This window comes from Prosopis cineraria, unplaced genomic scaffold, assembly GCF_029017545.1.
Source record: "Prosopis cineraria cultivar Desert tree isolate PC_DT_omini unplaced genomic scaffold, ASM2901754v1 PC3, whole genome shotgun sequence".
In the NCBI taxonomy this organism is placed as follows: domain Eukaryota; kingdom Viridiplantae; phylum Streptophyta; class Magnoliopsida; order Fabales; family Fabaceae; genus Prosopis; species Prosopis cineraria.
In genome coordinates this window covers 1,656,797-1,728,885 of record NW_026555334.1, presented here as the reverse complement: position 1 = coordinate 1,728,885, position 72,089 = coordinate 1,656,797, and the positions used below count along the sequence as shown (strand labels likewise).

Genomic DNA, 72,089 nt, shown 5'->3' with positions numbered 1-72,089 from the left:
TTAAGAAAAGAGGGCAACAAAAATGTGTATACATGTCTTTATTGTACATTAAGATATAAAGGAGGTGGAATAAATAGATTAAAGCACCATCTTACTGGTATAAGTAGAAATATAGTTTTTTACAATAAAGTTCCTTATGATGTTTGTCATCAGATGCAAGAATCATTGGAAAGTGAGAAAAAGAGAAAGCTTGCTGATGTACAAGCAGATATAGGGGAACATATGTCTAATGATAATGAACCCAATGCTCCTACTACATTTAAGTCAATCCCTGAGACTAGTACTAATAAAAAGAAACCTCCTACTATTCCAATTGAAAATTAGTTTGCCCCTAGGATAACTCCAGGTTCCTAGCCAGGCATTAAGAGTGCATTTGTAACTAAAGAAACACAACACAATATAAAAATGGCCATTGTTGAATGAGCTATCATTAATTGTATTCCATTTATTAGATTGCCCTTTCTTTCAAAAGGCTATGAATGCTATTACTTCAATTGGGTTGGGTTTAAGGGTCTTAATGCTTATAAATTTAGAGTTAACTTGTTGAATGATTGGAAAAAAAATGTTAGCTACTTATTGAGAGTCATCGATCTAAATGGAGAACCTATGGATGTATACTCATGGCTGACGGTTGGACATATGTGAGGCAATAAACTTTGATAAATTTTCTTGTCTATTCTACACATGGCATAGTATTTGTAAAATTTGATGATACTTCTAATTTAGTGAAAGATGCCAAGACTTTATTCTTATTATTTTCCAAAGTGATTGAGTGGGTTGGTCCCACAAATATTATACATGTGGTGACTGACAATGCTGCTAATTATGTAGCATATGGCAAGTTGATTAAAGAGAAGTATAAAAGTATTTATTAGTCAGCTTGTGCTACCCATTGCTTGAATCTCACTTTGAAAGACATTGCAAGCATGTCTCACGTGTCACAACTTGCAACAAAGGCATCAAAGATTATTGTGTTTGTTTATAATCATATGGTCTTCTTGTCATGGCTCAGGAAAAGAAAGGGTTGGAGAGAAATTGTGTGTCCAAGTGCGACAAGGATTGCCACAACATTTATCACATTGCATAGCATATATATACACAAGCATAGCTTGCAAGCCTTACTTATTGATAAGCATTTTGTGGATCACAAATTATTAAGGAGTGAAGCTGAAATAATAGTTAGTGCCATTATATTAGATAATTGATTTTGAAATGAATGTCTTAAAGTTGTGAATATTATGTCTCCTCTCATAAAGTTGTTGAGCATTGTTGATTCAGAAAAGAAGCCTTCTTTGCCTTATGTTGATGAAGGCATATAAGGGGCCAAAAAAGAAATTAAGGCAATCTTCAATAATAAGAATGATCAATACAAGCCTTATACAGATATTATTCAAGCCTAATGGGATAAGCACTTGAAGATCAATCTTCATGCAGTAGCATATTTGTTGAACCCTACCTTCTTGTATGATGATGACTTTGTTCACAAAAAAAGGTTAATGGATGCAATGCTTTTAGTGTTTGAGTCAACTAAAAAAGATGATGTTGATTATATTGTGATGATGAAATAGTTGAGCTTGTGTTGTGATCGTAAAAAATCTTTTGATAAAGCTTCATGTCATAGAACAGTATAGAAACTAGACCCTTGCTAGTGTTAATATTTAACATGGTCAATGGTAATTTTATTTATCATATAATATATAACTAATTGTCCTTTATTTGCAGAAGAATAATGGTCATTTTATGAAAGTTATGTTTCAAAATTGCAAAATCTTACAATGTGTATTCTTAGCCAAACTTCTTCTGATTGTAAGAGAAATTGGAATTTATTTAAATGCATCCATACCATAAGAAGAAATAGATTGAAACATCAAAGACTAAATGATTTAATTTTTATAAACTACAATCTACGATTAAAGCATAGATAAAGATGGAAGTTATAAATGTTTTTAATAAATAAGAATTTTATTACAATTTTATAGTAGTTATATACTTAATTTGATTTCTTTGATCTCATTAAAGGAGCTAATTGAATAAAAAGATAAGTTTTGATCCTATTGATTATAAATCTATTGACAAATTGGACTTTTGGATTGCTGAAGAAGAACAAGTGCCATCTCTAAAGTTTGATGTTGATGATGTCACTAATTTGGAAAGTGTTATGCATAATGAGAATGTTGTAGCTCTATCATCTTTTGAGAGAGATAATGAAGGTTTTCACTTACTAACATGTCTATATTATATAATATATAATTATTTTTTACACATAAGATTAATGTTAATTCTTATCATAGATAGGTAAAGAAGATATGAATATTCCAAAGTATCCACATTTGAATGATGATGTTGGAAGTAGTTATGGTTTCTCTCAGTCATCTCGTAATGTTTCAATTTCTACTCTTGAAGATTTGAATGAAATCAATGAAGATTTTGGTGTTGATTATTAGCTTTAGACTTTTTTTATGATTGAAGGATTGTAACAATGAATATTTTAAATGTTGTACTTTTAATGATGTTTTGAAGATTGTGTTGGACTTATATGTGGTATTGTATAAGATATTAAGTCTTGAAGATTTTATTTTTATTTAAATCATATTATTTTATTATGTTTGGTTTGAATTTAGGTTGACTCTCAGTTCAACCTCAGTTGAACCTTTGACCCTTGATTAATTCAATGATCGGTTTGGTTTTTAATATTGAGTAAAATAGGGATTTTCCAAGAAGCATTCAAAATTAATTTAATAATTTTTCAAAAATAAATCCAATAAAAAGTTTCTAATACTACTTTAATTTACTCACTCAAGATGAATTTGCTATTCTGGTAACATCCTATTTTCCTTTATCCTTATTAAATAGTGAGTTAATATTTTAAGTTAAAATTTTAGATATGAATTGAGGTTTAGAAGCAATATATATTTTTTTAAAAAAGGGAAAAACTAATATGGTTAAGTGTGATTAAATAAATCATGTAAATCAATTATTACTTAATTAGATATTAACTTCATGGATCCAAATTCGAATCATAGTAAAATAGGGATGTTCAAGGAAGCACACTTCAAAAATTAATTTAATAATTTTTCAAAAACAAATTCAATAAAATATCCTAATACTACTTTAACTCACACAAGACAAATTAGTTGTTTTTAATTGTAATTGCCTTTTGTTGACCTATTGTTGTGCACACAAGCCCATTTCTTCAAATCCATTTAATAGCACACTTTCATTCCTTAGTACTTATACTTTAGGAGGTTTCCTCAAATAAGTAAAATGTCATTTGACACAATCCACACATTACTACAACAACTTTGAATTTGAAAATCCAAAGTTTTATGAAATACTATTAATAGGGAAAAAAAAGTGAATGAAAAATTTTACTGAATTAAATTGGCCATCTACAAGTATAAAAAATAGTGAGCATTCTTGATATTTCTCCCAATATCTCTCTCAATTTGAAAATCTAGTTTTTTTATTTTATTGAGTTTCCCAAACTTAACTTTTCTCAAACTTGTTTAGCTTTTTTTAATTGCTATAAGTCAATATTCATATAATAAGGCTTCTTCATTGCCATATGGTTCTTTGTTGGGAAGAAATGCACCAATATGACATATTTCCGTTAGAGAACCTCTAGTTCTAACTTATTTACCAACTTCCCTTATAACTTGATCAAGTGGATAAAACTTACTATATCTCTAACTCTTGGGAGAGTATTGATTCGCTCAATCATTGTCCTATAATCATTGTTGGATTAATTCTCATTCTTATCATTCAATGAAAGATTCTTAAGAGTGATAGTAGTATTATCCTCCTTACATTCAATTGGAGGGGATCCCTCAAATTTGACATGAAGATAGATTCTTCAATAGTTAAACCCTAGAAGTCATTCCACATACACCTCTTCGATTATTAAACCATTAAGAAAAGAACTTTTCTCATCCATTTGAAAAAGTTTAAAATTTTTTGCACATGCAAATGCAAGTAATAGCTAGCCTAATAGTCTTAAGACTTGTTATAATCAATTTCATCTTCTTGATTATAACTTTTTACAACTAACTTGGCTTTATTTCTAAATATAATCCCAGTTTCATAAATTTTACTTCTAAAGACTTATTTAGCACCAATGACTAGAAGATCACTCAATCTAAGGATTACATCCCGAACTTGACTTCTCTAAAATTGGTTTAGCTCTTCCTATATTGTTATAAGTCAATATTCATTTGATAAGATTTCTTCGATGTCATATGGTTATGTGTTGGAAACAAATGTGCTAAAATGATATATTTCCCTTAACGACCTCTAGTTCTAATAATTCTGTTACCAATTCCCCTCTCACTTGATAAAGTAGATGCATAGGACTCACTACATCTCTAATCTCTTGGAAGAATATTGATTTGCTTATTCACTATCTCGGGATCATTGTTGGATTGATTTCCATCCTTATCATCTAATGAAATATTCTCAAGAGGGATAGTAATGTTATACTCTTTACTTTCAATTGGAGGAGATTCCTCAAATGTGGCATGAATAGATTCTTTAATAGTTGAAGGTTTTTTGTTAAAAAATCTAAAAAATTTACTTCTATGTGAATAACCAAGAAAAACTGCTTCATCAGATTTTAAATCAAATTTGTCCAAATTTTCTCTTCCATTATTTAAAAAAAAATTACAACCAAACAAATGCAAGTAAGAGAGATTAGTCTAGCCTCCTTATAAACTTGATATGGTGTTTTACCCAAGACTGACCTAACACAGGCTATATTGGTGATGAAGCATGTTTTACTCATTGTATTAACTCAAAAATATTTTAAGAGCTCCTTTTCATTTAACATTAATCTTGCTGTCTTCTTTAGAGTTTTGTTTTTGGTTTTTTGTCACCATACCATTTTGTTAAGAAGTTATAAGTGTCCGATCCATATTTCATAATCAATTCTCTATTCTTCTTAAAAATCAACAAATCCATAATTGTTGAATTTTCCACTATGGTCACTCCTTATATGCACAACTTTCACACCTTTTTCATTTTGAACCTTTTTGGCTAAGATTACAAAATTTTCAAAGGCATGATCCTTGTGAGAAAGAAAAATGGTATAAGTGAAACTAGAATAATCATCCACAATCATAAGAGTTTAAATATTACTACCAAGACTTTTACCCTTACTAGACCAATCAAATCCATCTAAAGAGTTTGGAGAGGTCTAGATATAGTCACCACATTTTTGCTCTTAAAAGTAGTCTTGTCTTTCATGCATGTACCATAGACTTTGTCAGCTTCAAATTTGATCTTTGGTAGCTAAATGACAATGTCATTCTTAACAAGTTTATCCAATTGCTTCATGTTCACATGTGCTAATTTTCTATGTCATAGCTATCATTTTTCACTTATAGTGATTGGGTATTTTGTGTCCATGAATCATTACCATCTAAATCAAAGATGTGCACATTTTGAATCCTCTTTCCAACTAGAATGATTTCTCTTGTCTTTTCATCTCTCACAATGCACTTGTCAAATTTAAAAATAGCTTCATAACTTTTATTACATAATTAACTTAGTTTAGGAGGTTATGACTTAAACAATCAACCAATAAAATACTTTCCTACTTACCTATTCCAAGTATTTTTTCTTTGTTTTTATTTCCAAAGGTGACAATGTGATGTTTCCTCCGTTACTTTGAAATACTTTCCAAGATGTAGGTGAATTTGGTGCTATTGCTTGACATGTGTCTTGAATAACCACTATCTACCATTTTTTACTTGTGATTCTCAAAAAAAAAATTGCAAAACAAAAATCAAGCTTTCGTAGGTATCCAAACTCATTTAAGTCCTTGCAGGTTAGTGAATCCCTTAAAATCCACTTCATATTCTCACTTGGACCATTTTTCTTGTAGAGACAAACATGATTTAGTCTTATATCCTTTCTTGTTACAGAAAGTGCAAGTGGAAAGAGAGCTTGACATACTTGTAGGAACAAGAGGTACTTGTAATATTTTTGTTTTTAAATTATCCTAATTTATCATCTTGCTTCTTCTCTTTTTCCTCTAATGTAGTCACTACTCTTTGATCATTTTAATCTTCAATTATCCTCCTTAGGTGGTGCTACTTAGTCCCTTTTGGTGATCAATTGATATGTGTTGTGTACAATTAATTCCAAGCCACCTATATATAAAACAATAAAATCAATAGAAAATGTATTTTAATAAATTTAAAATAATATTAAATAGAATTTGAAAAAAATACACAATAAATCTTAAAAATTCTCTAAAAATATTCATTTGCCCTCTAATCACAAATGTTAACCAATTATTCCAAAATATATTAAATCATATGCTAAAAAAGTCAAGATAAGAGAAGTAAAAGTGCATAAATATGTGAATTATTAGTGATGTTTTGCTATGTTGATGTGGCTTCTTAATCCCACTTCGCGCCTATGCCCTATCAGACATTGGATCTGGAGCCTTTCCATTTTTTTTTTATCATCCTTTTTTCTCAACTTCCTTAATCATAACCATTCATCAAATCTATGATTAAAACAGATTCATTTAAATGCAGTGATATCAATTGTTATGGTTAGGAAGTGGAGGAAAAAAAGATGATAGCAAAATGGAGAGGTTACATGTCTCTAAACTGCAATGTTAGAAAATCTTTAAATTAGTGAAACAATAAAAATAAACTAATAATCAATTTTCCATTTTTCAAAATAACATGGGTTTTTCAATCATTATATTATATAGAATTAAAATATATTATTAATATAAAATATATTTTCTATTTTTTAAAAAAATTGTCCGAATTTTTTCAAATGGGCCATTTTTCTGCACTTCCATTTAATACACGGCGTCAAAACATGTACATTGATTTGTTTTTTGGGTAAAAGATATTGATATTGATATTGTTTTTGTTCATTTACGACTCAAATTCCTTGCAGCATAGAGGCCCTTATCCTGCTATCAAGGGTTATTGCCTTGGGCCTTTTGCTCAGACTTTGTCTTTATAACCTTGAACGGGCCTAGGCCTGTTCTTTATTTTTTAAAAAAATTGATTTTGAACCATTTAAGTTGGGATATTGAGCACCCATCCGATCATTCTCCGATCCTTCAAATTTTCAAAATTTGAAAAGCGATAGAGAGCGAGACACAGCGATGGCGTCAGTGTCAGGAACCATGAAGGGTTTCTACCGACAGAGGAAATCCCACAAATCCTCCTCCAAATCTTCCAAGAAATCCCTCTCTCTTGTTTCCGACGTCACGCAGTCACTGTCTCCCAAAGGTATTTCTCTTCAACATTCTTCATATGTTCGATTCTCTCTTGCTCTTTTGATTTTATTGATGGGCTTTTGTTCGTGTGATGGCGAAATGTTCTCTTTTTCTTGGGCTTTTATTTTAGCATATCTTTTGGCTTCTCGTCTGTATTTGCTTTTCTGTTCCTTTTCATCAATCTAACAGCTGATGATTTTTTTCCGTGTAATTGTCCCCATTTTTTGACTTTAAAAACGGTCTTTAGAGATATCTATTGTAATTTGTAATAGTTATAGTTGCAGTCTCTAACTTCTGGGCTGTTTTCTTAATGGGTTAACAAGTATGTTTAAGAACTAAATATCTTCAATCTATACTGAAATTGAAATGTGTTTTAAAAGATTCAAGGAATAAAGAAGTTACACAAATCTTAATAAAATGTGAATAGAAATATTGAAATTAAAAAAATCATGGATTTCCAGAGTCATATTGTAATGAATAAAAGTATGACTCTGTATAATATTTTCATATGTTGATTATGGGCATGCCATGCTTTGGCACTGACCAAGTCACCTACAAATTATTATTATTTTTTGAACCAAAAAAGAAAGGAAATTCCTCTAGAATTCATCATGCAGCTACATTTACATCGCTTGAAGTTTGATATTTTGCATCTAGCTGAGAAACCCTTTGCCAGTCTCTTACAATATGTTGAATTAACAATACGAAGCTGAAATCCCATTTGGCTAATGCTTGAAGTTTAGCTATATTTGTAATGGGTAATGCTTTGCAGTGCTCAACCTCTCGGCTCAAGAGGTTAAGCTCTGTTTTCACTACAAGGTGTGCTTTCAGGCTCAAGCCAATAAGTCCTGATAGTAGAACACTCCATTGCATCACCTATTAGAAATTCTCAAATGAAAGAAACGGGCAAAATACAGATGTTTCCCATCATGTTAATGTTTTGCAATGGATCTCTTTGAAATCACATTGTTCAGGTACTGATTTCATGATATATGTTACGTAGATTTTCTGTGCATTTTCTTTTTGTTTTACTGATTTCATTTTATTCTTGATCGAATGAACATTAGTTTTGCATGACGAGAAGTTTGATATGATGGCGTAGAATGGCTGTTGTTATCTGATATATTGCCCAATACACTTCCTACTTTGTTGATAGATGATGTCAATGAGCATGAAGAGATGTTGCGTCAATTTGACATGAACATGGCGTATGGACCATGCATTGGGATGACCAGACTAGCTCGCTGGGAACGTGCCTATAAGTTAGGTTTAAACCCTCCTGCAGAAATTGAAAAGCTTTTAAAAGGCGGGAAGGTTCAGGCAGATTGCTTGTGGGATGGCCACGTTTAGAAGTTTGTATGGAATCCTCTGTTGTTTAGATTTCAGTAGATAATGGGAGTACGGGAGTAAAGTGAAAACATTCAGTTTTCGGCTGTGTTCTTCCCGCTTGTATGTTATGTCATGTCGGTTATTAAAAACAATGTTCTCGTTTCCTCTTTCCTGTTGTTATCAAAAGACAAAATCATGCATTGACTTGTAGTTTGCACTTGGTTTCTGTAATATATGCTTAGTATTTATCGAGTATTGTAGTGGTTACAAGCACATGAATTCAGATTAAAGATTTTTGTCTTCTGGATTCAAGTGAACTTGTTTTAGATATGGATAGTTAGACATATGATGTAAGATTGTGAATTTGTTTTTCCAAACCTTGAAAGTCCTTTCAATCGTGCATACTCGAATGATAATAGTTGAAAATTTTATTATTATTTGCAAATCTTGATGAGCATCTGAAATGTGAGAAGTGGGAATTGTGATATTTCTAAGGACCTAAATATTTGTGTGGCGTTAGATAGTAAGAGTTTTTGAGGTAGTGAAGATGTGGTTTGTACAGAGAGATGAGAGAACACAAGAATAGCATGGTTGAATAAAAATTAGGACTATACATTTATTTCTTTAATTAATGCTTTAACATTTCATTTGCATTTTAATAGTTCGCATCCGGCTCATTGTCCAAATTCACTTCTCATTGATTTTTCAGTGCATATTTGGTTTTCAGTTTACATTTGACAAAAGTATATTTGGGAGATTCAATTATTTTTTGGATTTGGCAAAAATACATCCCAAATGTGATTTGAATGTGTTTTTGAGGGTTATCCAAATAAGCTTTCAATGTACTTAAGTTAGTTTGCACATTTATAAAGTACTTAGACAACATTTCACATTTGGAAAGTGAAAAAGCACTTTCTAAATGCTAAAAGTACCAAATCCAAACAGGCCCTTGAATTGTCATTCTCCTTTTTTTTTGGGTGCGTGGTGAAGGAAGGGAGGAAATAAAATGTAAATACTTGATATGGTCCTTGATGTTTGATCATTTTAAACTCTTTTACTTTGTTACTTTAAACTCCTTGATGCATTTTGGGTGTGTATCAATGAGTTTGTTCAGATTACAAGTGAATGTACATCATTAATCGTTATTGATTGGAAAGTATTCGATTCTCTTTAAGAGCACAGTTTGGACGCTTATATTTACCAGTTAGTCATCTGATGTACTTAGAAACATAGGGGTAATTTGATGTCTGACTTTGAAAGTAATAAATAACATCCATGGAATTTCTCCAGCATAAGCATACATGCTTTGAGAATGAATCTGACGAGGGGCCAAAAAAAAAAAACTAGTTAACTGTAAACAAAATGGTGCGAGTCAACATAAATAATTTTTGATTGCCAGAAAGAGGAAAATGCCATGCAGCTCCTTAGGGTTTGTCTTATTCTATTATGATTGATGATCCTGATCAAACATCACTATTGGAACTTTTTTTTTTTTGGTTATAAAAGAGCAATTATATTAACAAATAAAATGGAAATACAAAATCAAAGTTTCAAAACTTAATAGTAAAAATAGAAGCAGAAAAAAAAAACAATTTATGGTTGATATAACTATAACCACACTTTTAAAAAGATACAGGAGTCAATTGCTAATGCATCTACTTTATATCTAGGTAAACAATAACTTGACCTAAATGAGGAAATAAATTTTCTTTGCCGAGCTTTAGCACCAAGTTTCCAAGTTAGATAGAGGAATCCCGATGATTTTCCCAAAAGCTATAAATCCAAAGGAGTATACTTCAAAGACAAACTGCCATGAAGATGTCAAGTGCTATCAAATTAAATCCATATGAGATGCTAAAGTTTTGTACTATACAAGGAAATGTTCACTGAATAGGAAGGTCTCTTCATTTTCATGAACTTATATATGTGAACTTCCCAATAATGCAATCGATGCAATGATTTTCCTATCCTCTTATCATTTGCAAACTGTGAATTTTGTATATGATGACTTAAAAGATCTAATACAATAGCATGTTTTTAATTACAAGTAGATCTAATGAAGAGTAGATCTTACTTAAAATCCTGAATGAAAGATTTAGTCGTTCTTTTCATATTCTGATGAAGGATAAGATTCCTGAACAACCAAATTTTATGAAGTAAGAAAAAAATATTTACTAACAACTATGTTTCTTGGTTTTGATACAAAACCTTTAAAACTTGCAAAACCCATTGACAGAGACCAATATTTAAAATGGATGTAAATCTGATAGACAGAGCTCCAAACTTGATAGCTTTAATGATTGGACATCAAAAGAAGAAATGACTTATGGTTTCTTAGGTGTCACAACCAAAAACACAGAGTAGAGAACAATTTAAATGCTGAGTATTCAAAACATCACCTATAGGAATATCCATGTAAATTAGCTTCCAAATGAATGGCAGAGTCTTTTAAGGAAGGTGCAATTTGTAATGTCCATTTTGATATTACTAGAACACAACACACAACACAGTTATAATAACCAGTATTAAGATAATTCCTTATATTATATTACCATAGTGGAAGGGTTTTTAAATAAGTTCAAAAGTTGGGATTTCAAGAAACCTTTTTTGAAAAGATATTTGAGCTCAAACGATAGTTTAAAACATACAAAATTGAATAACGAAAGTATGGAAACCAAAACCATCACATTCAAAAGGACATTGCCCAAAGTGCACTATCCACTATGGCGAATGAAGAAAGTTCTCTTGCTATGCAGTGCGCCACAATGCAAAAGCCTTATGCCATGATGCATTGTTGCCATCATGATAGCACGTTTAGGCTAACTTTCAAAGTACATTGTTTTGCTATCCAATGTCCGATCTGAGCGATTCAAGTATTAACATGTAACTTTTTGAGTTATCTAACTATTGGCACTAGTTTTACAACCAAACACTTTACCATTTAAAAGTTAGACACTCAAGTATAAAATTACCCTTTTTCCTTTCAAAACCAAACCAAAAGTGTCCAAACCCACTAATTAAGTGCCAATAACTCTAGGACCATTTGAACCAACTCAAATGAGCCACAATATACCTAATTGATCAATTATACTATGACAATGACATTACGAACATAATTTAACCATTGAAACCCCAATTTCACATTTATCAAAGGGCATAGGCAATAAATCAAATTCACCATGCACATTTAATCCACAACAATAGTAATTACACTAGTATTTCAGCCTCTTACAACCTTTTCCACACATTTACTACATCCTAAGCCAAAATATACCAAAACAACATTGTAAAGATCATGCAAGTACCTAAAACAATATGCATGCTAGAGCTAGCAATATATATAATTATTTAATTTAGTTACATTGTATACCAAGTGAGAGCTATACATACTAGCTCCCAAGATCCTCGATAGTGCCCCCCTTCCCTTTGCCCCTAGCAGAACATTCACTTGTAAAATATAACCATGAGATGAGTTGATAACTCAGTAACTAAATAATATAATCTATTCACAGGTATATAAGAATAACATATGAGTGTGTAAAGTGGCAAATAAAACATTTATCAAATACATACAAATATATGATTATTATATACAATCCATACAATGCAAAATCAACATTCTTCACCTTATATCCTCCAATTACATCTATGAGCTAACAACACAATAGGACTAAGTCCATATGACTAGATTGACTCAAGCTCACAATCATGGGAGGTTGTATTGGCCAAAGGCACCTTCACTTATTTTAGACCATATATTCTCCCTTTCTTGAATATTCGAGGTGTCATATGCCTAATTTACCTCCAAGATAGTACTGAGACTTTCAAATAAGTGAGATTGTGCACCGAGGCCTCCACAATACTAGTATACCATATAGATTTCATACAATATCTCTTGAAAATTCTAGGATGAACTCCCACCCTCTCACAATGATCATGCTTATGTAATTTCAATCATACACATATTTCTCATTATGGATAATCATATAACATTTAGTAACATTTCAATTTGCCTTTGATCCCACGATTTTTTACAAATACATGTAAAACGGGTTTTAGGCATATAATAATATTTTAGATCAATACCACCTGCACATAAATTCTTCAAAACATCAGTAAGTCATGCATAAATCCAAGTGTTCATATAATACATATATATATATATGTAACCACTCAAATACACAAGTAAAAGGATTAAATTATTTGATTACCTTAATCCTTTTATTACAGAAAGAGTTACCGTGGCAATTTGGTTATTCCACAAGATTTCACTAGTTCAACGAGGCTCAATGAATATTTAATCTTTAAGATTAAATACTAATCATCAATTATAACTCTAATTAAACCCCTTTTTAACCTAATTTTGGGTACTCACTCTACTTAAATTTCCTCTTTTGCAAAACTAAGGGCCCGTTTGTTTAAGATTAAAAAATAACTGATTTTTAGGTAGTTTAGAGATTTTATAAAAAAATTTATTTTATAGAGATTTTCTAAAAAGCAAACATTATTTTATATTTGGTTAGAATAATAAAATAGTGATTATTAATTAGTTATTTTTAAAATTTATGATATCTTCCTTGATTTTTGTTTTATAAAAATAATTTATTATTATATAATTTTAAAATTTTATGATATTTTTGCGTATCCTGCTTCTTTAAAACACTCTCTCTCATCTACCACATTAGATTATTTTTAAAAGTTATTCAAATTAGCTTCTTAAAATAATAAAAAATATGCTTTTTTGAATTCAGATTATTTTTAAAAATTTAAACAAACACCACAAAAACTAACAAAATAGATTTTTTTTTCAAAAAATAAGTGATTTTTTCAAGAAATAAGTTAAAACAAACAAGCCCTAACACTTCCAACATAATCCATGAATTTTATTTAGCGTCCAAACACTTAGATAACGACAATTTTCTACCCACATTGCTCCCAATCTTTCATTATTTACCTAAGGTTCATCCAAATCCTAACAAAAAATTTCAAGTCACTATAAAATCCTCAAACCAAAGTTTAAATGCTTGATTTAACTCTCTAAGGCTCTAACTCAATTAATGGGTTCGATCAAAACCCAAGGGAAGAAGAAAATCAATACCAACACTACCCAATCTACAAAAAATTTGCATAGAGAGGAAGGAGAGTGGATAGGAAGCTTACCCAAATGCATGGCTAACTCAAATTGCCTTTAAAATGCCCACAAAGTGAAGCCCTAATAGAGAAGAATCCTTCCTCCATTGTCCTTCTCATTTTCTTTCTTTTCTTCCTTTTGCTTTAAACATGTTCGACTATCTAATAAAATCATATTTTTGCACATATATCGTGATGCATGGCACATCCACCACAGCGAATGACACAGCGAGGCTAGATGAAATTTTTGGGCCTTACTTGATGGTAGGTTCGCACGAACTCTCATCTAACCCTCTTTTGAGGCTGCCCCATGATCCAATAACCTCATTAGTAGTTCAAAAATATTATTAACTTATTAATCACTCAATTTTACCCATTTGTGCCTTTTAAATGCTAAAAATTCAAAGTTTGAAATTGAGGATGTTACATAATTTCCAAACAAAATCCCAAATACATTCATTTGCATAAGGGCTAGTTGCTATAACAAGTGCTAGCTTAATGAAACCCTCTTTAGTAGAGTAATGCCTTGAACCCCAAATGAGTTTATTCTTGCCATCGATGAATGATATTGGTGTGCTAAATATGGACTTAATAGTTGTTTCATCATGCAAAGCTTTGATAGTAGCACTATTCCAACAAGAAATAGTCTAGAGTTGGGAATTGTAATAATAAAACCAGATACTTTGTGAATGTTATAATCCCTTAAAGGATTTGGCTAAATGGGTCTCCACCAACAAGTATGAGTAAGAACATTCCAGTGGAGATGGTTTTTGATAATGTTTGCAACCTTATAGATCCCTTTCTAGTACCACAAAATATTTTAGGGTAATTTGAAACAAGAAACATCAGTATTTTAGAAATACTTGAGTTGCAAAGTATTACCAAGAAGAGAATTCTCCTCTCCTGTCATCACCCTTCAAATTTGTTTAGCTAAAAGACTAGAATTCACAAGACTAGTTTTCCTTAAACTGAGACCTCCTGATTTTGCTGGGTTAAAAAGAATATCCTTTTTAGTGAGATGAATATTTTTCTTTTGATCACTAATTCCTAAAAAAAATAAATAGTTAACTTTGAATCAGTCTGATTGCATAGCCATTGAGGAAGCTTAACACAAGAAAGTGTGTGTGTATATATATATATATTTGAAGCAGTAAGTAAGCCTTGAAGATTGAGATAAAAGATTAACCTTCCAAGATGCTATTCTCTTGTCAGTATTGGCCATTACCTATTCAAAAATTCTCTCTTTATCATGTTTAGCATATATCCATGTATCCAAATATTTGCCAAAAGAGTCTGCACATTGAATGCCAACATATATCCATGTATCCAAATATTTGCCAAAAGAGTCTGCACATTGAATGCCAAGAAAAGATGAAAGATCTTGCTGTTCTTGAGGCAGATCATTTGGACTCAATATGAGAGATGAATTTTGGAAATTTATTTCTTGTCTTGCCCAAGAGCAAAAAGAGCTAATTATTGATAGCATTTTGGTAGCTGCTGACCTTGTTCATCAAATTCTTTCCGCTAAGGGCAAGAGGAAAAAATTGGGTGCTTTAAAGCTTGATTTCTCCAAAGCTTTCGATGAACTATCTTGGAGTTTCTTGGAAGTTGTACTCAAAAGGATGAACTTTCCACATAAATGGGTAAACTGGATGCTTCAATTTGTCACCTCTATTGAATATCATATTCTTTTTAATGGCAAAATCACCAAACCAATTTCTCCAAGTAATGGTATCAGGCAAAGGGACCCTCTTTCTCTAGGCAATCCAAAAACCGTTTCTTTGACTTCCTTTAAGAGTGGTAGAAAAATGTTGACTGGATGTTGTCACTTCTAATATTGAAAACTTAGTTAAGTCTTCGGGTTAACTCTTTGAGAACATGAGTAAATATTATTGAAATGCTCCCAAGTAGTAGTCATAAGATCTTATTGATCATCAATCCATTCCATAGATTCCATTCTCAAGCAATAAACAAAATCTCGAGCTTTTCTACGATTGATAGTCATGTGAAAAAATTTTATGTTTCTTTCACCTTCTACTTTTCATTTAAACTTGGCTCTTTGTGCCCAAAAACTATGTTGGCAATCATAAAAAAATTCTAAAGAATGTTTTGAGATCATAGAACTTACTCAAGAGACTGTCATCAATGTGGTGCTGAGCATCCGAAAAAATAGAAAGTTGGAACCTCTTTTTCTAGTCTACTGATATTAGAGTCAAGATTACCACCCTTAGAAGAGCTCCAAGAGTAAAGCCTAGTTAGGACTTCAGATAATTTACTGTGGAATTTAAAACTAGAAGAACCGTTGATTGGGGTCTTCTAGAAATTAGTAACAACATCTTGACACTTCGCAAAGTTGAACCAGTAATTTTCAAATTTCCTCAACCTTTGATTGGATAAGATATCTACTGAAGTTGGAAAAAAAATGGGGCTATGATCCGAAGCAACCCTCATCAGATTTAGGACATTACTTCTAGGAAAATCTTGCATCTAAATATCATTGCAAAAAGCTCTGTCTAGTTTCTCAAGATTAAGTTGTGATTCCTTTCTATTATTAGACCACGTGAATTTTGGTCCATTTTGCCTAATCTCTATTAAATTCACCAAATTAAGACACTCTTTGAAGAGGAGGATAAGGATGATCCTTTGACTTGTGAGTACTTACCTGATCAAACATTACTATTGGAACAAATAGCTTATATATATCAAACATTGCTGCTCAAGTGGTATGCAATGAGCAAGATCATGTGAATGCCTCTGAAGCTTTAGTAGACATGAAGCTGAGATTTTAATCCAAAAATTATAACTAGGAATGCCTTAAGCAAGATCCATCCCACTAGTTTCAAAATCCAAATACATTCTTTTTTGAGATAATGAAACTTTTAGTCCTTAAAATATGTCTCAGTTATTGATTTGATCATTTAAGTTTAATTTCTATTAATTTGATTTTTTTTAAATTATCACCTGAGTTTTTAAAGTTTTAAAACATAAATTGACTCTTAAAATAATCTACCGTATAAAGTAAATTGATCATTTGTTATCTATATGTACTTAAATGAAAACATGTTAACCCTCAAGTTAGTTTAATATTTATCAATATAAATCCCTTACAATGTATTTTGTTCTCTTCTTTTTAGATATTTTAGAGCCTTTTTTCCTACCTAAATAATTACACTCCTTTTCATTAATTTGCCTTACCGTCATCAATACTCCATTATTAGTATCTATGTCAGCAAATTTTAATAGTGTAACATCTTTTTTAACAAAATGAAGCCTAAACCAATAATTAAAGTAAACTTATGTGACTGAATTGATGAAAATTAAATTTAAAATACCAAATCAATAACGAAGACTAATTTGAGAGATTAAAAGTTGCATTATCCCATTCTTTTTCTTTCCCATATCTATATCTACAGTCTTGCAGATACTCTGGTTTTTTCCATATATTTATCTAAAAAATGGCTTTTTAATCAATTTAGAGTTAAATGTTATCATTAATAATAACTTGGTTTATAAAAAAACAAATACATCAACAATAAAATAAAAGTTTAAAATATCAGTGAGAAAGCAGGACATTAGTCGATGAAAAAAAACCAGTCATGTGGACTAATTTTTTGAATAGTATAAATGTTAAAGCTGTCCAAAAACTGTAACATCCTGATTCACGTGGTCAGTTAAAACAAAAACAAACACCCTTGTTATATTAGTTCTCATATGTTATCTCTAATACTCAAATTTCCAAAGCTCACAACTCTTCCAAATAATAATATTTTTTCGATTTAAATTGTGTAGAAATACAAGATAAAGTTAGAACAAGATGCATTTCATCACAAACTTAACTGCAAATATTGTGAATTGTTATTATAATTCACTTCAAAACTTGTTATAGGCAGTGAAATTCACAGTAAATTTTGATTTTAAAATAGTTCATTCTATCAGGGACATGTGACGGATGATGCCAAGTTTACATACAAATTGTTGAGCTTTAATAGATCTAGAAAGCCAAATTAACATTGCTCAAGTCAAGTGTAGCCTTGAACTCCACAAGTTCAATGTACAAAATAAAAGATAATAAACCTTGGCACAATAATTTCCTTTTGACAAGCAACTTAAAAAAGTGCAGCTTCTTCCAACTCTTCTCAGAACATATATTCAACAAGAGTTAACCAGGTGCAACCTTGCTTTAACCTTTTTAGATACAAAAAATAGAGATACTAAAAGCAAAGTAAAAACTAATCAAGCTGCATGTTTCAGCTGAATTCTGAACTGATCATTTAAGCCTACCTTCTATAATGGTACATTGACATAGTTCAATGAGCAATAAATATACACTAAAACACCATCTTCAGAATTTACTAGAATTCTATGTGTACAAAACCTTAGCAAATCTATTGATAAAGTTGAATCCTGCGTCACATCAGGAGAAAGACCTTCAATATATGTACAGTATAAACAATATCAGCAAATGATAAATATCTATCTGGCTGTCAGTCCTTAGCATTGGTCCTTTGTTCCTCTCTAATTCATTCCTATCAGGCTCGCATCAGCTCTACGGACTGCCTCTGCAATATCAAATCTCCCCAGCTCAAGCCACATGTCTGATCTTATCATATGCATAATTTTAGACAAGATTATAAACCCCCAACCCTAACGACCAACTTGAATGGAAAGGGCGTTTGCAAGGAAAATTACTTTATCGAAGCATGAACAGAATATCTCATTCCAGGTCCTTTAATCTTATATTTTTTGACAAATTTATCACCAATTCCATAATGAGTAGACATGTTTCCCACGCATTATAAAATCTGAAGAATGAGTCATACTGTCTATGACTCATGAAAATGCTATTTGCTATAATTTTATATTAAACTGCAAGTCCCATACGTTGCATGGAAGAGAAATAAGACATACAGATTCCATATATTATATATTGATAGTGATAAATATATTGCATCATATTGATGATAATTCATGTATTGATAATAAAGGAATTTTACCAATTTGGGGGTGGTTCTCCCATTAAGAGTCTTCATTGCAGCATCTGCAAAAGCTTGTGCTGCCTCTGCATCAGCTTCAGCAGCCTCTGCCTCCTTTGCTGCTTCTTCAGCTTCTGCTATGGCAGCTTCTGCTTCTGCAACTGCTCGAGCAGCAACTGCAGCTGCCTCTTGTGCTGTCATCGACCTTATCTTTGCTAGTTCTAAATCTATCTGAGACTTTGTGATGACATTGGCCTCATCCTTATCTATCTTCATAGAGAATCTCTGCCTTGCATCAGACAATAACATGGATGAGTTTCTTCTTCGGTCTGGATATGCTGGCGTAGGAGCAATCCTATATTTGCGTTTCACCTGTAAAACCACACACAACCAAGCCTAAGATTCTCAAATTGAATTTAAAAAAAAAAAAAAAGATCCACAATTGAATTAACTAATTTTCCCTGGCGACAAATAAATACAGCATCCACAATTCTTATGTGCTCACATGGTTGCCTACAAAACTAGTAGTGTGCACATGTGCATAAAACTATAATTGATTTTAGATAGCGAGGTTGGTTAATAAGAATCCCATGCTAAAAAGCTACTAGTATTTTTTTCCCCACCAGTCTATCTTTGCTAAATTTAATTATTTCTCTCTCCAATTCACGAGTGCAGTGCCCTTCTACTGTCCATCTCCCAATTCTCAGCAGAGTTAATGCTATATTTGGTAATTAAATTAAGATAAAATCAACAAAAAGCGTGCACCAGAGACCAAACTCCTGCATCAATTTCTAAGCTTATTCATTTTAACCAAATGTAAGTGCGTTTAACATGACTTAGATTGTATGTCTATGCTGTCAACCCCTCTACAGATCTCAGCTAGCTGAAAGGTTTCTGCTTATTCATTGACGTTCATTAATTTAGCAAACACATTGCCCATATTTTCATCTCTGGTGTTGCTCCACCAAAAAACAATGTTTCAAACAGGGATCAGGACAAATGGGACGCGGTCCTTCATAAGATCCATGCAAAACCCATATTTGTATATCAAAGACCAGTCTAGGGGATAAAGTGTTTCAAAATAATGGATCCATATTTGTAATCCAACACATTTTGGCCCTTTCCAGTTTAATTTAGGGCGGACAGTTTGGATTCCATCAATTTACAAGCATTCACCTAAGCTCTACAACATTGACACCTGCCAGTAGATCAAAGGAACCAACTTTCTTCTTTCCAATTCCTTTCATATCAAGGAGCTAAGCATGGGCTTTAAGCACAGTGGAGAATGGATAATTTGCCATGCCGCTAAAATGAACCCCAAAAATATTATCCTAGGTCAATTTTAATGACTCCTTTCCTGGCCCACATCTATCGGAACTTCTGCACCATCATTTAACCCGCCTCCATCATTTATCCTAGGTCAATTTTAATAATTAGAGTTTCTATAAAGATTTGTCATACCACTCGAGTTCCATTTAAGAGATAGAAATCATCACACAAACATCATCTACCATGGAATTACCTCCAATAACATTTTCTCTTCTTCCATACGCTCCTATGCTTTCCTCCTAATCCTCATTAGGGCTCTAGACCAAATCATCACACTTCACTATAGAAGGGCCGCAACCCATTTCTCAGAACCCAACAGAATATTTTTCCACAAGTTCTACTATACTTTACACTTTATAGCTCTTGCTTCTTCCAAGACCAAAGTAATCTAAAGGTCACCCAAAACGTAAACCAGTTTTCAAGGCATCATACAAGCATTTTAATCTTTTTAAGGCAAAGAAGCTATTCTTCTCAAGAAGGTGCAGGCACAGCACTAAGAGTGTTCCATTATCAATATATTTAAGGATCAGCATTAGCACGAGTGTATAACTAACATATAGTGAAAAGAATAGCGCATTACTTCTACATTATAAACGATCAAAACTAGTAAAATGACTTTGGTGAAAGGAAACTGTGAGTGAGCATTTGGTATTTTCTCTTTACTTTTATAGACACAACATTGGGCACTTTACAGAAATAAAAATTACATACCAACAGGAAGGGAAACCTCATTTCTGTAGAACAATAGATGAAATCGCACATAGATTAAATTCATGTGATCCAAACAAGTTTTACATCGGAAGATGAACATTGGTTATGACCATTATAAATTGCATATTTGAAATATACCTTGATCAGTTTTCCACTAGCTGTCAACGATTTTAGTTTTGCTGACAATGACCTTCTGAAGTCTTGGGGTGCCCAATATTGGTCCTTCAGTTTATTTTGCAACAAAATTCAATTAAGTTGGAAACAGCATGAGAAACATATCTTTAAATATAATTGATAGCATCATTCTGCCAAAAGGGATGCTAAACACTTCAGTTTCACATCACAACCAACATTTAAAAAGTACCATTCCATAAACAACAAAAAGAAATCACATAGTCAGGGCTGAAGTAGCATCACATTTGGAGGCATTGTTAGTATCATGTAAGGAATGAAAATGTTTGCCATAAGCAAAAAACTTCCGAGCAAATGGATCATAGGAAAAATGATAAAACCCTTTATGGCATAAAAATGATCTCAAATGCATGGAATCTCAATGTGTTCATTTTAAATGTAATGCACATGTTTTGAAGGGATCTCTTCTGGCAGTATCCTTCACTGGTCATACTAGACAAAATAGGTTCCTAGAAAATATTCATATTTTAATAAAAATTATTGATAAATAACTCAGGCCAATCACAAATAGATATTTACTTTCAATCAGAAATAACTAATGCCAGGAATGCCTCTAAAAGCGTCATCAACATTGTAACTTTAGTTGGAAGTAGACTTCCGTCCATCAGGCCCATTTACTCTATAACCGTAGGACTTATCAGTTTAGTGATTTGATATCCCTATCTTTTAGGTTCATTGTATTCAGCATTATCTCTAGGATTACAGAATAAGATCTTTTATTCTTTCAGTTATTGAGAGAGGATCTTATGAGATTTAGTGAGCCTCTCTCCCCATATATATGTCGATCATACTAGATGAATAAAATAAGCAGATTTGCACTGCAAGCACTCATAGTATCAGAGAGGTACCACCGAATCATTCAAAGCAGTGCTAACTCAGTTTCAGGCTTCAAGCCCACTGAAGTGACAATAGGAAGAAGTATCTTGACTCATACATTAGAACTTTTCTTGCTTAAAAAGGGAGACATCATCAAATAATTTGTGTGCGTGCCTCAACAAAATGGTGAGACTGAAAGAAAAAATAGACGTCTTTTGGAAGTGGCTAGGGCACTCTTGCTTGGTAATAATGTTCCAAGTGTTTTTTGGGAAGATGTCATACTCAGTCATACTTATCTTTTTAATCAAATGCCCTCCAAAATTTTACAACTCCAGACACCTTTTCCAATGTTTTTGGAATTTTACCCTCATGATTCACATCTCAACTCATTTCCCAAACAAGATTTTGGTTATGCTGCATTTGTTTTTATGGTAATGGTGGAAAATTGGACTTAGAGTCCATTAAATGTATTCCCTTGGGCTATTCTTCAAATAAAAAGGGATACACTTTTTCTCTCCAGCCACATGCAAGGTCTTTGTTTTTTTTTTTTTCCTCCAGCCACATAAGTTTGAAAGAGCTTCTCATCCTCCTCCACAAAGAAAGTTTGTGAAAAATAATCCTACTATGATCAGGAAAGTCAAAAACCAGAACATCAACCAAAGAATCAAATGACAGCAGACAAAACAGAATTTAGACTTCAACAATGAACTATACCTCTATGTAAGCTGCAATATTTGTCTTGTTGGAACCACCAGGCTCCCTCAAGCTAGCTATTGCTTCCATTATCAGGTTATCCAATCTGTATATATAATATGAGTGAGTGCATGTGTGTATTTATTTATTCATTTAAATAGCAGATAGTGGATTGACAAAGCCTGATTTTATATCTCTTAGTTGCCAATTTTTCCTCTCTAAAGAATCTATAGAACCCTGCATTATTAAGTAAAATTACCACATTCAAACATTAAAGAAACAACTATCAATGCTCAGTAAAACTGCTTCACGAGAATACAATTCAACAACATTCTTAAACAAAGGGTGTGTTTGGTTCAAAGGAGGAAGGGGAGGGGAGGTCTTAATGTCTTCTTTTGCAACAACCAAGGGTGACAGAAGTAACTAAATGAAGCAATCCCTAAAAATTAAAAATATATAGAAGCCAGCCTTACGATAGAACACTATTTTTCAATGATTAGTGATGAAACTCAATAAACTTTTACTTTTGTTCTTGTAATTAAGCAATCCCCAAAAGTGGATTAATTAACTGCATATTAAGTGGAAATTATTGCATGCAAACATCAAAGAAACAACCGGTGATGCCTAGCAAAACTGCTTCACTGGAAAAATAATCACCAGAACAAACTTAAAGTATTAATTTATGCCAATACCCACGTTGATAGGAGTAATTAAACAAAACACAGCCTGAAAGTTATATTAAGAGAGTAAGAAAGAAAGAAAGAAATAGGCCAACCTTACAATAGACCTCTTTGGACCAGGAATCTGCAGCATATCTCTAGGAACTTGAGAAGCCCTGGCATCCACAAGTTCTTCGTCGCTCGGAACAACAGAAGGGGCAATCATAGCATTTTCATCTTGTTTTGGGACCTGATGTGCCCTTCTACCCGCTAATCTAGACTTGTCCCGGGAGCTCCATCCATTTGCCATTACACTCAGATTTCTCCATTTATCCTATCCCATAGCAACATCATATGAAATAAGCAACATGCATGATAATGTAGATGATCCTACAAAAGTTCCTTACAATTAATGCAAAATTCACACATTCCTGGCATGCTGACCTCCAACAAAACAAGAAAAAACAAAAGAAATCAAACATACAGATTTCCAAGTAGAGCCAAACCTTAAGATCTACATTAGACCGCAGAAACAAGACACTACTAAATTCTGGATCCTTAAGTATTGTGCGCCATTTCCCAACCCCATGCTTAACAACTCCAGCTTTTAGTGCTGCTTCTTCTTCTTGTGTCCACTTCTGCTTAGGAGCACCCATTACGAATGCCTAAGAATTTCCAGTGCTATCTCAGCTGCAAGAACGCATAGTACAACAATAAAATTAACATCTATATAAACAAATAAAAAGTTTTCAAGAGTAATAAGAAATTTAAACCTTTTGCTGCTAATTGCCATTTCATAACTCTTTTCCTATGCAGTCTTCCACTGATCTATTTCTTCAATATTCCCAATTTCTTCATCAAGGGTATTGCTAGTTGGCATTAGTAAGCACCTAATAGAGGTTCTCCAGACAATTTCCCAGACATGCGGAAAGCCAGAATACTCCAACGACTAAAAATACAAATATATGAATCCCATCTTATCAAACAAAGTTAGGATTCCTTCAAGAAGCGTGACCTTAATTTTTAAACGCTCAGATTCAATCTTCTTCCAAAACAAAAGAATACAATGAGCACACGAAGGAGTACAACACAATTCAAACAAATTAAATTGTACAGATTTGCATCGATAGATAACAAAAAGCACGGGACGATGTGCAACCTAAAACGTAGAAATCTCGATCACAAACACAATTCTTTCAACGAACATATATAAATCCCGTTCATTCCACAAAACCCTAAATCAAATAAATAATAAAATGATAAAGAGAGAGAAAAGGAAAAATTATCGCGATACAAAATATAGATGACGTGGCTCACCTCTGTTGAGCAAAAGCCCTATGACAATTGATTTCGCAGGCAAGCAATAGTGGATTATTCGTTACAGGTTAGGTTCCAGACACGACCATGCCTCGCTCACGCCCATCGTGGTCCAGGATGGAAGGAATCTATTTGCCGGAGTAAAGGTAAACTGGTATTCCAATTTCCCAAAGCAAAAAATAAAAACAAAAACTATGAGGAAAAAGCGAAAATTGGCCAAAATCCCTGGTTGGCAATTTTATTGCCTAAAAGTTCCTGAAATTTGGACAAGGACCAAGATCCCAAAGGAGAATAAAATCTATGAGGTAAAAGATAAAAATGCCCTTAATGAAATAATAAAAGAAAAATTAAAGAAATGTCTTTGCGCGCAATTGGCCCTAGTTTCCTTTTTGTGAACACTTGCTTTTGCTGCAAAGGAAATTTTCACTTGTTAAATCGATTTCACATTTTTTTCTAGTTAATTCTCACACTATTAGATTGTCAATTTGAGTCTATATGCCATTATTGGTGTTTGATGTTATGATATTGAAGTTCAATAAGATTTGTTGTTTGGGTTTCAAGTTATTCTAGATAGAGGATGAAGGAAGTTGTGCTCTGTCACCTACTCTTCTCATAAGCAAAGCGCCAAAAACCCTTATCACAAACGATACTTTGCCACATAAAACCCAATAAAACATAAAAACAACATTTTCAGCCCCATACAAATTAAGGGATGAATTGCAAGGTGAAATCCGAACAAATTAGAGAGAAATGAGGCCTCTGGAAGTGTCCATCCATTGATACAATACAATACCCCATTAGGGTGTTTGCTCATGTCAACAATAGAAAGGTAGGAGGCCCTCTCTATCAACATCTAGCTCTGGTTGAGAACAACGTTCAAGTAGTTCAATGATAGACACCACCTTATGTTGACTGGTCAAAGAGGTAGCCATGTTCGATGTTGAACCATGTATTTTGATAATTATAAAACCAAGGGAAAGAGATTTGTTACTTGTGCAAATCAAATGATGAATCAAGAAGTGACAAAACTTTCGAGAGCATGAAGATCAAGAAAAGACTTAGGTTTATAAGTTTCAATTATGATTCTTCTCTTAAATTCAATGTGAAAACTAATTAGGACTATTCACATAATTAATATGGTAAGAATGCATTCCTTAGAACATACCTTAGGCTCATAATTTCTTAGAATTTTAGTATCAAATAATTACAACATGTACTCGATCATCTAGCTAATCCATGAGAGTTTTGACATGGACCCATGTAACATCCCAAATTCTAATCCTTTGATTACTAGGAATTAATTAAGTTTAATTATCATAATTGAATTATTTAATGTGGTGTATAACATAAAGGTCTAATAAGTGTCTTCGGTTGTGATTTCAGCCCTCATTATGAATCCGAAGTGAAGTCAACCACTCGAGCTCGAAAGAAGGAGAAAAATGTGAAAGATTGTCTTTGTGCCACATATCGCAGCATATAGCATGTCAGCCACAACACACAAATGACAAAGGGATAGGAGGACCTCTCTGTGCCACACATACCGTGGCGTATGGCCCTTTTTTTTGAAAAATTTAGTTGTGATTCTGATGCAAAAAATAGAGAAAGAAATAGGGATTGGAAGAGAAACAAAGAGAACAAAGAGGGCTCTGCTAAGGCATGACTTTGGAATGCATTTGAGAAGGTTTGAAGCTTTAAATCATCTAAGGTAAAATTTCTAAACCCTTTCCTCTATTTCTCTTTCATTTTCTCAAAGGTTAAAGTTAAGGTTTGAAATGGGATGATGATTTTCAATCCATATAGATTATGGGTTGTAATCTCCTTACTCTAAACTCTCACAATTCCTAAAATTAAGGAAAATAAGGGTTTAACCCAAATTAAGATCCAAGTTTTTACAAATTACACAATTGGGATTCCAAGTTTTACAATGTTTAAAATACTACCGTACACTTTTAAATGTATTCAATTCAAAGTTTTAAAATAAGGTGGAAGCATGGAAATCAAGAAAAATCAAAGCATTTGCATAAAATCCCTTAAAACAGTGAAAACTACAGAAAATGGCATATATGCTGTGGCGTATTACATAAAATTTGACAGTAAATTGCTATTGTCATTTGATAGCACAGGAATGAACTTTTGATGCATCTTAAATCTCCGCCTGATGTTTGACTGAAGTGATTTTTGTGTCTACATGAAATTTTTTTCCTCGCTCTAACTAATGGTAAAAGTTTTACATTTAAACTCTTATTCTACAGAGAGTTCGATACCAACCCATTTTCAGTACTTTTTTCACAAAAACTCATAACAATAACATCCAAACTCACGTAAGGGCCAAGAGCCTACACCAACTACTTACCACACTCAATGGATCCTAACGAACTTATGCAACACACCAAAATAAATATGCACACATAATGTAAATTCATCAATCAACCCCAACTTGCATAAAACATAAGGGAAGGAAATATTTGCACAATTCATCCATTTTCATTTCAAACCAATCAAAATACACACGTAACACTACTTGCACAAGTATTTTAGCCCTAAAGGAGGTTTACAACTAAAACTCATTAACCCAAGGCACAAAATATATAAGTTGTACACTATAGTAATGCAAGTAGCCCAAAAATATTCATGTGAATCCTAGTTGGCAAATTAACAATATTAATACACATAAAACAACATATTAAGGCAATAAAAAGGATATACTCCATAATCCTATGCCCCAGCTATTTCCCTTGGTCTGGATCCGATGAGCTAGATGTTGAAAATATTGAAAATTGAAAGGTGAGTATAATCATCAGTAATTAAGTTTCACCTTGTTCTATATAGTTCCATATCAATTAGATTTTTCACAAATTATTAATTCAAAAAATTATTTTTTTTCATTGAACCCTTATCATGGTAGAAAAATTTCTACCATGATACATCCAAGACAATATATCACAGGTCTTAAAATATCTCAAAAAGCAATTAGAACCATGAGGGACAGACAGGATCCTCATGTCATGATATTCAAATCAGATCATAAATCAAGAGGGACAGACATAATCCTCTTGGTCATATAAATACTTTTAATAAAAAGGATTAGAGTTTACATGCTTCACAAAAGATATGTCCTAAGTTGGCACAAGATACATTGTATAATCTAAAATAAGAGGCAACGTAAAAGATGGTGTCTCATACACCATAGTTACACCTCTGGTGCTTTCTCGGCCGGACTCGCTCCTGTAAAAATATTAACCACGGGGAATGAGACTTAAAAAGTCCAGTAACCAAAAATTAATATGTAATGATGCATGCGGATGTAACTAATCATGCGATTGCTAAGTGGGCATACAAAACATTTAACCGAACAATATTTTCAAACAAATCGAACAAGTATTTAATTTGCATGACTGCACCTTATATCCTCCTTTCGCCATGCTCGGACGCCAAATCACCCGGCCAAAGGTGAGTTGGACCAAGCGACACGCCACTCATTGGGTCCAATGAGGGCTTACCACGTGGTAATAATTAATTACCGAACAGAAATTCCCATTAACACCCTATATTAAAATACCCTGACAAGTCATGCACATTCAAATATCCAAACAGAAATATATCCGAACAATAATATCCATCATGATAAACAAAAAATAAATTTTTAACCCACTTGGCAATGATTCATAGAAGTATATAACAGTATTTATTTTCAATAATTCATAATTTTTTTCAAACAACAAAACAACACAGAACCATTCACAAACACACCCATCACACACATTAATAATGGTTACCTTGTGTCTTGAATAACAAGTTCTCCTTCACAACTCCTTTTCACACTATCTTTGTCCAATATAATCTACAATTATTTCACAATACTATATATTAATTTACATTAAAATAAATAACTCTAATTTAAATAGTTAGAAAGTCTTAGATCTATAATCCTATTAACACTAAGTTAAGATTTATGCCTCATTTAACTTCCTAAATTCTTTTCCCGTTAATGATCATGGTATGCACAATTCACATATATTATGCATTCTAATCCACAATTCATGTCATATGAATTTACTTATTCACACTCACATACTTCACGAGTCAATTACCACTTTTCATCAATTCCACCAGTCATGCTATCACTCATAGTCAAAAGTCACTAATATATGCAACATGTAAGGGGTTTTGCATTTTTCGAAGCCATTTTATCATAAATTCATCACATTGCCAAAATGCATCATTAGTTAACAAATCAATCAAATTTCAAATTATAATTTCCACAATTACCTAGTTAATATACAACTATATAAATTAGATTCCCCTCGGTTGCCTCAAATGAGAGGTTAAAGATTTACCCCTCATAATAATTACTTTCAAAGCTTCTTTCAAGCTCGAATAGTGCCAAAATCAATAGTCTACATTCATTCTATAAGGGCATGGGTCAAGAACACCTTATGAACAAATTTCTTAATAATTAACTCTATATTCTCATTCCATTAACGCCTTAAATTCACTAACCATCATACCTAATAGATTTACTAGGTTCTATTAACCATGGCTCATATAGATCAAAAATCACCACTAATACTCAAACCCTAACTTAACTTTTCTTAAAAATGGAAGTAGAAGGAAGGAAAGAAGCACATTATACTTACCTTAAGAGTTGGGAAGCTTCTAACTCAAGGGTCTCAATATACATGCCCTAACAAAGCAATTTTGTGTTCTTCAATTCCAACTTTCCTCCTCTTCTGTTTTCGCACGCAAACATGAACTAATTAAGTCATATTTTTAGCCGTGCACCATGGCACATGACAAAAAGAAGTCCTACTCCAGGCATATTGGCACACGTATGCTGTAGTAGCCTAACCACAAGCCGTGGCACATGGCACAAAATCTTGCCCTTCCATTTTCTTCCTTTTTTCTCATCCGAGTAACCTGACTCTCCTTCAAACCTGTGTTTAGGGCTAAAATCACAACCAAATAAGCTTTGCTAGACCTCTCTGGCCACACACCTCACTAATACACTTAATCTAATTATGCTTAAATAACTAGGCTTAAAATTTGAGAATGTTACATAGGTTCAAACCCATTGGCTCAAAGGAGGTTGATAGTAGTTGTTAGAGTATTTTTAACCTACTATTAATGGTTTTAGAGGTTGTTGGTTGGTGAATGTCATAACTGTCTGAAAATAGGCATTAAATATAAAATATATAGAGGTTTTTTTTAGCCATTAATGACAATGTGAGAGTTTAATGAAGCTCTTGGAAGCTAAAAAGAATTAATAAATCCAATAAGTAGGCTTGAATGTGAGAAATATAGGCATTGAATATTCTAAACATGGAAAATGAAAGTTAAAAGTGTATTTATAGCAATGTTAATGGGGGTTAAACTTAATTAATTATAGATTAATCATCCAAGAACCACATTTAGTTTGGGAAGCAAGCTTAGAAACTAATTATTAAGGAATAAATTTTTGACCTCTCAAAGGTTTGAGGTAATGGGGGAAACTAAATTTTGGATAGTTATTTGTTAATCGAGTATTAATTGTGAAAATGTGCATATGGGCATGTATGATTTAATTGTAATCATGATAGCATGTCATGAGCCTTGATGATTGATTGATTTGTAAGTATGCCATGTTTTATTTTGACTTGAAATGTGCAATTGAAGCTAAAGTGATTTTCACAATTATGAATATATATATGTTTTGGGATGAGAAGTGTGTGATGTTATATGATGTGATAATTATGTATTGATGGAGAAATTGATGATGTAGTAAAGTGAAGAATGTTTGTGAAAATAATATGGATGCTCACTTGAATAGTATATTATCATGAGCTTAATGTGTTAAAATTGAATAAATAAAATTGTGAAAATGAGTTAGCATTATATATTGCATGATCAGTTGGCGGGAGTTTACCTAAAAAAGAAGTAGTTAAAATCCATATGATATTTTTGAATGCCTTCCAGTGTACTAAGGTTTAGCCTTGTCCCATAATTTGTCGAGGGATTCAAATCTAGCTATCTCTATCAGTTTATTGAGGAGGTTAGCTTAGGGTATATGACACCCTAGAAATTTAAGAGTGGGAGAAATCATGGTCCGAGAGTGAGTCCTATGATCTTTGACTGGGTCACATCTACAATTGGTGAGCTTAGATAGTTTAGTCACACAGATGGAACTCTCTTTGATATTATAGCCCATAATTTTAGTCAAAAGATATAAAGAGGGTATAAGGTAGTTTGATCATGTATATGTAATTATTTGACGTGTCACATGATTGTTTAAATTTGTGACAAGTCATGATAATAATTTAGGTCATTGTCACATGTCTGTATATCTTGTGGCAATGTACTCCGTGACCTAAGATGATACACGTGAAAGTGAAATGAATTGTGTGAAATTATAACTTATATCGCATGCAATTAAATATTTTTGAGTAATTATCTCTCACTCTATGTGTGTTTTAAAACAACTGATATAACAATTACATAGGATAGGTTTATCTTGGTCACTAAGTGACCAAACTCACCCCTCTCTTTCAATATTTTTTAGGCTTAGCTTTGGTGCAGAAAGAGAACAGGCTCCAAAGGCTTGGGAATTCAAGTATCCCTAATGTAATGCCTTCCTAATTTATTTATATTGTGTGTAATGATTAAGTTATTGCCAACTAGGTTTATTCTTTGCATACATTTACAGTTTTAATGTTTATGACTTCTGGAATGTATTCTTGGCCTTGGGTTGTTATTTGTAAGTTGCTCAAGTGTTTAATAGGGCCAAGATATAAGTGCAAGTGAAGGTTGTTGATTTGGCTTAAAATGTAATGTTGAATGGATTAAGCAATGCTAAAATCTCCCCCTTCTATTTTTACTATTAAGGGGTTGAGAAGTAAAATTTTGATATGATTGAGATTATATGCGTGTTGTATTGTATAAGTAGTTCTAAGTTCAATGAGTATGGTCTCAGTGTTGGGAATGGCAAATGGCACACATATAGGGTTTTAGACACCTTTTAGTTGTGACAGTTGTGAAAATATATTTAGGTGTCCAACTTTCTTGTGTGAACTATTTTCAAAATAAAACTCATGTCATTAGCTAGTTTGTGAGAAGAGCTTTTCGCAGACACCTAGATCATCTCATTCGAACATCAAATGGAGAAATAGGGCACACCAAAAGTTGCTTGGAATTGCTGTCAAATGACAATAGATTATTGTTTGATAACGTACAACACATCACGATGCATGACATAGAGAGGGACAACTATGGTGTATATGCACATACCACAGTACGTCCCCTTCCTTTTCCATTACTTGTTATTTTTCAACTACTTTTAAACCCTTTTACTCCTCTAAGGTATTTCATACTTTTGAAATATTATTTGACTATGATGAAAAGTTAAATATTGACTTATTTTAAACCATAAAAACTTGAGATCTCATTTCTATAAATTGCAAACTTGGTCATCTCTTATAGGTTAATCCCTTGATTACCTTAACTTTTGGAATTAATTGTGTTTAGTGTATAGAGATTTTACAACCCATATGTGATCTAGTTACTCTTCATGCATTATAAGACTTAATGATTCCAATTCAAGCTTGAGTTTAGACTGAACTTACTTGAATTAGACAACAGAAGGAAGGCTTAATTCTATAGGTCAATCCAAGCGTGACTTGGATTAGTCCCATGCATGTTTGGGCTAATAGAGAAAGCAAGTGTCTTAAACATGTTGTTATGATCTAATTCTTGCTTGAGGTAAATTTTGTCCACATATGAATTGTCTTTTAGTGTCAACTTAAAGTGTGCCTTAAAGTGATTCACGTGTGACACCCAACTAATCTATGCTTGTAATGCCAACACTTAGAAACTTCAGGTCTGACTTAGAGAGTCTTAAGTCTAAAGCAAATTCAAGCTTCATTCAGAAGTATTCCAAGTGTGTTTTGACTCATAGAGACACCAAACCAATCCATACTTGAACTAAATCTTACTCGCCCGTGTGTTGAGCTCATAATAGAAGCAAAGAGTTTATGAACTTTAATACACGCATAATTTATTTATTTCAAGAACTCTATTTTAACTTTGTTTTTCTTCTTGTTTTCTAAGTTAGTTTTAACAAGCTCTCTTTGATTTCTGTTTACTTATATACTTGTGTTCAAAAACTAGTCTCAACACATCCTCCAGTGTTTTAATAAACCTTTTGCAATAGATGTACTTACTTTTACTCTCTTCTATGTTGTTTTCTTGCCATTATGTCTTGACTTGTGTTGAACCTTGCAAAATTTTATATTAAATTTGAAAATTTACTAAATACTCAATTCACCCCCTCTTAGATGTTATTGTCTGGTCTTACATTCAGCTCTAAACACCATTTCAACATGGCTCATTAGCAATAGACGTAGTTATAAAGTAGATTTTTAAAATGCAAAATCATATTAGAATGGTGGATTTCAAATTGGGGACAAAGTACAATGCCTTGGGTGGTTTCTTTAAGATGTTAAGGCAAAAATGCAAAATCTTTGAGCTAACATAGTTGATTTGAGGTATGATGTTTAGGATTTAAAAGGGTTATGATGTTTAACAACCTTGTGTCTAATTTATGGCTTGATTAAAGAAATTTTTTGACCCTAAGATGTGAGTTTAAGCTTTCTTTAACCTCACTTAGAATCTTAATAAGTATATTTTTTTAGAATTTATGGTTGTTAGAGAAATCCTATGTGGTTAGACGATAAATTTCAATTTTTAGCTAGATTGATTCCAAATACATACTAAACATACTTTTAAAACCCACTTCCATCTCCATCTCCATTTCTATCAAAAACATTTCAAGATACCAAATAGGCCCTAATAACTTTAGAAAACCTAAAGATATTTGTTGGAAAATGAATTTAGTTGGATTGGAAGTTATGATGAATTTTGGATTTTTGGAGTATTTAATATGAATTCCCTTGATATTTTTGATTTTGATAATTGTATAATTGTTTGGCCTAAAAACTAATAATTAGAAACTTTGAATGCTAAGGATGCTATGTCTAAAATTTTAATGGGTTTGGAATTGATGTGATTTATTATTTTGGACTCAAGATTCTTTCATTGCTAAGGGTTATTTGAAGGTAAATGGGAAATCAATTTGAGTGGTTGAAATTGATGTAAGTGCTAGTCATTCAACTTTAATTAGGTAATTTGGTATTTATGACATTTGGGAAAAAATTAATTTCAGTTAGTTGAAGAGGTTGTATTATCATATTCTCTTTGGTAAGTATTGTAGTGATATAGGTTGATGTTGGAGACTCTATAGGCTTCAATTTAGGCTTTTAATAACTGGATTCTGCTTTTGGATCATGATGTGGAGGGGTTGTGAAATGATTCTAGCTTGCTTTATTATCCTTTTAACTTGAAAGGTTGAGGTAATCAAGATTTAATTCTTATTGTAACATGTATATATAAATCTAGTTTTCAAATGCTTGTGGGAGTTTTAGAAATAAGTATCTATTATATGAATTAGGAGTGCACATAAGCCAGGCATCACCCTTATCCGATACCCAACTTGATATGTTATATGGGCCATGCAAAGTCTCCCATACTGACACAATTAACTCCATAATTGAGGCAATTACTGGACTAACCTAAGTAAATTATCAAGTTTGTAAAATTTACATAAATAGGATCCTAAGTTTTCAAAACTTAAAATGTTTAAAATCATTAAAATCATTTTTAAAAATAAAATTAGAGCAAAACATGTATACAAAGCATGGACATCTTACAAGGTAAGATAACATCAAATTGGGGTCAACATAGGGAAAAAAAGGAATTTTGGAACAACTGCGCTACATCATAAAATTTTATGCTGTAGCATAAACTACAGAAAAAGCTATCATGGCAGATTTCTTGCTCAAACTTTCGATACACACCAAATCTTCGCTGACATCTAATTGAGGTGATCTAAGTGTCTATAAAAAACTTTCTCCAAGATCTAGCTATGGCACTAGTTTCACATTCAAATCATTTCTCATCAAAAGTTTAGACACCAAAATATAAACTTACCCCATTTATACTTGCAATACATAACAAGAGTGTCCAAAATCACAATCAAGTGCCATAAGCTCATAACCACCCTTAAACTACACTTAATAGACCATATAAACTCATGCAAAACACAACACTCAACCAAAATACATATATCATAAATTCACCATTCAACCATCATAACACATAAAACATAAAAGGGGGGAATTTTTTGCACAAAGTAATCATTTTCATTTCAAAACTAGTCAATACACATATTCCTACTTGCACAAATATTTGGCCCTATATTAGAGTTTACAACCAAAACTCATTAACCTAGGACACAAATACAAGTGTGATATAATAATAATGCAAGTAATATAAACATATTCACGTGAATCTTAGTTGGCAAGTTTAACAATCTTAATACACATAAAACAATATAAAGAGGCATACAAAGAATTACTCTACAATCCTATGCCTCAGCTCATTTTTCTTGGTTTTGACCCGATGAGCTAGGCCCTACAAAATATTAAAATTTGAGGGATTAATACAACCACTTAGTAACCAAGTTTCGCCTATGATGAATTTTGGATTTTTGGAGTATTTAATATGAATTCCCTTGATATTTTTGATTTTGATAATTGTATAATTGTTTGGCCTAAAAACTAATAAATTAGAAACTTTGAATTCTAAGGATGCTATGTCTAAAATTTTAATGGGTTGGAATTGATTTGATTTATTATTTTGGACTCAAGATTCTTTCATTGCTAAGGGTTTATTTGAAGTTAAATGGGAAATCAATTTGAGTGGTTGAAATTGATGTAAGTGCTAGTCATTCGACTTTAATTAGGTAATTTGGTATTTATGACATTTGGGAAAAAATTAATTTCAGTTAGTTGAAGAGGTTGTATTATCATATTCTCTTTGGTAAAGTATTGTTAGTGATATAGGTTGATGTTGGAGACTCTATAGGCCTCAATTTAGGCTTTTAATAACTGGATTCTGCTTTTGGATCATGATGTGATGTGGAGGGTTTGTGAAATGATTCTAGCTTGCTTTATTATCCTTTTAACTTGAAAGGTTAAGGTAATCAAGATTTAATTCTTATTGTAACATGTATATATAAATATAGTTTTCAAATGCTTGTGGGAGTTTTAGAAATAAGTATCTATTATATGAATTAGGAGTGCACATAAGCCAGGCATCACCCTTATCCAATGCCCAACTTGATATGTTATATGGGCCATGCAAAGTCTCCTATACTGACACAATTAACTCCATAATTGAGGCAATTACTGGACTAACCTAAGTAAATTATCAAGTTTGTAAAATTTACATAAATGGGATCCCAAGTTTTTAAACTTAAAATGTTATAAAATCATTTAAAATCATTTTAAAAAAAATAAATTAGAGCAAAACATGTATACAAAAGCATGGACATCTTACAAGGTAAGATAACATCAAATTGGGGTCAACATAGGGGAAAAAAAAGGATTTTGGAACAACTGTGCTACATCATAAAATTTTATGCTGTAGCATGAACTGCAGAAAAGCTATCATGGCAGATTTCTTGCTCAAACTTTCGACACACACCAAATCTTCGCCGACATCTAATTGAGCCGACATCTAATTGAGGTGATCTTAGGTGTCTATAAAAAGCTTTCTCCAAGATCTAGCTAATGGCACTAGTTTCACATTCAAATCATTTCTCAATCAAAAGTTAAACACCAAAATATAAACTTACCCATTTATACTTGTAATACATAACAAGAGTGTCCAAAATCACAACCAAGTGCCATAAGCTCATAACCACCCTTAAACTACACTTAATAGACCATATAAAACTCATGCAAAACACAACACTCAACCAAAAATACATTATCATAAATTCACCATTCAACCTCATAACACATAAAACATAAAGGGGAGGAATTTTTTGCACAAAGTAATCATTTTCATTTCAAACTAGTCAAAATACACATATTCCTACTTGCACAAATATTTTAGCCCTATATTAGGTTTACAACCAAAACTCATTAACCTAGGGCACAAAATATACAAGTGTGATATAATAATAATGCAAGTAATATAAACATATTCACGTGAATCCTAGTTGGCAAGTTAACAATCTTAATACACATAAAACAATATAAAGAGGCATACAAAGAATTACTCTACAATCCTATGCCTCAGCTCATTTTTCTTGGTTTTGACCCGATGAGCTAGGCCCTAAAAATATTAAAATTTGAGGGATGAGTATAAACCACTTAGTAACCAAGTTTCACCTATTCTTTATAGTTGCATATCAATCAAAAACATATACAATTGGCAATAAACACACACATATAAAAGTATGTATGATAACATATAGCTTCGGCCACAACAATAACAACCATGTGACTAGGCTTCAAACACATAATCATATATATACCACGTTGTCACAGCCTTGGAACTCCCTTCCCTTGAACCGTGCCGGCCTTAGCTTGATCCCTCTCTTAATCTTTGCTAAGTCAGCTGAATCCCACCAGTAGGCAAAGAGGCTAAGAGAGCTAGATGCACAAGTAGAGAGTAGAGAGCTTGAGTGAATGAACTTTAAGAGCTTTTACACTATGCTTGAGTTTACAAATGAGGGGTGAGGGGTATTTATAGGCCTTTCCCTTTCTCTAGAAAATTCCCACCTCCTTAATGGACGGTTGGGATTGATTCGATCCTACGGTGTACATTCTATCTCTAGAATATTCTATAAAAATATCTACAACAAATATATATATATATATATATATTTACAAAGAAGTTTCTAGAGACTATCCCTCAAGATATATGTGGAATATTCGAGAACATCCTAGAATATTCTAGATATCTCCACATTCCTCCATAAGTTTCTAAAACCTTCTAGAAACTTCTAGATCTTTCTAGATTTCTCTAGATAATTCTAGATTGTTCTAGATGCTTCTAAAACATTCTAGAATATATTAGACCCTTGTTGAAAGCTCTGGAATTCTCTCCGTTATTCTGGAGGTCTCTAAAAATTCCACAACTTTGTAGGTTCTCTTATATTTGAATATAGGTTGTGACATTCTCGCCCACCTAATCCAGTGACGCCCTCGTCACTGACTTGATTCATGTGTTGAGGATTCTTCCCACAAGGATCCTTCTTCTTCTTAGTCCTTTGATGATTCATCTCCCCCTGAGATAAGATCATCCTTGGCCTTCCTTGCATGCTATCCTCCTTTAATACCCGCATGGTTAATAATCATGAAATTTCACCACTTGAAGTGGGTACCGTACGAGCAACTCCTCCCTCGAGGATGCAGAATACATTATGATATGGCATGATAAAAGCTTTTACCTTTTACATAAACTCCAAACCAAGCACCACCTTGTTGTCGTCCATCCGAGCCACTGAGAAATCTGTCTTTCCATGCCAATCCCCAAGACATAGCTCGACCCCTCGAGCAATGCCAACTAAGGGTTGAGGAGGAGAATTAGAGACTTTCAATAAACCTCCTCCCTTTTCAACTTTAAGACCTACCCTCTTGGCCCCTTCTGGAGAAATGAAGTTGTGGTCAACCCCAGCATCCACCATGATGCTGACAGGCTTCCCATTTAGCTTAGCCTTCACATGCATTAACCCACTGCCTTGTGAAGGTTGGGCTTTAGAAGTGTTGAGGAGTTGAATTGATCCCATCATAGGATTTTCCTCTTCCTCTTGCGCCTCCTGCCTTTGCACCAAAGCAGATAACGACCCCAACTTCGGGCAATCCTTCATCCTATGAGGGCCTTGACATACAAAGTAGCTAAGTTCCCTCTTTTCCTTCTGCTTTGTCTGGGATCCCTTCTCAATGTCTCCCTTGTTAGTCACCTTCCCTTCAAGGTTTGTCCCTTTACCATTTCCTCCCCCACCATTCTCAAGGTTAGGGTTAGGAAATCTATTCTTAGGAGATTCACCTCTTTTCCTTTGAAACTCTGAGAGACTCTCGGCGACCACTATGGCTTCGTTGATGGTCTTGACACACCGCCGCTGCAACTCATGCTTGGCCTAATTTTAAAGACCATCAACAAAGTAGAAGAGACCCTCTTCACTGCTCAGATTTGGAATCTGAAGAGTTAAAGAGGTAAATTCCTGCACATAGTCTGAGATAGTAGTCTTATGTTTCAGTTCTCTCAACTTCTTGCCAGCTACATAGACCACGTTCTCTGGATAGAATTGTCTCTTCAATTCCTTCTTAAAGTCTTCCCAAGTATTGATGGTACAAAGCCCCTTCTCTATGTCTGCATGCTTCCTTTGCCACCATAACATTGCATTATCAGTAAGGAAGTAAGCAGCAGTACGTACCTTGGTTTAATCGTCTATTATCCCTAAGGTGTCGGCGTAGCGATCCATTTGCCATAAGAAGTTCTCAACTTCTTGGGCATCCCGTACACCTTTAAATTCTTTTGGTTTGGGAAGATCCATTCTCAATTCCCTGATTCTACTATTTCCATCCAATAATAGATTCCTTCCTTTTGCCTCTAAGGAAGTCTTAAGAGTGTTGAGTTGTTGTTGCATTGCGGTGATAGCCTCCATCACCTTCACCTCCAAGGATTTAACGGCATCATCCCGTTGATCCTCTGAGTTTTGCAAGGCATCCACACTACTCTTCATCCCTTCAATCTCTTTGAGAGTGTGGTTCTCCAACGTACCCATGTCACCCTCAACCTTCTCTACTCTAACCACCATCTCTTCCATAGCTTTCTCTAAAGCATCAATTTTGATGGAGTGTATAGTAAGGTCTTCTGAACGTACCTTACTAGAGCCTTGTGTCCTCTTGCCACCTTGGTGTGGAGGTTGGGATTCCCATATATCAATAATGCATAACCTGGGGTCACAATAATACTAACCATGCATCTCTAAACCATATCGAACCACAATACTAACAATCATATAGTCAGGAATGAATGCATGATCATATGCTAACCTTATATCCTCTTGATTATCTCCGACATGAAATTGGTGGTTATTCGGTGGCTACACCCTTCAAAGACTAACCTAGCCTTCCACTCGTGAGGAGCTACCGAGTCAGGGTCAATTCACTCACTTATGTAATTTGATTTCCCCCAATACTAACAACAATGGATTTTCGTACCCCTAAACTAGCCTCCTCATGAATCAGTGGAGACTAGTTAGGTTTGAGTCCCTTATAGAATAAGTGAAACAATCCCAAATCAACTATAAGACAAGGGCTACCTCCTGATTTTAATGGTAAGTGCCAAGACAAGCTCTTGATTTCAACAGTCACTGCCAATATCACATGGGTTTAGTCAACTACTCATCTCCTTTGGCAAACTCCTGCCAATAATCATGCAATGCACGTATATCACATATGTATATGCATTCTAATCAACCATTCATATTATGAATCCATATATCCATACTCACATTTAACTCACTCCACACACAACTAGTACATAATCACAATTTCTCATTCATCATTACTATTAACATGTATATGAACATATATATAATTACAACAGTAATACATCACCAACCATGCCAAATTTGCATCATGAGTTTAAAAATATTAAACATCTTTTAAATCAACCATTTCAATAAATAATCAATTAATATTCAATTATATAAATTAGGTTTTCCCCAGTTACCTCAAATTTTGAGAAGTCAAAGGTTTACCCCCTCAATAAAAGTTCTTCACAAGTTATACCAAAGCTTGAATGGTGCACAAGATGATTGGTCTATAATTAATTATACTAATCATCATTAAAATCATTATAAACACTCTTCCAACTTCCATAAATCAACACTTTAATTATTCAAAATTCCAATCTCTTGCACCTAAGTATAACCATTAGGTTTATTAATTTTTATTAACTCCATTTAACTTCCATTAACTTAAATAATCACTAATATAACACCCAACAATCCAAAATTACACTTTGGAGGTCTAGATTTCGTCCAAAATAGATAACCCAAGCTTACAATCTTGTAAAAACCTCTAAACTATGTGTAAAATACTTAAACAACTTCCATTAGTGTCATTTAAACTAATGGGTTTAAACCCATAGCTTTAAATCTGAAAATCATCATCTCCCAACCTTAAATCTCACTTCCAAAATGTGTAAAGGAAAGAAGAAGAGATGAAGAAGGCAACCTCCAAAATGCCCAAGTGTTGATGCCCTAGCAAAGAAAACACTCTGTTGGTCTCCCTCTTGTTTCAGGTCTCACACTCTTTTTTTCAAATTGAATTTCATGTTTTAAAAATTAGTTCAAGAAATTATGCTATGGCATAATTTTTTATGCCATAACATAATGTACAGTAGGCTAAAAATTCAATTTCTCTTTACAATTTGAGCCCGAGTGACCAAATTCACTTTCAAACCCAATCCAAAAGCTAAAGCCAAACCTAATAGACATCTCTAACTATCCTCAAACCCAATTATACTTAAATTTTCATAATTACCCTTTATTAGATTAATAAATCATGGGAAAATTTTTTGAAATGTTACAGACCAACCCTGTGCCTGAACGCTTAGGTTGGGTTTAGCCTTACTCGAAAGAACTCTTTTAGAAAATAATTTTTAAAAACAAAAAAGATTTTATCCTTCAACAAAAAAATATTATTACTATAATTGAAAATACATTTTTATGAAACTAATATCAAGATAAAAGTAGTTATTTTTAAAATTATATATGCTAAGTACCAATTTCTTTTACATAATATTAACAAATGTCCATGAAGACATGATAAATCTTAAAAATGATAATACTATTAAACAATTCACAAATAAAAAATTTAAAAAGGAAAAAAAATTGTGTACTTTAAGCAAGGCAAGGTTTGACCCTTGTTCGGTGTCTGACTCGACCAGCCCGTATAGCTTGAGTAAGGTCAAGCCAACCAGGGTTTCTAAGCATTTGAACAGTATGAATTTTGGTTTGATATTGAATCACCTGAATAATGATTAAGTACAAGGATGATATTTATACTATATGACCATGCTTTAAGAAACAATATTTGAAAAGTTATAAATTATTATGGATTATGAGGCAAAAATGCCCTGAAAGTTTTCTGAAAAGAACACTAGGTATTCTTACTTTTTAGATAGAGTAATGTCGTCTTGAAACTTAAAAAGGATGCAATTTTTCCCTATTGTCAAGGTTGACAGTTTGTTCCATTTTATTTGCCACATGGCAAACATATGGCATTTAAAAAAAATAAAAAAATTGCTTATACCTTCATTACTCGCACGTGGCTGCAAACGTTGTAGCTTCTCCTCTTCCTCCTTTACCATCATCATCATCTTCTTTTTCTATTTTCTGCCCAAAAAAGATTAAAGAATAAGAGTTCTGATTCTATTTCCACACTCTCTTTTTTTCCATCTATACCCTCTACCTCTCTTTCTCTCTACCCCAATGAAAGACCTAGACTCTTCCCTCTCCTCTTAGAATAAAGATGATGTCCAACTATGCTCTTGGTTTGATGTTTGCCCCGTTAACACCTCTGTCACTGAGCTTGACCTCTCTAATTCCAATATGTATTGTCTATCAAAAACCTATGTCACTCTTGCTCCTGGTTTAACACCCTCCCTTTGAAAACCTCACCTTTTATCTTGTCGATCTGTCCCTTTGTACTTGAATGAATCTTATATAGATCTTGGTTTATACAATTCTAGCTAAATCAGGAGGACTTTCACATTCATCTTCAAGCTCAAACATGGCTAAGATTCTTGATAACCTTATCCTTTGTCTATCACCTCCTCTCCTTCAAGCATGTGCTAAGATTGCATGTCAGACTAAAGCAACTGAAATGGAGGATGGCCAATTCCTTTGTGTTTGATACCTTTCTTTGATTTGGGCTTGATGTCCAATTTCTTTATGTTCGATTCCTTTCTTTAAACCCCCCTTTCACTTTGATTTGCTTCATTTCTTTTATCTATGATTTTCTAATCTTTGATTTCTTATCTGGTCTTGTGCAATTTTCTTTGGGATTGATTGTTGTTGAGTTTTGGATTGATTAATTTTTAGGCAATTATTTCTTTTTTGACAATGATAGTGATAAAGGTGGCAGCTTGCTAGTGCTTTTTTTTTTAATTTTTTAAAATGCCATGTGTTTGCCACATAGCAAATAAAATGAAGCAAACGGTCAATAAACAGTCAACTCTGATAACATGGCAAAATTGTACCCTTTTTAAAAGTCATAAGGCAATATTGTTTCAACTAATGGCTTATTTGGTAGGAAGGAATTGAGGTGAGGAAAGTTGAAGTGGCAGTGAAATCAATATTTTTGTGTGTTTGGTACTATAGAACCCGATTTTCTAGGGAACCCAGTTTCATCAAAATCGATGGAATTGGGTTTTATGCCTTACCCAATGAAAATAGGTTCCATCATGCCCTTAGACTCGTTTGCCCCTGCCTTCTCCCTCTTTCACAGTGTTCTTACAAGCTGTAAGCAACCCTTCACCAGCAACAATGATAGCGACAGCAACGGCCCTCCACCAGTGGCAACGACCGTCAGCCAGTAGCAACAGCCTTCCTCCAGCAACCATCGTGACGATTCTCTGTCAAAGCGAGTTTGTGATGATCCTCCGTTCTAGTGAGTCTGGGATGATTGTCCGTCGCAGTGAATTTGGGATGATTCTCCGCCGTCCTTTACCTGAAAATTGAATCAAAGAAACAAATCTTGGATGACTACCAATGGTTCTCCGCCAATGACAAGGCTTGTAAATATGGGTTCTAGCTACTCTTGATTTATAGCAAAAATGGTCAATTTTAGCTTGGCAACTTTTTAGGCACGATTTTGGTGTTTATATTATTCAATTTCAATTTTTCATTCTCTAATTTTCATTACATACTTTTTCCAACAAAAAATCTTGAAATTTGGTAGGTTAGTCTTGTTTGGGTATTTTAAGAATTGGTGGAAGATGAACAAATCTTGGTTTTCTAGTGAACAATGAAGGAAGACGAGGACTTTTTTATTTTTATTTTAAGTGTATTTTGATATTTTCAAAATATAACTATATATATAATATAAATTATATCTCACTTCCATTTGGATATCAAATAAACTTTTAAATTTTACTTTTACTTCTACTTTCACTTCCACTTCTATAAAAAACATTGCTCTGTACCAAACGAGTCATAAAATATAAGAGTATCTAGTGTTCCTATAAAAAAATTTTCAAAGCATTTCTGTCCCCTTTTTACAAAAGTTGTATGGATTCAAGAAGTAATTTGAAATTCAAATTTGATCACATATGCATTTTTTTTTACACTTGTATGCTTATGCTGATAAAATGGTTTTGTATATGCTATGATGTATAGAAAGCATATTTGGGAAAACTCACATCCCCTACTGTATAGATACTTGTATATTTTACTCTTTCATATGCTTATAATTGCCTTTTAATTTTTGAAATTAGAATTTGATTATAGCACTTGAATAAATGCAATTCTTTATTATTACATAAAAATGGCTAGTCCCTAAAGACTTTATTTATATGGTTGTTAAAAACTAAGAGTAGAACTAGTAATATGAGTCAACTCACAAGCTACAAGCTAACTTGCCATAAGGTATAGGGTAACATGTGCGAGTTGGAAAACTCACTTCCTCGAGAGTTAGTTTTTGCCCCAGCTTGAGCCCAGTAGAAATGGGAACTCGCTAACAATATAATTTTTTTCTTGTTTTGGAAAGATGCGAATTGACCACTTTTTATATTTTTTGCTAAAAACAAAATCAAATTTTTTTAAAAAAATTGGTTATCCTAATAACAATAAAATTCTTTCTAAATCATTAAAATACATTATAAATTTAAAATACAATCAAATATTTGCCACGTAATTTGGAGAGCCACTATTATGAGTATGACATACCTACTTGTAATGAGTTAAATAATAATAAGGAGAATGACAATTATGGACCTCGTAACAAAATTAATGTGAGCAAAACTTTTCAAAATTCTTCAATATTTAAAAATTTAAATTCTGATGAAGTCTTCATGTGCCATTCAACCATTTTGTCATATCTTAAATTGTCATTCTCCCCAAATAATTTTGCAGACCAATTAGTAGGGCTGCATGGGGTGCTCCAAAACCTAGTCGCCTGACCCAACCTCAAAATTGCCACAGACCACAGGGCAATTAGTATGCTACTAAATTTTTAATTTACCCTGGAAAGAACATTGTGAGATACAGTTCCCACTCCAGCTGCTACTGCAGGTTCTTTAGCTGATTTTAAACAAGAAATTTTGATCTGCCCCAAAAAAAAAAGAAAAGAAGAAGAAGCTAAAAATCTTGACATGAATAAGGAGAATATACTTGCAATTTTTATTGATTCATTCTATTATATCCATCTGATTGACCGATTAACAAACGGAATATACTCAGAAGATATTCCATTTTTGCTCCAACGCCTCACAGATCAGCCCCATGCAGCATTTAGCAGATAGTGGATAACCAGAAACTGAAACAGCAACAAAAGATATTAGCACAACGTACATGAAGTATATCATGATAAAACAGAGTAAAAAGACATTGTCAGTAATACAACGTATGAATGAAGCGTTGTTCAATTGCTTGATTCACGATTTCTTATTAGAAGAATTGGCAATACTATCTCCAGGATGACTTGAGGAATTTTTACTTAACTATTAATAATTATTGTTGTTATTATAAAAAATATATATATAATGCACCTCTTGAGACACTTAAAAAATATTGAAGACCCCATATTTTTTTTCTTAAGAAAAAATGAATACAATATTGAAGACACTTAAATTTTTTTAAAGAAAATAAAGATTCAAATACATTTTTAAGATCATTTTAAGGTATTTTATATATTAAAAATAATACAAGTATAATATTATAGATCTTTTAAATAAATTAAGAAAATATCTGTAACAACATACTTAAATTTGCATAATATCTCTTAGTAAAAAAATGTTATAAGTCTTAAGAAATAAATATTTAATACTCCCTCCATTTAAAAATGTAAGATAATTTTTGAAGAATTGAATGTTCAAAAAATATAAGACATTTTTAGTATTTTAAAACATAATTATTACCTTTTATCCAAAAGTGCCTGTAATGAATAAATCATTTTATATTTATTTTAAAGTGAAACACTCTATTAAATAAAAATAAATATAAAAAAATAATATTAATTTAAGGATAAGTAACTACTTTATTAGGAGGTAAAATTTAATTAAAAATACATTATATTTTTAATGAAGTAAATATACATTATACCATTTAAAAAAAAAAAAGACGAGTATTCAAAGCAACCCCAAAATTTTTCAGACTTATCTAGGCTAAACTCAAATTAATAGCTCCAGCTCCCTTGGCCATGTTTGGTATAAATATTGAATTTCAAAGGATTGGGAATGAAATTGGAAGTGGGAATAAGTTTCAAAATAATGTTTGGTATGTGATGTGATCAATTAATTTTGACTTCATCTGATATGTAATTAACAGGTCAATGGGACAACCTTTCCAGTTCACTTCGCCATATGTGTGTATCAACTTGACACAACGTCTAGAACACAAGCATTGAGAATCACATATACTTGTAGAGATTGACGGTTCGAAATATGGAATTATGGTTCCAAGGCCATTAAGCTTTAAGATCGCTCGTGGATGAAGTAATTTAAGCAAGGAAAATTATTTTTTCAAAATATCTCAATCATTCCATTGGAAAATTTTCGTTCAAAACCACTAAGGTAATTTAACCAAGAGTTTAATTATAAAATTTTAAATTCTATCTATAAAGGTGGAATTTGAATTTTTTTGTAAGGTACAGTTACTTTTACCATTTTGGAAAGCCTTTACCTGAAATATGATCATGCATGTAGTCCTTCCTTACACTCCCATTCACCATTGCACCAACCTGAGAACACATCACAATTATTGAAACCCAAATGTCACCCTTCAAAATAGAGTTTATGCCACGCTAAGTCATTAATAGAATTGGAACATACCACATATACGGGACTAACAGCAGCACTCACGGCTGATACATAATCCTGTATGTCAACTAGCTTTTCCGAATTATAAGAGAGACCTGCATCTCCTCAAAACAACAAATTTTTTTTAATAAAAGGCCATAGAAAACCATGCAAGGTAATAATTAGTTCATATTAAAGCGCATAAAGCATCCACACCCTAAGGGTGGTTCTACAAAAATCGTAGTAACAAGATTGTTGTAAGACGCATGGCGAGCAAGCTAATTTGTACATCTGTTTGCTTCATGAAAATCACCAACTGGCCAAAGTAGAAAGATAACAAAAAACCTAAAAGCACCCAACAGTAAAAATAACTCACCTACTATGTGAGAATTGACTGGTAAATGGCGTGTCACAGGTTCTTCAAGAACACGAAGGAGTATTTCATTTGTATCTTTGGCACGCACACGGGATTTTTGAAGCAATTCCACTAAAGTATTGTATAAGACCAAAATAGAATTCAGGAAAAAAGTTCCATTATTCATAAAAACATATAAAATAAACATCAATCTCCCAGTGAAAGAAAACGGAATGAAGGAAGAAGGAAAGTCATATGCAGGAACACTTACAAATGACACCACAAAATCGCTTACATGTTCGTGGGAGACGAACATGTGGTGTGACTTCAAAAAGAACTCCTTTATCAATTTTGACATATATCGCTGCTACCATGCCAGCTTTATTAAGAGGACTGTCTAAAATGGAGCGGAGAGCCTGTAAAATTCCAAAGGTTGTTTCTAAAATGTGACCAACCAAGAGTGGAATGTGTGAGATGACACAAATCTTGTGCAAGTAACCCATAATCCTATATTCATCAATGGTGCACATATTATTTTGTGAGAAAAGCTTTTGCATAAACAGTATAGTATGGAAATTCAAGCCAACCTACCTAGTTGAATTGGTAAATTATTAAACTAGAATCTAGACCAATTTAATAAAAAGCTTTGTTTAATCAATTTGATCACGGTTCGACTACGGTTTTGACCATTAATATTTGAACAATAAGTGCCTTGATTAGTTCAATGATTGATCCAATTTTGAGTACCTTCATAAACAACATTACTTTTTATCTATTCATGTTCACTCTAGTTCAAGAAGTTTGATTGATTTACCTTAAAGATATTGGAAGATTAGGTCCAGGAAATAAGCACCAACCTCATGAACTATATCAGGACGATAATCATTAAGATTCTTCTTTTGATTCAGCAAAAGGTGGGCATCGTCATCTGAACTCAGAATTTTCCACTTCTGAACCACACATAAGAAAACCACAAAATAAATAAGGTGTACTATAACCAAGATTAACAAATTTTAACAAATCCCTCATAACTAGAAAATCAGCAAAGTTAACCAACAAACAATCAAGCCCCATAAACAAGGTTCACACATTGATGTTTGCTAATTAACCTACAAGTACCTTTCTGACAAGGCCCTTTTGCAGAGAAGCATTGTCAAGGATGAATATGGCTTGAGACCTCACGTTCTGTGGACAATGGATCAAAGGAGTATTTGTATGCCCATTGTCAGTGGAAACTTCTGCCCTTCCCAATGGTGCAGCAGTTGATGTTTGGTTCACTTGTGCTTCTTCTTTTAAGGTCACATTATTAGTCTGTTTGTCCATCCTCTTACGCTTTTGCCTATGATTTCTACAAGGATTAAACATGATTATTGATTCCACTGAAACTGATATCACTCCTTTGGATAATGCTTTTGAGCTGGCAATTGATTCTACTTCGCTCTGAGAAAAGATAAAATGGAAAAAAATACTAAAACTCAGTAGTTATTAGCATCAAGCATGTTCAATGTTGTCAAGAAAGAATAGAACCCGTCATACTTTATTCAAAGCAACAAATAATCATAGGCGTTGTAACATATTGAAAGGAAAATACACCAGCATATTCAACATAAGCAAACATCGAAATCATAGTGAGAATTAATTAGTTCAGTCCACAAAAAAAAAAAAATAATAATAATACATTCACCAAAAGAGGTAAAGATGCATTACGTCAGTGTGTGCAGCAAATTTAAATGGAAAAAGAAATAGATAAACCAAAAAAAAAAAAAGGAAACAAAAATACATCTGACTTCCCTGAATTCAAGCCAAATTACAACTTTAAAATGTAATGGAAGAACTTTAATTTTAGAAAAATAAAATATTAACTCTATCTCGTGTAAAGAAGGGGGTGTTTTGTGTTCTGTTTAAAGAAAAGGGAATACTTGTTGCTTTCCGACGTTGACATAAGTCATCATTAGAACTTAATTGAGGAGGTATAATGTATTTTCAACAATACAATTTAAATTAATGTGAAAAAGATTGGTGTGAGGTATAGATATGATAAAGAAGTGAAGCTACAAACTCAAATTTAAATCCCCAACCATGAAATTGCCACTGAACGAAATTAAACACAGACAAGTACGATGTAGAATCATGAATTACTCCATGAATGCAGCACTTCAGCAAATCACAGCACAAGGCAGCCGACGAAGTAAAATAGTTTTATCAAAACCAATAAAAAAAGTGGTTTACGATTCAACAACCAAACTGAGGTTGAGCTGTGATAGTACTATGCATAATTAGTTTAATACATTATATTTTTATGGGATAAAATATTATTAAGCAATAAAATATTTCAATAAAAATATGTGATTAATATTAGGCACTGTCCACTACTTCCAAGGAATTGCTAATAATTTCTCCAGTAAGATGGCCAAAAAATAAGGACATTGTTAAAAACTCTGATAATTTCTATAAGATGAAACCCAGAGGAATCCACAATGCTTCTGATATAGAAATCTGAACACATTTACTTCGTTCAACATGAATAATATAATAAAACAGTACAATGATCATAACAACACATAACAGTTAGAAATAATATAACCAAAGAAAGAAGAAATCTGTTCCTCTTCATTCTAATAACTCCTCCTCACTCATCCAGCGTAAAATTCGCCTATCTCTCCCTCTCGTCACCGTCGCTCCGAATTCCTATCCGTATCCCTCAAAACCCCTTGCCTTTTAGTTTCCTTCACTTCCCTCTCAATTATAACCATCGGCACTACATTAGAAACAGGGATTACAAAAAGAAAGAATGAACAGAGACGGCAAGACTCACAGAACCATATACTCATCGACATGGAGAGGACAATCGAGGGATTGCACAGAAACAAAGGCGGGCAGCAAGAGGTAATGATGGAGGACAGAGGAAAGCGGCAGGCGAAGGCTTCTCGTATTTTTGACGATGGTGAATGCCGCGAGCGTACCGAGTTTGCGTGTGAAGGAGAAGCTCGCGATTTTCGCATTAGGCCCTCGTGTTACGAGCTTGAAATTATTTAAGTGATTTTAAAATCTAACCGAACCAAATAGTTGGACAGGCTGATCTCGATCGGTATCAATTTCAGTTCGGTTATTATATAAACATTGTTTTTGAAGTTGAGTCAGGTCATTTTAAATTTGCGGTAGAATTAAGAACCAAAATTAAGCTTGAAATTAGATTCAATTTTTAAAAATTGAATTGTTTGAAAAAATATTTTTTTATTTTTTATTAATTTTTTTTAAAAATGACTAATTTTTTAATTATTTAATATTATGTTGTATCATATCACTTGTTAAGTTATAATAAACTTAAAGTATTTAATTTTTTTAAGTTAAGTAATAATTTCATATTTATTTCTCATATTTAGATTATTATTATTATATATATATATATATATTTTTTTAATTTAATTATTACATCACTGGTTTAACTATTGGTCCAATCTAATTGAACTATATGAACCTTGAATCACTGACCTTTTTGGTTCAATATCTGTTCCTATTCTAAAAACATTGTTATAAATTTTGAAAAATTAACATGCAGTCCCTATATTTTATCAGATTTTAAGCTATGGCCTTTTAGTTTTTGCCCTTTTTATTATATGCTTATATTTCAACAAGTTGAAAATTTTAGGGAAAATGACAATAAAATTTCTTTAAATTATGTAAATGATATTTTGATCCCTTAAAATGTCATAATTTTTTTAAAATTTCTAGAGATTTTTTTATCATTAAAAAATTAATATAAATAACCAAATTGTCTTTAATTCTGAATTTTAAATATGAACTTGTGAATTATTATTGTATTTTTGTAATTTTAAAAAGAAAAGTTGTGAATATTAAAATAAAATTTACAAATGACAATTGATATTTACAACATTTAAAAAATATTAAAATTTTAAATGAAAACTTGTATATTGCTATTAAATTCTTGCGATTTTAAGAAAAAAAGTTGTGAATTTTAAAACAAAACTTATGAATTACAATTTATATTTGAATTAAGGATAATTTAATTATTTATATTAATTTTTTAATGACAAATAAGTTCAAGATTCTGAGGGATTTTTTAGAATCAAGATTAGAGCAGACCACATTATCAAATGGCTGTGAAGCAATGAAGTGAAGATTTGACGAGAGTAGTCAGTTTACCATGAAATCAGTGTATGATCTTCTTAAAGACGATGATATAATTGAAGGCACGTAGTGGAAGAAGCTTTGGAAATTGAATATACCCCACTAGTGCAAAACAATCATGTGGTCGATTCTCCATGGTCAAATTTTAACAAATGAGCACCGGAGTAGTTGTGGACTCTGTTCTAATACTACCTGCTCGATCTGTAATGATGAGATTGAGGATGTTCTTCATGTTTTAAGAGACTATACAAAAGCACAAGACATTTGGGGAAGAACTGTCAAAACAAAGCACGTTAGGTCTTTCTTTGGCCTGCATCTGCAAGAATGATGCCGACAAAATCTTAGTCGTAACTTTAGGATGACTAATGTAGAGTGGTATAACCTTCCCCCTATTAGGATGATTTAATTGGTTAGAAGGTTGGAATTTTTTTTAACATTATCATTATTAATTAGATTTATATAAAAGTTAAGGGGAACTATACAAATGTTTTTTTTAAATAACATCATATTTGAAGAAACAAAAATTAAATTACAAATTAAGTTATGAAAAACTATCCCTGCACACATTTAGGTAAGATTATAGAAATATATGTATATTTATTTACACACGGTCAAATTATATTAGGTTAACTTGTGGGAATTTTCTAGGCATTCCTAATGAGTATGGAAGAAAGGGATATTGTACTTACACCAAAAATACACTAAAAAAAGTCTCACATATACATTCCTAATATTCTAAAATATTTAAATATGCCCATTTGGCTTGGTCAAAGACATCATTCGCATTGAAGTCGGCTATAAATAAAAAGGCGGTTGTGGCGAAGGCATAAACGATGATGGTGGCTACATAAACGGCAAAGGTGGTGACACAAAGAATGGTGGTGGTGGTGGTGGAGGCATGGCAGATGAAAGGGTGACTAAGGTTAATGCTAGTGAGGATACTAATGATAATGAAGAAAGTAAAAAGTGTGATAAATGAGAGGGAGAGGGAGGTACTATCTGGTTTGAAGTAGGTGACAGCAAAGAATCCCAAATAATCTCAGAGTAGGTGCGATTGTCCACAATCACTCTAGATGGTCCATAATTTGGCATTATGGTTGAAACAACTATTGCTAATACTGAAACACATTAATGTGTGCGCGACCATTATAGAAAAAATAAATAAATACTAATTATTTATCTAAAAGAGTAACTGATAAAAATAAATTTAAGCAGACAATGCATGATATATAAAAAAATAAATAAACAATTATTAATAATAACGTAGAAATTATAGAAATAATTAAATATGACTTATTATACTAAATGAGTAAATAAATAATTATTACTTAAAACTAAAACCATAAATACACGTAACAAACACTTATAGAAAGAAATAAACATAAATTATTAATTTAAATGAATAATTATAGGGTAAATAAATAACTATGTCTATCAATTATAGAAAGAATACAAACTAACTATATATATATATATACATACATATATAACATGGGAAACATAAATTACAACAAAAACCCCTAACATGTGAGGGGGGTCAGTGTATGTAATTTGCCCCTTTTTATTATGCTCCTTTCATCCTCTTAGACTAGTCTCACTCATGAAAGAACCAAAATTATATTTTATTCTAGCACAAGAGGATGCGTGTTTGGTGATTAAAATACACATGAGAGTACCAAGATAATTAACAATAAATATTTAAGAGGATTTTAATAGAGACTAAAATAATAGTATTAGCTAAAAAATAAATATATTATCTCAATATAATTAAAGGTCAAAGAAAATTTAAGAAAATATCTTATTGTATCCCTCCCTTTCTCTTTCCAAGTTTCACTCCAATCACTACTACAAAATAAGTTTATAGGAGCGCTTTCTTTTTTTTTACCTTAGGGAGCGCTTTTGAAGCGTCCCATATCGAGCACTCCGAAATATATGGGAGCGCTTAAAAAAAGCACTCCTGTATGTATGGTATACGGGAGCGCTTTCCGAAAAGTGCTCCCATAAGGGAGCTCCCACACATCACACACGGGAGCGCTCTCTACAAGAGCGCTCCCGTATGCAACCATACTGGAGTGCTTTTATAAAGAGCTCTCCCGTATGCCTTCATATAGGAGCGCTCTCTGAAGAGCGCTCCCGTATGTTACTTTACAGGAGCGCTCCTCAAATGAGCGCTCCCATATATTACTTTAATTTTTTTAAAATTAGATTTTTTAAATTTTCTTTTACATCTCTTTAATAATGGCAAATCATAATATCAAAAACTAATTTTAAAATAATATCAACATAAAAATTTACATACAAGAAAAGAATTTGAAACTGATACAAGAATTTCAATTTCCTAACTAACCTAGTTTAATTTCTAACAAGCCTAACAAATGAAATTATTGTTATTTTTCTAACATTGAAATCTAACTTCCTATCACAAACAACCAATAATATATTCTGATAACTCTTCAACTAAATCTTCTATTTGTTCCATAGCAAAATGCGAATATTTTGTTCCAACAAAATACTACACAAGATATGAAAGCAATATATAAGTAACTAACATTATATCAACTTAATTTCAAAGCTTTTGACTTACATTTTCAGGAATGATCAACTCTTGTTGTGTGATTACTTCTCTCATAAACTTCATAACATAGTATCCACACTCCCAACCTTGTAATTATGTAGATACCTATAAAACAATAAAAGATGTCATTATCAAAATATGATAGAAATAAATTCTAACTTAATTTAAAACACTTCAGCGATGAAGTTATATATATGAATCATTTCATCAAGACGGTCAACATCATATGTCCACTATCACGATCAAATGTTGAGTAGCTCGCACTATCCTCCAGTTATTTGCATTATTCCTTGTCTCCCCATGCATGGTCCAACAAGTATAAGTTGGATCAATCCCATTACATATTAAATAATCTTTCAATTCTATTGGTTTTATTCTTTTTCCATAGCAACATTTCAAACAAGGATATATGACTACACAGGGGTCTTGATCACAACAAAATACAAATTCAATGAATTCATCCACACCATCCCAATATTCTCTAAATAGTCGATTAGCCGACATCCACTTACAATTCATATCACTAATATGATTATCAAAATTCAATAAACAAAAGACTTAGATTTCTATAAAAAAAAAAAATTCAACAACATCTTCCTTAAAAGAAGAACCTCCCAAATGATCAAACAATTAAATTTCACAACACAATACATTTAAACTAAAAAAATAAATTCATCCAAATAAAAATTTAGTAGCATAATGCATCTAAATTCTATCAATCAATTGTAATTTAATTAATAACAATAATCTCCCTTAAAAGTATTTTCATAAATAAAATAAAATGTTCAAGTAGTTTCCTCAAATTTAATCTAAATTATCAACTACAAATACTCCATAATTCTAATATATATAACTCTAATTCATATATTAGCTATAATATTGATTATTAAAAAAATATATATGAAATTTATTCTCAAATATATATAAATATATCAATATATTACATTATAAATTAATTATTAAAAAAATACCTTCATAGTGTAGTCTTCACGGCAGAAAAAACGGCAATCTTCATGGCAGCAATGGAGGTCTTTGCAGCATTGCTTCCTCGGCTGTACAACAACGACACACGGCTACAACAGAGGTCTTCATGGCGTCGCTCCCTTCGATGTACAGCAGCAGCGCAGATCTAGAACAGTAATGCAAATATGGAATAGTGATGCAGGAGATGGCGGTGACGGTGATGGTGATGGCGGCGCAAAAACATAGACAGATGGCATGACATGACACAGAAACAAATGAACAGTGGCGGACACTGATCTGGAACAGTGAACAGCAGTAGACGACAATCTAGAACAGGGAACAGTGGCAAACGACGATCTACAACAGCGAATAGCAGTGGACGACGATCTGGAATAGTGAACAATGGCGAAAGATAGACTGATACAGCGACAATTTGGAACTCGTTGGGAATACACAACCTCAACAAATGAGAGAGAGGTTTGAAAGAAACTCATAAATAAGGAAAAGAAAACTGACGGGAGGTAGAAAAATAAAAGACCGAAAAGACCACCTCTTTGACGAGCGCTCCGAAAGATTAGCTCTTTCTGAGCGCTCATTCCAAAAGCGCTCTAGAAGATGAGCTCTATTGGAGCGATCATTCAAAGAGCACTCTGGAAGAGTTGATCTTCCAGAGCGCTCTTTGATGAGCGCTCTGGAAGATAGTTTCTTTCAGAGCACTTAACTACGAGCGCTCTCGAAGGTCTTTTTAAATTTTTTACAATATTTTATTTATATTAATTAAGAGCGTTATCTTATTGAGAAGCCCTGACATACAGGAGCGCTTATTTAAAAAAGCGCTCTGTTAAATTTTGCATTCACATTCTAGAGCGCTTTTTAAAGAAGCCCTCTTAAATACCCGCTCCTAAAGATATATTTTATAGTAGTGAATATTTTTTTTCACTTTCTTATTTGGTAATTCTTTTTCTCACCCCCTCACTAATTGGTCATCTGGCTATTTATAGAGAAAAATTTAAATCATAAGTTGTTGGCTGTAACACCCTCAAATTTACAAACTAATTTTTTGCAAATTATTAATTCAACAAATCATTTTTTTTCATTGAACCCTTATCATACCCTTATCATGGTAGAAAAATTTTTACCATGATACATCCAAGACAATATACCACAGGTCTTAAAATATTTCAAAAAACAATTAGAACCATGAGGGACAGACATGATCCTCATAGCATGTTATTCAAATCAAGTCATAAATTAAAAGGGACAGACATAATCCTCTTGAACATATAAATGCATTTAATAAAAAGGATTAGAGTTTACATGCTCCACAAAGAAGATATGTCCTAAGTTGGCACAAGATACATTGTATAATCCAAAATAAGAGGCAACCTAAAAGATGGTGTCTCATACACCATAATTACACCTCTGGTGCTTTCTCGGCCGGACTCGCTCCTGTAAAAATATTAACCACGGGGAATGAGACTTAAAAGTCCCAGTAACCAGAAATTAATATGTAATGATGCATGCAGATGTAACTAATCATGCGATTGCTAAGTGGGCACACAAAACATTTAACCGAACAATACTTTCAAACAAACCGAACAAGTATTTAATTTGCATAACTGCACCTTATATCCTCCTTTCGCCATGCTCGGACGCCAAATCACCCGGCCAAAGGTGAGTTGGACTAAGCGACACGCCACTCATTGGGTCCAATGAGGGCTTACCACGTGGTAATAATTAACCGAACAGAAATTCCCATTAACACCATACATTAAAATACCCTGACAAGTCATGCATCATTCAAATATCCAAACAGAAATATATCCGAACAATAATATCTCATCATGATAAACAAAAAATAAATTTTAACCCACTTGGCAATGATTTCACGGAAGTATATAACAGTATTTATTTTCAATAATTCATAGTTTTTCCAAACAACAAAACAACACATAACCATTCACAAACACACCCATCACAATACATTAATAATGGTTACCTTGTGTCTTGAATAACAAGTTTCCCTTCACAACTCATTTTCACCACTATCTTTGTCAAATAATCTACATAATTATTTCACAATACTATATATTAATTTTACATTAACATAAAGAACTCTAATTTAAATGGTTAGAAAGTCTTAGATCTATAATCCATATTAACACTAATTTAAGATTTATGCCTCATTTAACTTCCCAAATTCTTTTTCAAAATTCTCATACCCTAATAAACTATTTTTTTTTATCCTCAAATCACTTCTAGTATCACAATTTCATCCTTCTATATTCTAAAAATTTGTCCAAAAATAAATTAAATTTTAAAATTATCCTGAAGTCTCAAATCACCTTTTTATAACCTCAAAAATACCTATTCATACTTAAATAAATATTTAATAATCATAGGTTTATCCCTACATCTCAGATTCCACATAAATTCAACCATATAGATCTAGATTTTAATTCAAAAATTCTTAAACATGAGTTCAACCTCAAAAAATATTCTATAATATTTATTATATCCCTAAGAGTTTTAACCTATATTTTTAATCCATCATATCATCAGATTAACTATCCTATAGAAAAATCCTAATCAAAATATTTACTCTATCCTACAAAATAATCATATCACTAGAAAGCTAGTATTATTTAGAAAATAACTATAAAATTAATTTTGTAATTAAATAAATTTTTAAATGCTAATCTAAACAGGAAAGTTAGAACATACCTGAAGAAAAAGAAAATAATCCCCCCTTACGAGAAAACGCCGAGCAACATGAGAGGAAGAGAGAAAAATAATATAAAAATGGGATTGTGAGTCCCAAAATTATATTAAAAAAAAACTATTGGTTGAAATTTAATTATTCAAACCTTTGGGCCAAAAGTTGTAATTTCCTCTAAATTGTATCTTAGCCTCTCATGCTTCCTAATGCACACACCCCCTCCTTTTTATACATGAAGGCACCTCTTCTCTTCCCTTATCTAACCAATGTGGGACTTAGAAACAACAACCTTCCACCTTCCCTTTTTTGTTTCTTCTACCTTCTCTTTTTTTTTAACACACACATAAAAAAATTATTTATGTATTATATCTTAACTAAATATTGCTTATGTGGTTTTAAATTTAAATTTTTAAATTCATAATTAAATACTTAATCATAATATTATTTCTAAATAACCTCAAATAATATAAATTCCTATTATTATCATTTTTTTCCTCAAAACCTAAATTCCACAATTTCTTTATTATATAAAAATCAGTATGTTACATTGGCAGCCTATTGCATTACTTCCCACCTATGAAGCACTGACATGGGTACGAGTATTGGATACGATATAGAACAATATGCTGAGACCGCAATTTTCAAAAATTTTAACATATTGGTACGGTTATATAAATAATTAAATATTAAATATATAGATACACATAGATTTTCAATTTCATAATTTCATACTTAAAGTCAAAAGGTACAATTTCAAAATATCGGTAAACAATTTCCTGCAATTTTAATACAAAGAGAGCTAATAAAAATGCTATACAAATCATTGTTTAACTTAATAAAATAATTCATCAAAATAAAAAAAATTAAATCAGTAACATTATTACTTTAACAAGTAATAAGTCAATAAGTCAGTAATATTTAAAAAATTTGGCCAAAAAAATGTAATATTTAAAAAATATTTTTAACAGCCAATCAGCAAGACCCAAACCATAATCTAGATGCATTGAGGGCTTGAAGTCTTAAATACATAGGGATGTCGAACGCCAAAAGTGACCCAGCGCTGTAGAAGAAGATGAAGAAGAACAACTTGCCTCGGACTCGAAGAGACAAAGCGACAGAACGGGATGAAGAGACAAAGCGACTTGACTGAAGAGACAGAACACCATGACCCGTGACTGAGTGAAGAACGATGATGCTCAGACCTTGGATAGACAGAGTGAAGCTCATGCCGTCAAGCGAGAAAGGGGAAAGAATCGACTGGAACTGGAGTACTGGACGAAGTTTAAGGCTTCTAATTTCTGGAAATGAGAAAAAAAAAAAAAAAAGGCCAGAACACTGAGTTTCAAGTACAACCTGTGTCTGCCCACCTCCGCCCGTCTCCGCTCGTGTCTTATTGAAACTAGAAAATCAAACATGCCGCTTCTATGTCATGAACGTGTGTCCGTGTCGGATATGTATCCAACACGGACACAGCAGCACTTTGCACATATACGTGCTTCCTAGCTTCTCACTATTGATTCATTCCATGTTACAATAATGCTTTCCTCACTACAAATTTAGACCTATCCCATGTTTTCTTATTTATTTATTATTATTTTATGTCAATTCTTCATTTACTTCACATGCAACAAGCTTCACTTCTAAATGTCTAAGATCTGAAGTTGCAAATAGTACTATAATAGTAATTTATAGAAAAAATCATAATAAATAGATTTATTATATTTGTATATGCAACACAATCTTTTTGTAGCTATATTGTAGGTACTCGCACAATATATATATATATATATACATATATTCTCAATGATAATATACATATTAATATATACTATAATAAATATGCCACTACTTTGTTATATTTGTATAACAATAATTACTTATTACAGAGTAGGTACAAATTACTAAATTTTTGTTACCATAATATGGAAATTAAAAACTTAGCATTTTGGTCAATGTTATGCAAAGTACAAGAAAACATGTGAATTTTTCAAATTTTAAGAGGAATCCTATATCATACACTCCCTTCATTTAAAAATGTATAGTATTTTTAATTGAATTTTATTCCTAATAAAGTAGTTATTTATTTTTAAACAATCCTATCTTTTCATATTTACCTCTATGTAATAAAGTGTTTCACCCTAAAAAAAAATATAAGTATAGGAGCACTTTTAGAAAAAAAATAATGATTACACCTTAAAAAATTTAAAATGTCTTATATTTTTTAATATCTAACCCCTCAAAAAATATCTTATATTTTTAAATAAAAGGATTATATATTCCCCTCGAGAGGGTATTACAAGTGGGGTTACAACCTTCCAAAGTGTCACTTCACCTATAACAAACATTGTTGGTAAGGCTAGGGCAATTATGCGCTGTATGAATAGAGCCCATAGTACCCTCATGTTAGGGAGGTTGTCTACAAACAATCCTTGGGTAGTGCTGCTTCTTTGAGTGATGGGTTTCGAGTGTTTATGGATGGAGCATACTGAGAGATCAGGCGTGGCAGGTTGTGGAGGGGTAGTTCAGGACCACCTGAGGAAAGTGGAGGGAGCATTTATGCTCTGTTTGTGGGAACCTGACGCTGAAGTCTGGGATTGAAGTTTGCCTGGGACAATAGGTATTCGAAAGTGTCTATTACTAAGTGACTGAGAGGAGTTGATTAACCTAATTCAAGGAGCTGATATTGAGCTGCATGCACGAAGAGATGAGATTTGGGAGATTCGCAGCTTTCTCCAGCGTGACTAGAGTGTTAATTTTTGTCACCTTCCAAGGGATATGAATTACGTAGCTGATCGTCTTGCGAAGATGGCCCTTGCTGCAGAACCTGCAGGCTTCCATGTTGCTCCCCTTGAGGACCCCACGTTTGATGTTTTGCTTCGGCCTCCTTATGCTTTTGTAATTTTGCTTCTTGTCTTTTGTATTCCTTTTTTATCAAATGATAATGATTAATAGAATATCTTTTTAATCTTTTAATTTTAACATTAAAATTTTATCACAAAAAAAAATTAGATCCAGTAGTTCAAGCGAGCTAGGCTTATTCAAGCTAGACTCAATTCAAGTCAGGCTTATTCAAATTGAATTTAAAGTATTTTACCCTCTTAAAAAAGCCAATATAGTTAAACCCGGCCCTAACATTTTTCAGTCGAATTCGGGTTAACAAATCGAGCTTGGCCAAAATTATCAAATCTATATACATATAGAGCTAAAAATTTCTGCAGTCAAGCTTATTTAAGTCGGGCTCAATTTAGGTCGGGTTTAAAATATCCTACCCTTGTAAAAAAACTTATATGGCTAAGCCCGACCCTAATTTTTTTAGGCGGGATCAAGTTAACTCATCGGGCTTGACTCGAATTATTGACTCAAAAAAAAAAGTAGGATAAATTGGCCCATTGGCCAAAAATATTCTGTAACTAGAAAAAGTGGACCAAATTTTAAAAAATTTAGGACTATGGCTGATTTACATTGATATACAAAGGATTTATCATTGATATATAAGGAATTTATCATTGCTTTACTAGGAGTTTATTATTAAAAATTTACAAAAAATTTATCATTAATATACATCATTAACAAATATAATAAATCAGCCATAATGTAAAATATAATAAATGTTAGGTTGTTTGTTTAATTTGATCTTATAACATAAGCTATATCTACAGAAGCCTAAAAAAACTATACATTAAACTTTAAATATTAATAAATATTCTCAAATATTGATATATTATATTTAATTGTTTTAAAATAATCATGACTGACACAAAAATTAATTATTTGAAACTTACAATGCTAATATTAGAGGACTAAAAAATTAAAGGAACAATTTGAAAACTTATACAAAGTTATAGAATTAAAATTACACTTTAGCCAAATCATTTTTTCCTTAATTATTTTTCAAGAAACATCTATACAGTACACTTATATTAATAAGTGGGGTAACGTTCGTCATCAATTTAATCATGATTTACCCATATGTAATATGTGTGAGCCTCATCGACCATTGGACTTGGCTTATTATCATTGGCTTAAAATGTTAATTTCCTTCTAATTTTTTTTTTCTAAAGGTACTAGATACCTTAAAATCATGTTAAAATAAAATTTAATAAATAGTTAATTTAATAAAATCCTGTGAAAATATTAAATATTTTAATATTTAATAATTTAAATATTATTATTAATACATATACCTCCAAAATTTAGGAATGATGTTTTAAATTTATAAATTAGTTTTAAATATTAACGTCAAAGAATGAGATTTGATAATGTTATATGTTAATTTCAAAAGAAGTTTGCAAGTTACGTCAGATATACAAGGTTCATAAGACAAATAATGAAATGATCTCTACTATGTTATTAATGTGACTAGGCAGAGAAATGATTCATGATGTACTCTGATGTTAAGAAAATGTACCAAGTTGCCTCGTTTCTTTCACTATAGAGAAAGAATCAGATTGTGCGATGGGCATAAATCTCTTGTTAGGATTCATCACAAGGATCTGGATTGCTTCAATTCATTGCCTCTAATTAAAATGAAGAAGAATGGGGAGACATGGATGAAGGAAGGATTAAGAGGAGCGCCGGCGCTTGGGAGATATGGTGTGCAAACAGTAAATCATCTAAATTGTCACATAGGATTATAATCACCTAAGTTGTTACATTTTTATTGGGTAGAGTAAATATGACTCCATAGATAGCCCTACTTGACACCCCCTCCCAATGGAGATTTGAGTTTGTGAGAAATTAATCGCTTTTACCAAACCCAACATCTATGAATGCTTGCTTGGTTGTTGCAAAACATGAGAATGAAATGAAATTTAAAAAAACAAAAATGAATTAAATTATTTTCCTTATTATGGTAAGTATAATAAAATTTAATATTACATCTCATAAATTTGGAACTCACCACAACTTTTCCAAACCTAATGAATCATAACTCCAAATTTCATGAACTAATCAAATTACTTCCTCCCCTTGTAAACAAGATTGACCTTATCCCCTCTACTTTTTACTTATTTTACTTTTACTATTTTTAATTCGTTTTATTCTCATATTTTTTTTAGCAACCAAACACTCTCTAAGCAATCGTGTTCAACCATAATTCAATGAAAACAAAGGAGCAACGTAAAAACTACAAAATTGTTAATCTTAAGATAATTATTAAACTTTCTATGATTTAATTTTCTCTTCATTTAGTTATTCTTATTTGAATATTTTAATTTTTGTTTTCTTTGTTATCAATTTTTATATCATCTCTCTTTTTCAAAGAATATAAAGTTGTTAATTTTTACTAAAAATAAATAAAGTGCTTATTAAAATTACTTATAACTATTAACAACATTTTGAGCTAACGAGAAAATTAAGGTTTTTTTGTCCTCACTTTCCCATTAATGATTTTAAAACAATGAGTTATGTAATATTATTTTTATTGAGAGGCACAAAAGATATTTTTAAATTAAACAATTTCTTATTATTTTTTAATTATATTCTAATTTTTCTTTGTCTACATTGGCTCCTTAAGTTCTGAATCTTTTGGACTTGCTATCCGCATAGGGAAGCCTTCTTCACATCTCTGCTAACGAAGGCCAATATTTTGGGCGGTTCAGATTTAAATTTTTTATTTTTATTTTTAGTTATCAAAATAATAAAATTTTAACTTGTAAACAAATTAAATAAATGTGTTTACTAGTCTGGATAATTTAGATTTAATATTAAATTTTTTTATAAATTTTTAATATTAAATTTGGATAATTCATGTTACATCTGAAATGTCCAAACTGATAAATAAATTTATTAAAAAATTTATAATTTATATAAATTTTTTATTTAATAAAAAATAAATTAAAATAAAAAATAAAAAACATTAAATTTGGAACGTCCAACTTTAATTTGGACAGTCTAAATATTAGCCTCCATGGTCAAAAGTGTGAAGGAGGCTTTCCTTTATGGGAATCCTAGGTTACCTTTAATAGATTTTCAAGGGATTTTATAGACACGTAGAAAATTCTCTTTAATAGCAATTTAAAAAACAAACTCATTCGCGATTTTGAATGTAAAACCAAAACGATGAATTTGGGCTCATATTCTATTTCTATTCTTGAGAATTGATACATGATTATTGAAATTATACGTTCATCCATTTATCAAATCAATGTTTCATGTCTATCTATGACTATCAATTTATAAAATTGACAACATTACCATTGCAAATATATTGAACAACAAGCGTATTACTTTAATTAAAAAAGAAAAATGAAAGAAACATTCTCTATGAGCATGCAGAACCTGAAAGGACTATAAGGGAATATCATATGCATTTACCAGCCGGATATCAACATATATTTTGTTGCAGTAGAGAATGATCAGCTAGTTCAATTGTGTTGACGTTTACACCACACGATCAAACAGAAGATTGTCAACAATTTAGAGCAAAATGGTTTATTCAAATATTCCATTTGTCCTCCATCGCCTTGATAACTCTGGACAAGCAATAAGTTGGAACCAGCTCGTATTCAGAAACTGCAAGCCAATAAAACTAGGGAATGAGGGAAAATCAGATCAATGAGGCAATGACAGTAAAGTCATTGAAACACATCATGAATGTGCAGAGTTCAGATACTCTTCTACTCTTAGAATCTTTTTTTTAAAAACATTTTAGTCATGTGTAAATATTGCCCCAAAACAGAGTGAATCACAATTACTGAATAGTTACTAACAAAGATCATAATTGAATTCAACATTTTTCATCCCCCATGCAACTCAGTCTTGCCAAGTGTACAATACTTATTGGCTTCAAAGTTCTATTTATGTTGATACAAGTTTCAATCAAAGCTTCGTATAATAAAATGAAATCAGCAACCTTATACGAAAGACGGTTTGGTGTTTCAATACTGTGTCAATAAACTACCAGCATTACTTTCAAGGAATATGTGGGCTCGTGCATGCTTGATGCCAATTGCTGTATGTGGAAGTCGTTCTGAGATGTAGCTAGCAATTTTCATGTGCAAATTGATAATTGTAGAAAATAATGAATATGGAAGAGAACAAAGAATAGTTGGATACACAAAAACTATACCTTTCACAAATTCATCAAGGAATCCCTCAATCTCCTCATTGGCAATTTGGCCTACCTAAACACATTAATTTTCAAATCGTGCATTCTTAATTGCAAAATGATGTGACAGAAAAGAAAGAAAGATTCAATTCTTGGCTACACACCACAAAAACAAAAGAATGCATAAGAGAAGCATTTTTAATGTAGTCCTGAAAGTTGATTGAAGCTGAGCCTTGTGAAGTAGCTCCATGCAAGCAGCCTAAATTCATAATCAAACAAAGCAGGCAGCTAGTTACTTAAGAAATCAACATAGTAAAAATGCCAAGGCCATCTCTGTTTACCTATTTTCCTTGAGTTTGCAGGCAAATTAGCCAATAAACTTGACAAGTCAGTGATTTTATGCCAGAGGACTTCATTAGTCACAGGATCCCTTTTCATTCCATTTTGGAATAACTCACCTACAAGGATCCAAAAGTGTTGTATTAAGATTTACTTGGCATAACAGATTAAGTATCATAATGAACTCACACTAGTGCCAAATAGCAGGACAATATTGCCTTCAGATGTATCACGTAAGCATATTACTCACGTAACAAAGCTTCAAATTCTGCCGGTCGAGTTACAGGGCTCCAATTGGGTTTGATCTCATGGTAACCCTTGGGCCCAAAATTGACAAAGACAGCACGTACACACCCAGCAGAATGAAGTTTGCTCGATAAAATTTGTTCCAGTGGCTGAAAACATTACAACCATGACCAAATTGGAAGGAGAAAAGCTTAGGTTTTGTGTGAAATGACAAATGAGCTTAAGGAGACAAATATCAAGCAAGTGGAAGACATGTGTAACGATAACGTCAAGAAAATCATCTTATAGCTTACTGTTCAAATTACTAATTGATTGGCAGCAGTATCAGACCACAAACCAAGAAATGAAGCTTAAGATTGCAAAACGATTGCAAGATAAGGGGAATTTCTATTGATCAATTATAGTTCATCACATTTCCAGGAGAGCTACGATATCTAGATTGATTTGAAAATAGAGAACATTGAGTTTGAAATCACCAACCGAGATGTAAGTTGCCGCAAGATTCTCAATACGATATGGGAGGTTAGGCTGAGCCTGCATAAGCACTTGTTAGTTGACTTTCCATAATCTGATAGTCAGAAACTTGAGTTTTCCAATTGGCATTGTAATAATATGTAATTCATAACGATAACAACGCAAAAATGAAAAGGTTCGTCCGCAATTCCTTCGATTTTCCTTTCCGTTCATTGCACTGGTACAGAGTACAGCCGTGAAAGTCTCTTTCGTAGCTGTACTGTTATTAACTTCCACTATTACTTCTATCCGAGCTTATAATTGATTATCTTACATGAAATTTCTCTTTCGTGATCTCCATACTATTTGATTAATTCGTTTTACTGTTCTTTTAGCGGATATCATTATTAATCGATTATAACTTTCTTGCAATACATTATTAATGACTGGATGATGATTCATACGTCTTTTTACTCAAATTATTCCAGAAAGATTGAGTAAATTTTAAACGGTACAAAATCAGAAGTCATGCATAGAAATTAATTAGCATTTTCACCCCAGGGGCATCATCATCAGCGTCAAATGGAAGGTTGTTGAGCAAGAAAACGACGCTTCCTGATTCTTGAATGGCTTCCTCACCGGCCGGCGACATTTCCTCGTTGTTCGGAACGGGTCCCACTTCCATCAGCTTGCCGCCTTCGTCAACATGCTACTCTTTTGGAGGAAAACGTTTATATTGAAATGCGTTATTATTTTTTTTAAAAAAATCTCTCATTATTAAACTCAATATATTTTTTTAGAGAAAATTACAATTAGTTTTCATACAAAAGAATTAATTATTACAAAATTTATTAACAATTGAATTAAACTGATAATTGGTTATATTGTCAATATAATTCAGTTCAATTGTTAATAAATTTTACAGCAACTAATTTTTTTTATGTAGAATTTTAATGTAATTTTCTCTCTCTCTCTCTTTTTTAACCAACTCATTAAACTCAATATATATACACACACTTTTTTTTTTTGCCAGAATATATATACACACACCCGATGATTTGCCAACATATATAATATAATTAATTAGGAGGTATTGAAACCAACTAATTCATAATTGCACCTGTGCTAGTGCTTTCGATCTTATTCAAATTTTATGAACAATGAAAGGATAATAAAATAAGAAATTAAGAATGAAGTAAGAGCGAATGATGGTGAAAGACAAATAATACAATTATGAGGCCACTAATTGAATAAAAGCTTAAAAGGGTTTCAAGAAAAATTTATGTGGAACGTTTTTTGCCTGCCTTAACTTTTGAATAGTACAATGTTATTTTAAAAGTTTGGAAAATAGTGCAATGTTACCTTTTGGTAATATTTAAGTAACACTAATTATTAGTTGAAAAAATCTGACTAGAATCAAAAACCAATTTTGCCCTCAAAAGTTTATTTGGAAAAGCAGTTGGTATTCTAAATTTTTTTAATTAACACAATGTTTTTGAGTTGAATTATATTGAATATTTCTAAGTCAAAATCCAAGCTAATGTTGCCAACAAGTAGGTTTGAAAAAGTTTATATATATACATATATATACACATGTGTTTTTTGGCTATGCCTGCTTAACCTGACACCTTCGCATAGACACATGTTTGGAATATCTTATAAGCAAAATAAGGACAAGCCGGATTTTACTCAAGAGAAAGTATGTAGAGTGCTGAGACAAAGTTGATTTAATGCCCAAGCAACCTCGATAAGCTTTTTTGTCAAAATTTAAAGATACCGACCATTTTTCAATATTGATAACAAGTTATAATGTTTTGCTTTTCTGATTTAAATGATAATAACTTAAAAACATTGTGTTAATCGAAAATTGAAGATATAAATTTCTCATTTAGAAAAACTTTCAAAATAAAATTGCTCTTTAATTTAATTTAGTTGAAATTTTTCAACTAAATATCAACCATTGGTCAAAGATTATCATATGACAACATTAATGTTGCATCATTTTTTAAATTTTTGGAATAATATTACATCAATCATAACTCATTGATACCAGTTTCACGAGGCAACAAAAGGTTAAGAATAAATTTGTCCTTGAATAAAACATACAAGAAGATGTGCAGCTATATATGCAGAGCTAATGAACAAAACAGTTAACAATCCGATTCAACCATGATTCAAGGAAGTCGTCAAATGTAAAACACTAATTAAGATAATTGTGAATCTTTCTATGATTTAATTATCTCTTTATTTATTTATTAGTTATTCTTATTTGAATATTTTATTTTCTTGGTTACCAAGTTCTATCATCTCTCTTTTTCAAAGGATATATAATTGCTAAATAACTTTTGTCAAAAAAATAATAATAAATAACATACGGAATAAATATCACTCATAATAACTATACTAACAACATTTTTTAAGTAAAGATAAATTTAAGGTTTCTATTCTGTCATCACTTTCCAGTAATGATTTTCAACAAAAATAACCTATATAATGATATTTTTTATCGAGACGCACATAAGATATTTTAAATTATAAAATTATTTTTTGCTGTTTTTGATGTAATTTTATTCCATTTTATGTCTAAATTGGCCCCTTAAATTGTGAATCCTTGATGGTCTTCAATCAGAATTCTCAAAAGACCATACTTGAAAAATTTAATGCGACATGTACTCTAGATGCAGGCCTACGAAAATTTATTCACAGACAAAAACAACAGCATTCGGCAAATATATGGTACGCGAAACTTATTGCTTTCATTAACAAGCAAATCAAAGCAAAAATTCAACATGAGCAAGAAAAATATGACGGGATTATAAGGGATTATCTTATTTATTTACAACCAAATATGCACAATTTTTTGGTGATATAGAGAGTGATCAACTAGTTGGGTTCAATTGTGCTGATATTTACGCCACCCAATGAATAAAAAGATAGTCTACAATTTAGAGCAAGATGGTTTTATCCAAATAATTTGTCCTCCACAGGATCGATAACTCTCAACAAGCACAAATCAGCATCCAGCTTGGATTCATAAAATGCATGAAAATGGAAGTGAGTGATGGAAAATTAGATCAATATTCATAAACCAGATGACCTATTTGAATGTTTGGTTAAAATGAGGGAGTGATTTACTCTATTGACGGTGACACTTAACACGCATCATGAATGTGTGCAGGACATAGATACCCTTATCCCTAATTTTCGAAGTTTTTTTATCACTTTTTGGTTCTGAGTAAATCATTCCGGAGATGTTCCTCTTTGGCCAAAAAAAAAAAAAAAGTCATTCAGGAGATATGTATTCTTGCTCTAAGACAGAATGCATCACAATTAGCGTATTGTTACTAACAAGGATCGCCAGCAATACTTGAATTCAATACTTTTTCTGCGTTCAAGTGGTTCAGTCTTACCAATTGTACATCCTTATTAGCCTCAAAGTTCTATTTATACATGTCAATACAGGTTTCAATCAAATCTTCCAATGATAAAATGAAACCAATAATCTTTTATGAAAGTTGGGTTGGTGTTAAAATAATTACATCAAGAAACTGAGAACCTTACTTATACAGAAGGTATGTCTGTGCCTGTGCGCGCATTATGATGCCAATTGCAGTATGTTGAAGTTGTTGATTAATTTATGTTACCGTACAACCAAATCTTCAAACAAATACATGAATTAACTAGCTTCCTTGAGGTCTCTCCCTCTCGAGGGTTTTCTCTCAAGGGGTGGTGGGAGTGCGTCTCGTCCGTGCAAGTGAAGGTTCACGGCGTCTCCCTTTCCGACTTTTGTCGGAGGCGGAGACGTTCATGCTTTGTGTTCGTCGTGGTCTCATTTCTGTTTTTTTTTTTCTTTTTTGCTTGGTTTTGCCGATGGATAGGTGGTTCGTTGGCTCGGCAATAATCAGATCTAAGGGGCGTTCCCTGCGATGTTGCTTGCTTGGTGGTGGTTTTGCTCATGGTTGGATAGAACTGGAGCTAGTTACTCAGTTTTGCATTTTTGGAGATGCAACAGTGACAACCATTTTTATGGTGGTTCTTATTGGATCCTTGCAGTGGTGGCATTTCTGGGGTGTTAGCGACAGATATCTCTTATACCATTGGGCGATGTCTCATGGTGCGGGCTCGCCGTCTCTTTATTTTCTTCTTCCTGTTGTGTTTGTTTCGCCGGCGTCCATGGTTGCCTGCCCTACTCTAGGTTTCACTCACGGTGGCAGTTCCTCAACCTCTTTAGTTGCTTCCTTAAAAGGGGCGGGACCTTTTGGGTTGTTCTTTGAACCCCCACCCCTTATGGCTCAGAAGTTTGTTGGTGTTTTTTTCTTGCCTATGGATTTCCATACAACGATGGCAGTCATTTCTAGCGGTGGCAACGGTTGCTTTGAGCCCTTGTTGTTCTGTTACTTAGGGCTAGGGTTTTGTGGGCTTATTTGTTTCTAGTCTGTTTCTCTTGGTTCTTGTGGGCTTTGTCCCTTATTTTGTTTGTCTCTTTTTTTTATATATTTTTCATCTGATAAAAAAAAATTAACTTCCTTACAAGTATCAATGACTTCTAAAATGAAGATTCAGATGTCTCTCTACTAACATTAATCAAAATGTCAAGAAAGATTAATATTATTTTACATAGTAAACCAGAAGTCATGGATGACACTTAATTAGCAATTTTACCCTAGAGGCATCAATGTCATTTTTAGGATTGTCAAATGATAGATTGTTGTTTGCTGAAATTAAAGCCATCAAATGTGGCTTAAAATTATGCGTAGACATGAACTTAGATGAGGTAGAAATCTTTACAGATTCCATGGATGCTATGTATTACATTTACAGAGGCATTAATCAAACCCATCCTTTTTTTGAAGACATTCTTGAGGTTCAGGGGACTTTGTGTTCTCATGAAGGATGTAAACTTTTATATGCTCCTCGTGAACAAATGATTTGTGCAGATTTTTTGGTGAAGATATTTAATAGGGACTTTGTTTTTCTTGAGGATATTCCTACTGGTTGTGAGGCGCTCATTTTGTCTGACTATAGTGGGAGTCTGTCCCACTGATTCCTAGCAAACTTGAGTTTTCTTTTGTTTTTACTAGCTCCGGCTAGTCCAGTTTGATGGGAAAAAAAATGATAGACTGTTGATCAAGAAAATGATGCTGCCTAATTCTTCAAATGGAAATGCTTCCTCACCAGCCAACGACATTTCCTTATTGTTGTTCCGATTGGGACCCACTTCCATCAGCTTGCGTTCATTGCAACTTGCCACTTTCTACTCTTTTGAGGGAAATATTATACTCTCTTTAATCTTTATTATAATACATTTTCAATCATTTCATGTATATTAAAAAAATTTTACTATCATAAAAAGAAAGATGTACTTTTATTTTTATCCTTCACTTTAAATAATAATATAATTATATTAAATATCTCAATGCTAATTAAGACAAGGTGAAATTAAAAAATTAATTTAATTATTACAAATTATTTTTTATTTTAGATCAAAATTTATTTTTAAAAGATATTTTATAAATAGAATAGGAGGAAATGTTTGAATTCTTCCCGATGCTTTTTTGTAGCATGCACATGGAGTTTGGAGAAAGGGGAAAACGACAAAACAATACCCTCAAAGTATGGAAATAATAAATAGATGATATAAGATGTGATGATTACTACTTAGTTTCTAAGAACTTATATTGCATTTTAATTTTTGACAAAAAGATATATTTACCTCAGAGACTATTATATATTAAAAAAATGATTAACAAATAGGAATAGAAAATGACTACTTTTTTTTTTTGCAACTTTGTCTATCAATCAAATGAATTAAAGTAATCGTTTTTAAAAAGAAAGTAAATCATTTTCTATTTTATTTATAAACAACAAATTATAGAACTCATTTCATATTCTATTTTAGTCAATAGGTGAATCAAAGTAGTCATTCCCAATTTTTAATGCTTGCACTTAACTGATAAACAAATTAACGTATAAAAGTAGTAATTTTTTATTTTATTTTAACTAGTCCAATTAAAATAATCATTTCCAAACACATAATAATCACAAAGATCAAATATATATGATAATGTCAGACAAATTTCTAAAAAATAAATAATAATTGTCACATATAGTATATTACTACTGTTTTGTCGTTCTAAATTTTTTGTTTTGGCCGCAAGCATGATTGGCTTTAAACAGCCTGTTTTATTTTTTTCCCCACTGCCCATGATTTGCTAAAATTCTTCTTCTATAAGTTTTTCATTGTGGTCAATTTCTATGATTCAAAATCTTTATATCTATTTATATCTTTTAGTATAGTTGTACTCTTGACCAATGGTAAAATAATACTTATAATTTTTGAATAAAATATACATATTCTTCATAATGCAATTAAATATTATAAGATTCATTGATAACTTAACATAAAATAAAAAGTGATATTAGATATTTTAAAATTTGTTATTAAAAGTGACTTCTTTTGTAAAAAAATCACAAAAAATGAAAACTATCTTGTGTTTGGTCGAAATTATAAAAAGTGGCTTGTAGCACAAACAATAATATTTTGGGTCCCTTAAATATCATTTCAGAGTTTTATCTTTGGAGGTATGTAAGGAGAGCATTTCTTAAGAGAGAATAACCTCTAAAATGAATTTCATAATTGTGAAAATATATTGAGAAAAAATGATTTATTATTTAATAATCTTAAAATTTTAATATATCTTTTGGATATTTATTCATAAAAAATGATTTATTATTTACTTATTTTAAAATTTTAAAATATTTCTACTATCTTTATATTTTGATAATTTTTTAATTTATTAGAGTTGAAATAATAATTAATATTTTTTATTCTAATTATTTATAAAATTTAAACAAGCAAGATAAAAAATTTTAAAAGTAATTTTTATAAAAAATAATATTTTTCAATTAAAAAGTATTTTTCTTGGTTCTCAAGTTCT

General features: G+C 32.1%; 4 protein-coding genes across 8 annotated transcripts; 1 reads left to right on the top strand and 3 right to left on the bottom strand.

Annotated features, from left to right (window-relative positions):
- Positions 1-7,065: 7,065 nt before the first annotated feature.
- Positions 7,066-8,821, top strand: LOC129306927 (uncharacterized). The gene is made up of 2 exons (XM_054947742.1): positions 7,066-7,256; positions 8,400-8,821. The coding sequence occupies exons 1-2, from the start codon at positions 7,130-7,132 to the stop codon at positions 8,591-8,593; spliced, it is 321 nt and encodes a 106-aa protein (XP_054803717.1). The 5' UTR covers positions 7,066-7,129; the 3' UTR covers positions 8,594-8,821.
- An 8,968-nt stretch (positions 8,822-17,789) lies between these two features.
- Positions 17,790-24,571, bottom strand: LOC129306262 (telomere repeat-binding factor 1). Of its 4 annotated transcripts, none has more exons than XM_054946744.1 (8): positions 24,393-24,571; positions 23,849-24,024; positions 23,582-23,765; positions 23,192-23,409; positions 22,438-22,522; positions 20,854-20,937; positions 18,697-19,047; positions 17,790-18,297 (listed from the first exon to the last, which is right to left on the bottom strand). In XM_054946744.1, exons 3-8 carry the CDS (start codon positions 23,729-23,731, stop codon positions 18,232-18,234), a joined length of 954 nt encoding a protein of 317 aa, XP_054802719.1. In that variant the 5' UTR covers positions 23,732-23,765; positions 23,849-24,024; positions 24,393-24,571; the 3' UTR covers positions 17,790-18,231. The 4 variants fall into 4 exon arrangements, with proteins under 4 accessions (XP_054802719.1, XP_054802721.1, XP_054802722.1 ...); XM_054946746.1 differs by having other exon boundaries at positions 23,849-23,927; XM_054946747.1 differs by having other exon boundaries at positions 17,790-18,261; positions 24,393-24,566.
- A 19,931-nt stretch (positions 24,572-44,502) lies between these two features.
- On the bottom strand, positions 44,503-49,665 carry LOC129307220 (uncharacterized). Its single transcript, XM_054948112.1, has 8 exons — positions 49,475-49,665; positions 47,779-48,007; positions 47,517-47,609; positions 46,931-47,075; positions 46,681-46,791; positions 46,338-46,426; positions 46,189-46,246; positions 44,503-44,824 (listed from the first exon to the last, which is right to left on the bottom strand). Exons 1-8 carry the CDS (start codon positions 49,480-49,482, stop codon positions 44,745-44,747), a joined length of 813 nt encoding a protein of 270 aa, XP_054804087.1. The 5' UTR covers positions 49,483-49,665; the 3' UTR covers positions 44,503-44,744.
- A 13,751-nt stretch (positions 49,666-63,416) lies between these two features.
- Positions 63,417-65,841, bottom strand: LOC129305108 (uncharacterized). 2 transcript variants are annotated; one of them, XM_054945036.1, is made up of 7 exons: positions 65,708-65,840; positions 65,179-65,232; positions 64,703-64,847; positions 64,455-64,571; positions 64,278-64,372; positions 64,135-64,189; positions 63,417-63,578 (listed from the first exon to the last, which is right to left on the bottom strand). In XM_054945036.1, the coding sequence occupies exons 1-7, from the start codon at positions 65,834-65,836 to the stop codon at positions 63,502-63,504; spliced, it is 672 nt and encodes a 223-aa protein (XP_054801011.1). In that variant the 5' UTR covers positions 65,837-65,840; the 3' UTR covers positions 63,417-63,501. The 2 variants fall into 2 exon arrangements, with proteins under 2 accessions (XP_054801011.1, XP_054801012.1); XM_054945037.1 differs by lacking the exon at positions 65,179-65,232 and having other exon boundaries at positions 65,708-65,841.
- Between the last annotated feature and the right edge of the window lie 6,248 nt (positions 65,842-72,089).

What these genes read in the sequence shown, in the direction of transcription:
- LOC129306927 (XM_054947742.1), top strand. Translation starts at nt 7,130, where the DNA reads ATGGCGTCAGTGTCAGGAACCATGAAGGGTTTCTACCGACAGAGGAAA. An exon ending in GCAGTCACTGTCTCCCAAAG is followed by an intron (nt 7,257 to 8,399) that starts GTATTTCTCTTC and finishes CTTTGTTGATAG; the next exon opens with ATGATGTCAATGAGCATGAA.
- LOC129306262 (XM_054946744.1), bottom strand. Translation starts at nt 23,731, where the DNA reads ATGGGTGCTCCTAAGCAGAAGTGGACACAAGAAGAAGAAGCAGCACTA. An exon ending in GGTCTAATGTAGATCTTAAG is followed by an intron (nt 23,410 to 23,581) that starts GTTTGGCTCTAC and finishes GCTATGGGATAG; the next exon opens with GATAAATGGAGAAATCTGAG. An exon ending in CCAAAGAGGTCTATTGTAAG is followed by an intron (nt 22,523 to 23,191) that starts GTTGGCCTATTT and finishes TTATATATACAG; the next exon opens with ATTGGATAACCTGATAATGG.
- LOC129307220 (XM_054948112.1), bottom strand. An exon ending in AAAAGGGCCTTGTCAGAAAG is followed by an intron (nt 47,610 to 47,778) that starts GTACTTGTAGGT and finishes TGTGTGGTTCAG; the next exon opens with AAGTGGAAAATTCTGAGTTC. An exon ending in CTGTTAGTCCCGTATATGTG is followed by an intron (nt 46,247 to 46,337) that starts GTATGTTCCAAT and finishes ATGTGTTCTCAG; the next exon opens with GTTGGTGCAATGGTGAATGG.
- LOC129305108 (XM_054945036.1), bottom strand. Translation starts at nt 65,836, where the DNA reads ATGGAAGTGGGACCCGTTCCGAACAACGAGGAAATGTCGCCGGCCGGT. An exon ending in CTGATGATGATGCCCCTGGG is followed by an intron (nt 65,233 to 65,707) that starts GTGAAAATGCTA and finishes GTGCTTATGCAG; the next exon opens with GCTCAGCCTAACCTCCCATA. An exon ending in TGCAAACTCAAGGAAAATAG is followed by an intron (nt 64,373 to 64,454) that starts GTAAACAGAGAT and finishes TTATGAATTTAG; the next exon opens with GCTGCTTGCATGGAGCTACT.